The sequence below is a fragment of the Aegilops tauschii genome, chromosome 6 (assembly GCF_002575655.3).
Source record: "Aegilops tauschii subsp. strangulata cultivar AL8/78 chromosome 6, Aet v6.0, whole genome shotgun sequence".
NCBI classification, from domain to species: Eukaryota; Viridiplantae; Streptophyta; class Magnoliopsida; order Poales; family Poaceae; genus Aegilops; species Aegilops tauschii.
Genome location: NC_053040.3, coordinates 268771492 through 268843580, shown reverse-complemented (window position 1 = coordinate 268843580; position 72089 = coordinate 268771492).

Here is a 72089-nt window from a genome sequence, read left to right as displayed (position 1 = left end):
GCATAATTTCAATGTAATTCTCTTAATTGTGGTATGAATATTCAGATCCGAAAGATTAAAGACAAAAGTTTAATATTGACATAAAAATAATAATACTTCAAGCATACTAACTAAGCAATTATGTCTTCTCAAAATAACATGGCCAAAGAAAGTTATCCCTACAAAATCATATAGTCTGGCTATGCTCTATATTCACCACACAAAGTATTTAAATCATGCACAACCCCGATGACAAGCCACGCAATTGTTTCATACTTTTGATGTTCTCAAACTTTTTCAATCTTCACGCAATACATGAGCGTGAGCCATGGACATAGCACTATATGTGGAATAGAATGGTGGTTGTGGAGAAGACAAAAAGGAGAAGATCGTCTCACATCAACTAGGCGTATCAACGGGCTATGGAGATGCCCATTAATAGATATCAATGTGAGTGAGTAGGGATTGCCATGCAACGGATGCACTAGAGCTATAAGTATATGAAAGCTCAACAAAAGGAACTAAGTGGGTGTGCATCCAACTCGCTTGCTCAGGAAGACCTAGGGCATTTTGAGGAAGCCCATCATTGGAATATACAAGCCAAGTTCTATAATGAAAAATTTCCCACTAGTATAGGAGACTCTCTATCATGAAGATCATGGTGCTACTTCGAAGCACAAGTGTGGTAAATGGATAGTAACATTGTCCCTTCTCTCTTTTTCTCTCATTTTTTTATTAGGGCCTTTTCTCTTTTTTTATGCCTTCTCTCTTTTTTTAGTCCGGAGTCCCATCCCGACTTGTGGGGGAATCATAGTCTCCATCATCCTTTCCTCACTTGGGACAATGCTCTAAAAAATGATGATCATCACACTTTTATTTACTTACAACTCCACAATTACAACTCAATACTTAGAACAAAATATGACTCTATGTGAATGCCTCCGGCGGTATACCGGGATATGCAATGAATCAAGAGTGACATGTATGAAAGAATTATGAACGGTGGCTTTGCCACAAATGCAATGTCAACTACATGATCATGAAAAGCAATATGACAATGATGGAGCGTGTCATAATAAACGGAATGGTGGTAAGTTGCATGGCAATATATCTCGGAATGGCTATGGAAATGCCATGATAGGTAGGTATGGTGGCTGTTTTGAGGAAGTTATATGGTGGGTGTATGATACCGGCGAAAAGTGCGCGGTATTAGAGAGGCTAGCAATGGTGGAAGGAAGAAAGTGCGTATAATCCATGGACTCAACATTAGTCATAAAGAACTCATATACTTATTGCAAAAATCTACAAGTTATCAAAGCAAAGTATTACGCGCATGCTCCTAGGGGGATAGATTGGTAGGAAAAGACCATCGCTCGTCTCCGACCGCCACTCATAAGGAAGACAATCAATAAATAAATCATGCTCCGACTTCATCACATAACGGTTCACCATACGTGCATGCTACGGGAATCACAAACTTTAACACAAGTATTTCTCAAATTAAAAACTACTCAACTAGCATGACTCTAATATCACCATCTTCATATCTCAAAACAATTATCTAGTATCAAACTTCTCATAGTATTCAACAAGCTCATAAGATTTTTTTTACTAATCTTGAATGCCTATCATAATTAAAGCAAATTACCACGCTGTTTTGTAGGACTCAAAAAATAATCTAAGTGAAGCATGAGAGAACAATAGTTTCTATAAACCAAATCCACCACCGTGCTCTAAAAGATATAAGTGAAGCACTAGAGCAAAAACTATATAACTCAAAAGATATAAGTGAAGCACATAGAGTATTCTAACAAACTCCGAATCATTTGTGTCTCTCTTAAAAGGTGTGTACAGAAAGTATGATTGTGGCAAACTAACAAATAAAGACTCAAATAATACAAGACGCTCCAAGCAAAACACATATCATGTGGTGAATAAAAATATAGCTCCAAGTAAAGTTACCGATGGAAGTAGACGAAAGAGGGGATGCCTCCCGGGGCATCCCAAGCTTTGGATTTTAGGTGTCCTTAGATTATCTTGGGATGCCATGGGCATCCCCAAGCTTAGGCTCTTGCCACTCCTTGTTCCATAGTCCATCAAATCTTTTACCCAAAACTTGAAAACTTCACAACACAAAACTTAACAGAAAATCTCGTGAGCTCCGTTAGCGAAACAAAACAAAACACCACTTCAAGGTACTGTAATGAACTCATTCTTTATTTATATTGGTGTTAAACCTACTGTATTCCAACTTCTCTATGGTTTATAAACTATTTTACTAGCCATAGATTCATTAAAATAAGCAAACAACACACGAAAAACAGAATCTGTAAAAAACAGAACAGTCTGTAGTAATCTGTAACTAAAGAAAACTTCTGGAACTCCAAAAATTCATCCAAAATAGGATGACCTATAGAATTTGTTTATTGATCAGCAGCAATTGGAGTCAATATTTTATCGCGTTCTGGTGATTTTTAACAATTATTTTTGTGAACAGAAAGTTTCTGGCATTTTCAGCAAGATCAAATAACTATCATCCAAGAAGATCCTATAGGTTAAACTTGGCAAAAACACTAATTAAAACATAAAAACACATCTAACCAGAGGCTAGATCAAATATTTATTCCTAAACAGAAGCAAAAAGCAAAAAACTAAATATAAAATTGGGTTGCTTCCCAACAAGCGCTATCGTTTAACGCCCCTAGCTAGGCATGATAGCAAGGATAGATCTAGGTGTCGCCATAATAATAGGATAGATCATTAAAACTCATTTGATATTCTCTACGTTCAGCAGCAAGTTTTCTTTGAGGCAAGCAAAAGTAATCAAAAGGGCTAAATTTAATGGGTCAAAAGTCCCCAAGATCAACTTTAGGAGGTATAGGTTCCTCCTTCGGCCCTTCGTATTGCACAACCAATTCATCATTATAAGCATTCTTTTGACAGAACTTTGTGAGCCTATACTCGAGAGAATATCCTAGCTCATTATTTCGAATAGCCAAATCATTATTAAGTTTAGAAATTCTATCAACTAGAACATTGGTAGGAACCCTTTTTCTAAAATTTTCATTGAAAGCAACATAGTCTAGAGATTGAAAACACATTATTTCTTCATGATCAAAGAGGATAGCCTCTATGGGAGGACGGCCAGCGTCCACCCTATAATGCGCTAAGATTTCTTTGGCCTCTTTTATTATAAATCTAAACTCATGAGCCAAAAAGATAGTAGCGGCACGCTTAACAGAAGAATGCTCAATATTAGAAAATTCTAGGAAAATACTTTGTATGCAAGGATGCATGTGCATAAATTGTCTTTCAAGTTCAAATACAAGCATGGCGATAGCATCCTCAAGACTACTAGTTCTATGAAGAATAGAACTACCCATAGAAGGCAAAGCACCGACACAAGTAAAGAAATCTTGAATAACTCCTTTTCCAAAAATATTACCACTACCAATTCGGAATTTTTTGTATGTAAGATAGGGGGTTCTTCAGCAGGAGCATCAGAATTTTCCATGATATGATTATTGTCCATATCGACAATAATTTCCCCGATTTCAGACATAACGGCAGAAAGTGCAATGGGCAAAAAGAAAGAGGAAGGCGAGCGGAAAGAGAGGGCGAATAAAACGGCAAGGGTGAAGTGGGGGAGACGAAAACGAGAGGCAAATGGCAAATAATGTAATGCGGGAGATAAGGGTTTGTGATGGGTACTTGGTATGTTGACTTTTGCGTAGACTCCCTGGCAACGGCGCCAGAGATCCTTCTTGCTACCTCTTGAGCATTGCATTGGTTTTTCCTTGAAGAGGAAAGGGTGATGCACTAAAGCAGCGTAAGTATTTCCCTCAGTTTTTGAGAACCAAGGTATCAATCCAGTAGGAGGCCATACACGAGTCCCTCGCACCTACACAAACAAATAAAATCCTCGCAACCAACGCAATAAAGGGGTTGTCAATCCCTTCACGGTCACTTACGAAAGTGAGATCTGATAGATATGATAAGATAATATTTTTGCTATCTTTATGATAAAGATGCAAGGTAAAGAAAGCAAAATAAACGGCGCTAGAAATAGCTTGTTGTTGGGAGATTAATATGATCGAAAATAGACCCGGGGGCCATAGGTTTCACTAGTGGCTTCTCTCGAGAGCATAAGTATTACAGTGGGTAAACAAATTACTGTTGAGCAATTGACAGAATTGAGCATAGTTATGAGAATATCTAGGTATGATCATGTATACAGGCATCACGTCCGCGACAAGTAGACCGACTCCTGCCTGCATCTACTAGTATTACTCCACACATCGACCGCTATCCAGCATGCATCTAGAGTATTAAGTTCAAAAGAACAAAGTAACGCTTTAAGTAAGATGACATGATGTAGAGGGATAAAATCATGCAATATGATATAAACCCCATCTTGTTATCCTCGATGGCAACAATACAATACGTGCCTTGCTGCCCCTACTGTCACTGGGAAAGGACACCACAAGATTGAACCCAAAGCTAAGCACTTCTCCCATTGCAAGAAAGATCAATCTAGTAGGCCAAACCAAACTGATAATTCGAAGAGACTTGCAAAGATAACCAATCATACATAAAAGAATTCAGAGAAGATTCAAATATTGTTCATAGATAAACTTGATCATAAACCCACAATTCATCGGTCTCAACAAACACACCACAAAAGAAGATTACATCGAATAGATCTCCACGAGAATCGTGGAGAACTTTGTATTGAGATCCAAAGAGAGAGAAGAAGCCATCTAACTAATAACTATGGACCCGAAGGTCTGAGGTAAACTACTCACACATCATCGGAGAGGCTATGGTGTTGATGTAGAAGCCCTCCATGGTCGATGCCCCCTCTGGCGGAGCTCCGGAAAAGGCCCCAAGATGGGATCTCACGGGTACAGAAGGTTGCAGCGGTGGAATTAGGTTTTTGGCTCCGTATCTGGTAGTTTGGGGGTACGTAGGTATAGATAAGAGGAAGAAGTACGTCGGTGGAGCAACATGGGCCCCACGAGGGTGGAGGGCGCGCCGAGGGGGGTAGGTGCGCCCCCTACCTCGTGCCTTCCTGGTAGCTTTCTTGACGTTGGGTCCAAGTCCTCTGGATCACGTTCGTTCCAAAAATCACGTTCCCGAATGTTTCATTCTGTTTGGACTCCGTTTGATATTATTTTTCTGCGAAACTCTGAAATAGGCAAAAAACAGCAATTCTGGGCTGGGCCTCCGGTTAATAGGTTATACCCAAAAATAATATAAAAGTGTATAATAAAGCCCATTAATGTCCAAAACAGAATATAATATAGCATGGAACATTCAAAAATTATAGATACGTTGGAGACGTATCAATCGCTCGGCCCCCGACCACCCACCGTAACCGGGAACTCCCCGATATTTTCCTCGCCCTCGCTTCTACCATGATTTTTTCTGTCATGGACGGCCCAAAGAATGTCATGCAGCTGCGTCTTCGGCCCGCCCAGGATGAAAAGCCCATTTTCTGTCATGATTTTTTGTCATAGAAGTAGGAGCCCACCACGTCTATAATGATACCGGGTTTTGTCACAATTATTTTCACAGAAGTGTCATAAGCATGACAGAAAAAAAATTCGTTTGGCCCAATATGTCACGAATGTGTCCTTTTTATGTAGTGCTCTAGCACGCACAGAGAAGACAAGGAGCGCGCCCCTGGCGGCAACGTCGAGGAGATCGGAGAGCGCGCCCATGCGGCGGCGCATACGCCAAGGGGATGCAGTGACGACATCTTCACACAGAAGCAGAGCATGACGAGCAGATGAACATGCCCGCGGGAGGACTTCCGATAGTGCAATAATCTTGTTCTTTCTCTATGTGTTATTGTAGGATTGCCAAAGGACGTGTAGAGTTCATGTTGTACGTATGTATCACTATCATCTTGCGGCGAGGCAGAACACATCTTGCAGGAGAGAACCCACGCAGCTGCAAGACCGAAGAGGTAGCCGGCGGAGACGAGGCACACACGAGAGAAGAGAAACCACGCAGAAAAAGACGCACCACCTTCTGACTTTGGATTTCCCTCGGGTCCTGAGTGGGCTGATTTCCTTGATGACGCTGGTGGCAGTGGTGCTCATAATGATGATGATGATGCTATTTGATGATGTTATGACCCCTTCTGGGTATTTGATGCCAAGGGGGAGTAGGCACTTATCTATGTAATGCTATGATATTAGCTTGTATCGAACAATTGTTATGTCTTTTATCGACTTATGTTCTATGCTATGAGTGATGAACCTTTATGTAGCCTATTCTGGTTTTATGTTATCATGTTATCTTGTTTATGAGATTTGTTTGTGATGGTATCATATTGAGGGGGAGCTCTATTCATGCTTATTTTTAATTATGCACATGTGTAGTGGGACCTCCACAACAAATCCTTTCGATATTCAAAGTTTTTTTACATATTGAGAAGTGCATGTATGTTGTCATCAACTACCAAAAAGGGAGAGATTGAAAGTGCAATCATGCCCTTAATCGTATTTTGATGTTGATGACAACATGCATATTTGGACTAATCATGTTTATCAAGTATATCTCAGGATTATGTCTCAAGGGCCGTGTGTGGATCATGACTATGGACATAAACATGTATATATATATATATATATATATATATATATATATATATGTATATATATATATATCACTCAAGAGTGGAGATACAAGACAAAGACAAAAGCTTCGGCTCTTTTTCGGTTTGTTATTGAGTATAGGGATCCCGCACTATTAAGAGGGGATCGCCGGATTTCGTGAAAGAACTTGCTCAAAACCCACAAAGTATCCTCTCACATCATCTCTAATTCTTCATCTACCTTGTGCTAAAAAACTTGTGTGATTCTAAGCCAGTGGGTTCAGCTATCACCGGTCGTCTGAAATTCTACGGTCGTCCGACCTCAGCCGACCGGGCATCCGGCTCTTCCCAGATGGCTGGTGCATCTTCACATAATATAAATTAGCGGAAGTCTAGTCCCACCGGACTATCGTTCTTCTCCGGATGTCCGGTACAACCCCAACAGAATACTTATTAGCGGTTTTCCGACGCCACCGGACGACCGGCGTCTTCCGGACGTCCGCTGGCTGTGTGCCTCATGCATCTTCTGTGGCCTGGTAGGCCTTCCAGCGACCGGCCGACCGGCGGCCCGGCCGGACGTCCGGTCCAATCTGAGTCACTGGACGTCTGGTACCCACCGGACGTCCGACAGCTCCAGTACACTGTGTGGCTCAACGACCAGTTTTACACTATCACTATATATAGCCTCCTCCCTCCCACGGGATAAGGTTGACCATTCACTTTGAGCTTTCTAAGAACACATCTTACTCCCTCTCTTGATTACCTACACCAAATCCTAGATCCCCAAGGGATGTGGGAACATTTGAGACAAGTTCTCCAATCAAGTGATAGATCCACTCCTTCCCCTTCTTCTCACCAAAGGAATTCGTGATTTGAGCAAGTTCTTGAGCATTTCCCAACGTTCTTGTTACTCTTGGAGGTTGGAGACTCCTAGGCGGCAGGAGTCTTTCGGAGATGAATCAACCATTGTGATTAAACCCTAAAAAGTTCGTGAGGGTTTGGAGACCACCCCAAGGTCTACCACTAGTGGTTGAGAAACGCCTCCGTGGTGTTGTCTCAAAGGGAGAATAGGGTGAGCCTTCGTGGCATTGGTGTGCCTTCGTGGTAACATCCACCTCTCTAACGGTGACGTAGCTTCCCTCCAAGGAAGTGAACATCGGCATACATCCACGTCTCCCGGAGTTGCGGTTATTCCTAACCCTAACTCTCTACTTGTGGTTACTTGTCTCTTAGCACTTACGTATATCATTTTGTGCTTGCTTACTCACATACTTGTGTTACTTGTTTTTCTTGCTTAGCACTTAACATCTTACTTGCAATTGTTAGGCTCACATTCCTATTCCGCATTATTGCCTAAAATTGTTAAGTAATAATTAAATTTTGTAATTGTACCTATTCACCCCCCTCTAGGTCCATCTCGATCCTTTCAATTGGTATCAGAGCCTCGTGCTCTATTCTTGTGGCTTAACCGCCCTAGAGCGAGATGAACGCCGATGGGACTCCCCTTGTTGCAGATCTGAAGAATACGGGCGCGGCTTCCACGGAAGCCAAGTCTTTCACTTCAGAGGATCTGGAACGAGCTCTTGCTAAGCAAAAGGAGGAGCATGATGCTTCTCTTGAGGCCTTGGTCCCAATGAGGATAGCCACACTAACCACGATGCTTCCACCACTATCTGGTGGTGCGGCCTCGAGGCCAGCTGTGCCTACTCCTTCACTTGGCCAACAACCTCCTAGTAATGAACACTCCAGTGTTCCTTGGCTTTATGCAAGACCTCAAATAGAGAGACCTAAGTATAACCCTCAAGGCAAACCTCCTTTACTTGATGAAACTACCGATTTTGCTTTGTGGAGAGTTGCTATGCAGGATCATCTTAGATATGGAAATGATGAGATGTTGGAGATCTTGGGGTATGGCTACCAAGCCGTTGACCCGAAGAATCTTACTCCAAGAGAAGTATATGACAAGAATCTCAATGACACAGCAACCATGTGCATAAGAAGAGGTATGACTGACAAGCAAAGGCGACCATACATACATATCACAAGTGCCAAGGAATTATGGGATAGCATTGTGAGGACCAAGACCGGTACCTCCACTCTCTGTCTTGCTCAACATGAAATTGCCAAGGGTCTGCAAAACTTTTGTATGGAGAAAGGTGAATCTCCCAAGAAACTACTTGAGCGTCTCATGACTCTAACCGCCGACATTGAGTCATGTGAATGTGACAAGACTCAAGATGGATTCAACTTGACTAAGTGATTTCTCGTGGATAAGTTGCTTCATGCCCTTGCTCCATATCATCACCAAATGGTGTGGGACATAAGACAACACCATGGATTCAAGAAAATGACTCCAGATGACATCATATCCACTTTCCAACTATTTGAAGAGTCAAAGGCAAATGCCACAAACCATCTTGCCATGCATGGTACCTCAACATCAAAGATCAATCTTGCATTGAAGGCCAAGCATGTATGTGAAGAAGAGAAAAGTGGAGAAGAAGAAGAAGATGATGATGAGGATGGTGATGAGATTGACTCAGATGAGAGCCCATCATATGAAGACATTGCTCTCTTTGTCAATAAGTTTAGCGCGGGAAAACACAAGGGAAGATCCCAGAAGAAGAAAGTGAGAAAATGCAACAGCTGTGAAGAAACCAACCACTTCTCCACCGAGTGCCCTTATGAGAAGAGAGAAGATAAACCAAGGTTTCCCAAGACCTTTCCCAAGAAGAAGTTGCCAAATCCTTTGAACTCCAAGCTCAAGAAGACAGATGGGAAAGCAATGGTTGCTCATGAAGAATACGATCCGGATAATGTTAGTGGTGTTGCCGGAGTTGCTCAAGATTCTCAAAACACTTTGAGGCTAGTAAACAAGTGTGGTGATGTTGTCACCTACAACTACATGAAAGACTACAAGGGCAATGCTCACATGTGCCTAATGGCCAAGTCCATGGTAGAAGATGGAGAGAACCAAAACTCTGCTGACAAAGTTAAGGTAACCCCACGATGAAACCCTCCTCTTTTCACTCCTACTACTCCTAGTGATGAGTATCTTGATGCGGAGGATAGTTATGAGGATGATAATATAGATGATCCTATGCTTGCTAAACTTAATAAGTTCATGTGCTCCGTCAAAGGAAAGAAGCTCACTATGTTTCATATGCTTATGGATATGGTGAGTATGCACACCATAACCATTAAGGAACTCAAAACCCTCGTCACCGAGGAAAAGGAAAAATATGAAATCCTTGAGTGGAAAGTCCAATATGAGGACGCACGAAATGATGAACTATGCTTGAAAATTGGTGCAAACATTGATGTTCATGCTAAAGATCTTGCCTCCTTGAAAAAGGCTAAGGACTCTTGTGAAGAGTTGATGAATGATAAAAGTAAGCTTGTGAAGTGTCATGCTTCTCTCTCTAAGGATTGTGAGCTCCTGTCCGTGTCCCTCAAGACTAAGGAAGAAGAGCTCACCCTTCTTACAAAGAGTTTTGACATGCTCAAGCTTACTTATCTTGAAACTCTAGCCAAGGCCTACTCTTCTCCTATTATCAATGTTGATGCTTGTACTACTAACTCTAGTAGTGATCTAGCATCTATTTTTGAGGAGAATCGCCTTCTCAAAGCTCAAATCGAGAAAGGTCTCATGACATTTTCTCAAGGACAAAAGAACCTTAATGAGGTGTTGAGCCAACACAATGAGGTGTTTGCCAAAGAGGGGCTCGGGTTTGACCCAAGCGCAAGCAAGAAGGAGTCGTCTTCTCAAAAGTGCACCACTCCTCTAAAAGAAACATTTGTACGAGAAGGGCACAAGGACAAAGGTAAGGTTGTGATACGTCTCCAACATATCTATAATTTTTGATTGCTTCATGCTATATTATATTCTGTTTTGGATGATTAATGGGCTTTGTTATACACTTTTATATTATTTTTGGGACTAACCTATTAACCGGAGGCCCAGCCCAAATTGTTGTTTTTATGCCTATTTCAGAGTTTCGCAGAAAAAGAATATCAAACGGAATCCAAACAGAATAAAACCTTCGGGAACATGATTTTCGGAATAAACGTGATCCAGAGGACTTGGACCCTACGTCAAGAAAGCAACCAGGAGGGCATGAGGTAGGGGGCACGCCTACCCCCCTGGGCGCGCCCTCCACCCTCGTGGGGCCCATGTTGCTCCACCGACGTACTTCTTCCTCTTATATATACCTACGTACACCCAAACCAACAGAAGCATCCACGAAAACCTAATGCCACCACCTCAACCTTCTGTCCTGTGAGATCCCATCTTAGGGCCTTTTCCGGCGTCCTGCCGGAGGGGGCATTGATCACGGAGGGCTTCTACATCAACACCATAGCCTCTCCGATAATGTGTGAGTAGTTTACCTCAGACCTTCGGGTCCATAGTTATTAGCTAGATGGATTCTTCTCTCTCTTTGGATCTCAATACAAAGTTCTCCACGATTCTTGTGGAGATCTATTCGATGTAATCTTCTTTTACGGTGTGTTTGTTGAGACCGATGAATTGTGGGTTTATGATCAAGTTTATCTATGAACAATATTTGAATTTTCTCTGAATTCTTTAATGTATGATTGGTTATCTTTGCAAGTCTCTTCGAATTATCAGTTTGGTTTGGCCTACTAGATTGATCTTTCTTGCAATGGGAGAAGTGCTTAGCTTTGGGTTCAATCTTGCGGTGTCCTTTCCCAGTGACAGCAGGGGAGCAAGGCACGTATTGTATTGTTGCCATCGAGGATAACAAGATGGGGTTTATATCATATTGCATGAATTTATCCCTCTACATCATGTCATCTTGCTTAAAGCGTTACTCTGTTCTTTTGAACTTAATACTCTAGATGCATGCTGGATAGCGGTCGATGTGTGGAGTAATAGTAGTAGATGCAGGCAGGAGTTGGTCTACTTGTCATGGACGTGATGCCTATATACATGATCATACCTAGATATTCTCATAACTATGCTCAATTCTATCAATTGCTCAACAGTAATTTGTTCACCCACCGTAATACTTATGCTCTTGAGAGAAGCCACTAGTGAAACCTATGGCCCCTGGGTCTATTATCCATCATATTAATCTTCCAACACTTAGCTATTTTTATTGCCTTTTATTTTACTTTGCATCTTTATCTATTTGTTGCATCACCCTTTCCTCTTCAAGGGAAAACCAACGCAGTGCTCAAGAGGTAGCAAGAAGGATTTCTGGCGCCGTTGCCGGGGGGTCTACGCAAAAGTCAACATACCAAGTACCCATCACAAACTCTTATCTCCCGCATTACATTATTTGCCATTTGCCTCTCGTTTTCCTCTCCCCCACTTCACCCTTGCCGTTTTATTCGCCCTCTCTTTTCCGTTCGCCTTCCTCTTTCTTTTTGCCCCTTGCACTTTCTGCCGTTATGTCTAAAATTGGGGAAATTATTGTCGATATGGACAATAATAATAACATGGAAAATTCTGATGCCCCTGCTGAAGAACCCCCTATCTTACATACAAAAAAATTCCGAATTGGTAGTGGTAATATTTTTGGAAAAGGAGTTATCCAAGATTTCTTTACTTGTGCCGGTGCTTTGCCTTCTATGGGTAGTTCTATTCTTCATAGGACTAGTAGTCTTGCGGACGCTATCGCCATGCTTGTAGTTGAACTAGAAAGGCAATTTATGCACATGCATCCTTGCATACAAAGGATTTTCCTAGAATTTTCTAATATTGAGCATTCTTCTGTTAAGCGTGCCGCTACTATCTTTTTGGCTCATGAGTTTAGATTTATAATAAAAGGGGCCAAAGAAATCTTTGCGCATTATAGGATGGACGCTGGCCGTCCTCCCATAGAGGCTATCCTCTTTGATCAAGAAGAAATAATGCGTTTCAATCTCTAGACTATGTTGCTTTTAATGAAAACCTTAGAAAAAGGGTTCCTACCAATGTTCTAGTTGACAGAATTTCTGAACTTAATAATGATTTTGCTATTCAAAATAATGAGTTAGGATATTCTCTCAAGTATAGGCTCACAAAGTTCTGTCAGAAAAATGCTTATAATGATGAATTGGTTGTGCAATACGAGGGGCCGAAAGAGGAACCTATACCTCCCAAAATTGATTTTGGGGACTCTTGTCCCATTAAATTTAGCCCTTTTGATTAGTTTTGCTTGCCTCAAAGAAAACTTGCTGCTGAACGTAGAGAATATGAAATGTGATTTTGTGATCTATCCTATTATTATGGCAATACCTAGATCTATCCTTGCTTTTATGCCTAGCTAGGGACGTTAAGCGATAGCGCTTGTTGGGTGGCAACCCAATTTTATTTTTATTTTTTTTTGCTTTTTGCTTCTGTTTAGGAATAAATCTTTGATCTAGCCTCTGGTTAGATTTGTTTTTATGTTTTAATTAGTGTTTGTGCCAAGTTAAACCTATAGGATTTATTTGGATGATAGTTATTTGACCTTGCTGAAAATTCCAGAAACTTTCTGTTCACGAAAACAATTGTTAAAAATCACCAGAACGTGATAAAATATTGATTCCAATTGCAGCAGATCAACAAACAAATTGTCTAGGTCTTCCTATTTTGGTATATTGTTTGGAGTTCCAGAAGTTTGCGTTAGTTACAGATTACTACAGACTGTTCTGTTTTTGACAGATTCTGTTTTTCGTGTGTTGTTTCCTTATTTTGATGAATCTATGGCTAGTAAAATAGTTTATAAACCATAGAGAAGTTGGAATACAGAAGGTTTAACACCAATATAAATAAAGAATAAGTTCATTACAGTACCTTGAAGTGGTGTTTTGTTTTCTTTCGCTAACGGAGCTCACAAGATTTTCTGCTAAGTTTTGTGTTGTGAAGTTTTCAAGTTTTGGGTAAAAGATTTGATGGATTATGGAACAAGGAGTGGCAAGAGCCTAAGCTTGGGGATTCCCATGGCACCCCAAGATAATCTAAGGACACCAAAAAGCCAAAGCTTGGGGATCCCCCGGAAGGCATCCCCTCTTTCGTCTACTTCCATCGGAAACTTTACTTGGAGCTATATTTTTATTCACCACATGATATGTGTTTTTCTTGGAGCGTCTTGTATGATTTAAGTCTTTGCTTTTTAATTTACCACAATCATCTTTGCTGTACACACCTTTTGAGAGAGACACACATGATTCGGAATTTATTAGAATACTCTATGCGTTTCACTTATATCTTTTGAGCCATATAGTTTTTGCTCTAGTGCTTCACTTATATCTTTTAGAGCACGTCGGTGGTTTTGTTTTATAGAAACTATTATTCTCTCATGCTTCACTTATATTATTTTGAGAATCTTAAACAACATGGTAATTTGCTTAAGTAGGAAAATTAATCCTAATATGTTAGGTATTCAAGACTAGTAAAAACTTTCTTATGAGTGTGCTAAATGCTAAGAGAAGTTTGATGCTTGATGATTGTTTTGAGATATGGAGGTAGTGATATTAAAGTTGTGCTAGTTGAGTAGCTGTGAAATTGAGAAATACTTGTGTTGAAGTTTGCAAGTCCCGCAGCATGCACGTATGGTAAACGTTATGTAACAAATTTGAAACATGAGGTGTTCTTTGATTGTCCTCCTTATGAGTGGTGGTCGGGGACGAGCGATGGTCTTTTCCTACCAATCTATCCCCCTAGGAGCATGCGCGTAGTGCTTGGTTTTTGATGACTTGTAGATTTTTTCAATAAGTATGTGAGTTCTTTATGACTAATGTTGAGTCCATGGATTATACGCACTCTTACCCGTCCATCATTGCTAGCCTCTTCGGTACCGTGCATTGCCCTTTCTCACATTGAGAGTTAGTGCAAACTTCGCTGGTGCATCCAAACCCCGTGATATGATACGCTCTGTCACACATAAACCTCCTTATATCTTCCTCAAAACAGCCACCATACCTACCTATTATGGCATTTCCATAGCCATTCCGAGATATATTGTCATGCAACTTTCCACCGTTCCGTTTATCATGACACGTTCATCATTGTCATATTGCTTTGCATGATCATGTAGTTGACATCGTATTTGTGGCAAAGCCACCGTTCATAATTTTTCATACATGTCACTCTTGATTCATTGCTATCCCGGTATACCGCCGGAGGCATTCATATAGAGTCATACTTTGTTCTAGTATCGAGTTGTAATCATTGAGTTTTAAATTAATAGAAGTGTGATGAGCATCATTCATAGAGCATTGTCCCAATAAAAAAAAGAGAAAGGACAAAAAATAAGAAGGCCCAAAAAATATATATAAATAAAAAGGGACAATGCTACTGTTCTTTTTTCCACAGTTGTGCTTCAAAGTGGCACCATGGTCTTTATGATAGAGAGTCTCTTGTTTTGTCACTTTCATATACTAGTGGGAATTTTTCATTATAGAGCTTGGCTTGTATATTCAACAATGGGCTTCCTCAAATGCCCTAGGTCTTCGTGAGCAAGCAAGTTGGATGCACACCCACTTAGTTTCTTTTGCTGAGCTTTCATGCATTTATAGCTCTAGTGCATCCGTTGGATGGCAATCCCTACTCCTTGCATTAACATCAATCGATGGGCATCTCCATAGCTCATTGATTAGCCGCGTTGATGTGAGACTTTCTCCTTTTTTGTCTTGTCCACATAACCCCATTCATTATATTCTATTCCACCCATAGTGCTATATCCATGGCTCACGCTCATGTATTGCGTGAAGGTTGAAAAAGTTTGAGATTACTAAAGTATGAAACAATTGCTTGGCTTGTCATCGGGGTTGTGCATGATGAGAGCATTCTTGTGTGACGAAAATGGAGCATGACTAAACTATATGATTTTGTAGGGATGAACTTTCTTTGGCCATGTTATTTTGAGAAGACATAATTGCTTAGTTAGTATGCTTGAAGTATTATTACTTTTATGTCAATATTAAACTTTTATCTTGAATCTTTCGGATCTGAATATTCATACCACAATTAAGAGGGTTACATTAAAAATTATGCCAAGTAGCATTCCCCATCAAAAATTCTGTTTTTATCATTTACCTACTCGAGGACGAGCAGGAATTAAGCTTGGGGATGCTTGATACGTCACCAACGTATCTATAATTTTTTATTGCTTCATGCTATATTATATTCTGTTTTGGATGATTAATGGGCTTTGTTATACACTTTTATATTATTTTTGGGACTAACCTATTAACCGGAGGCCCAGCCCAAAATGCTGTTTTTTTGCCTATTTCAGAGTTTCGCAGAAAAGGAATATCAAACGGAGTCCAAACGGAATGAAACCTTCGGGAACGTGATTTTCGGAACAAACGTGATCCAGAGGACTTGGACCCTACGTCAAGAAAGCAACCAGGAGGGCATGAGGTATGGGGGCGCGCCTACCCCCTTCGGCGCGCCCTCCACCCTCGTGGGGCCCATGTGGCTCCACCGACGCCCTTCTTCCTCCTATATATACCTACGTACCCCCAAACCAACAGAAGCATCCACGAAAACCTAATTCCACCGCCTCAACCTTCTGTACCTGTGAGATCCCATCTTAGGGCCTTTTCCGGCGTCCTGCTGGAGGGGGCATTGATCAGGGAGGGCTTCTACATCAACACCATAGCCTCTCCGATGATGTGTGAGTAGTTTACCTCAGACCTTCGGGTCCATAGTTATTAGCTAGATGGCTTCTTCTCTCTCTTTGGATCTCAATACAAAGTTCTCCACGATTCTCGTGGAGATCTATTCGATGTAATCTTCTTTTGCGGTGTGTTTTTTGAGACCGATGAATTGTGGGTTTATGATCAAGTTTATCTATGAACAATATTTGAATCTTCTCTGAATTCTTTTATGTATGATTGGTTATCTTTGCAAGTCTCTTCGAATTATCAGTTTGGTTTGGCCTACTAGATTGATCTTTCTTGCAATGGGAGAAGTGCTTAGCTTTGGGTTCAATCTTGCGGTGTCCTTTCCCAGTGACAGCAGGGGCAGCAAGGCGCGTATTGTATTGTTGCCATCGAGGATAACAAGATGGGGTTTATATCATATTGCATGAATTTATCCCTCTACATCATGTCATCTTGCTTAAAGCGTTACTCTGTTCTTTTGAACTTAATACTCTAGATGCATGCTGGATAGCGGTCGATGTGTGGAGTAATCGTAGTAGATGCAGGCAGGAGTCGGTCTATTTGTCACTGACGTGATGCCTATATACATGATCATACCTAGATATTCTCATAACTATGCTCAATTCTATCAATTTCTCAACAGTAATTTTTTCACCCACCATAATACTTATGCTCTTGAGAGAAGCCACTAGTGAAACCTATGGCCCCCGGGTCTACTTTCCATCATATTAATCTTCCAACACTTTGCTATTTTTATTGCCTTTTATTTTACTTTGCATCTTTATTATAAAAATACCAAAAATATTATCTTATCATATCTATCAGATCTCACTTTCGTAAGTGACCGTGAAGGGATTGACAACCCCTTTATTGCATTGGTTGCGAGGATCTTATTTGTTTGTGTAGGTGCGAGGGACTCGTGTGTGGCCTCCTACTGGATTTATACATTGCTTCTCAAAAACTGAGGGAAATACTTACGCTACTTTGCTGCATCACCCTTTCCTCTTCAAGGGAAAACCAACGCAGTGCTCAAGAGGTAGCAGGTTGTTAGTGGGAAGGCCACAAGGGGCATGCCCACTCTCGACAAGCCAAAAAGAGTTCATGCCTCCATCCTATGTACTTTGTAAGACTAAGGATGGAGAATTTATGCAAAATTTGTTGGTCCTCGAAATGCATTCCGATTCTATGCTATTTGGGTCCCTAAGACCCTTATAACTAACTTGAGAGGTCCCATGGTAAAATGGGTGCCTCTGACCAAGTCATAATTGTGTGTAGGTCGCCTTCTCCGGTGGAGTAAAATGGGTGATTGATAGTGGATGTACCAATCATATGACCGAAGAAAGTAGATCGCTCTATGATTTCATGGAAGCTATTCCACCATTTATGAGCATTATGTTTGGTGGAGGATCAAAAGGAAAGGTACTCGGGTTGGACAAGGTGGCTATCACAAATGACATGTCTCTAGCAAATCTCATGCTTCTTCAATCCCTTAAATATCATTTGCTTTCTGTTTGCCAATTGGCTTCTGTTGGTTATGATATACTCTTTGGACTAACGGATGTGAAAGTCTTTAAGAGAGATACTCTTGAAGTGGCCTTTGTTGGAGAGTTGGATGGCAACCTTTACACGGTTGATTTCTCGAAAGAGAGCACATTACATGCAACTTGTCAAATGGCCAAGGCCGACAAGGGGTGGCTATAGCATCGCCGGCTAGCCCATGTCGGCATGAGAAATATTCAAGATCTCTTAAAGGGTAATCACATCCTTGTACTAACCAATGTCTCTTTTGAGAAAGATCGTGTGTGTAGTGCATGCATAGCCGGGAAGCAACACCAATCAATGGGCCCACCCAAGAATATCGTGTCTACTTCAAGGCCTTTGGAGCTCCTTCATGTGGATCTTTTTGGGCCACCTTCATGGGATAGTCTTGGTGGGAAAAAGTATGGACTTGTCATTGTTGATGATTACTCAAGATATACATGGGTGTTTTTCCTCAAGTCCAAGGACGAGACGAAGATCACCTTCATTTATTTTGCCAAGCAAGCACAACGCAAGTTTGACAAAGAAATCTTGGCAATAAGAAGTGATAATGGCTATGAGTTCAAGAACTACACCTTGGAAGAATTTCTTAGTGATGAGGGGATTGAGCATCAATATTCAGCTCCATACACTCCTCAACAAAATGGTGTAGCCGAAAGGAAGAACCGCACACTTGTGGAGATGACAAGGTCTATTTTGGATGAATATAAGTCGCCACATAGTTTTTGGGCCGAGGCTGTCAACACCGCATGCCATGCATCAAACCGGCTCTTTCTCTGCACCATATTGGAGAAGACTCCATATGAGCTCCTAACTAGGAAAAGCCAAATGTCAAGTACTTTCGTGTATTTGGGTGCAAATGTTTCATCCTCAACAAAAGAGAACGGTTAGGAAAATTTTAATACAAAACCATTGAGGGCATATTTGTTGGCTATGGATCAAACTCTCACGCCTATAGAGTCTACAACAAATCCAATGGATGTGTTGTAGAAACTTGTGACGTGGTGTTTGATGAATTTAATGGCTCCCATGGGGAGCAAGTTGATCTAAGTGATGTAGGTGAAGAAGACTCTTCTCAAGATATTTTGACCATGGGTGTTGGTGCACTTCTTCCAATGGAACAAGAACCTCATGATGATGAAGAAGAAGATGGAAGCTTAACCCATCATCAAACCACTTCAACACCCATACCACCACAAGCCCCTAGTGCTCAACCAATGCCCTTAGTCCAAGTACAAGAAGGTGATCAAGTTCCTCTTCATGATAATCTTCAAGAACAAGATCATCATCAAGGGAAAGAACAAGAAAGTGCTATCATAGATAATGAACCTCAACAAATGCAATATGAAGAAGAAGATCTTCCACCACACATCAATGATCCATATGTTGAGGATGTGGATGATGGACATGAAGTTGAACCTCGCAAAACTTTAACCTCCATCATGCCTCAAGTGGCTAGCCGTGTTGATGTTGACAAAATTCTCACCGGCATATTCGAAGGTAGAGTCACTCGTAAACAATTGACAAAATTTTGTGCTCACTTCTCGTTTGTGTCTAGTGTTGAGCCTCTCAAGGTACAAGAGGCATTGATGGACAACGATTGGCTCATTGCTACGCAAGAAGAGTTGAACAGTTTTGAACGCAACCAAGTGTGGTCATTAGTCGAGAGGCCAACCATGGAGCACAATGTCATTGGAACAAAATGGATTTTCAAGAACAAGCAAGATGAGAATGGTGTAATCATCCATAACAAGGAAAGGTTAGTGGCACAAGGGTACTCACAAGTTGAAGGTTTGGACTTTGGTGAGACCTTTGCCCCCGTTGCCCGTCTTGAATCCATTCGCATCTTACTTGCTTATGCTGCTTTCAATGGCTTTACATTACGTCAAATGGATGTGAAGAGTGATTTCCTTAACGGTCCTCTACAAGAAGAAGTGTATGTATCACAACCACATGGGTTCGTTGATCCCGATCACAAAGACTACGTGTATAAACTTCATAAGGCTTTGTATGGCCTCAAACAAGCACCTCGTTCTTGGTATGATCATCTTAAGAAGTTTCTACTCGATGATGGTTTTGTGAGATGGGTGATCGATCCCACTCTTTTTTACTAAGAGGGACTAGGGTGATTTGATCTTATGCCAAATCTATGTAGATGATATCATTTTTGGTTCTCCTAACATTCATTTATGCAAGAAGTTTCTGGCCTCCATGACCAAGAATTTTGAAATGTCACTCAATGCGGACTTGAAATTCTTTCTCGGATTCCAAATTCAACAATTTCAAGAAGGAATTTTCTTGTCTCAAGCAAATTACCTCAAGGATATTCTAGAGAAGTTTGGTATGTCTGATGCTAGTCCATGTAAGACATCCATGCCAACCAAAATTGTACTCACTGAAGAAACAAATGGTATCCCTTTTTCGACCCTTCTATTTACCGCTCTATGATTGGTTCATTGCTCTATCTTTGTGCATCTAGACCAGACATGATGTTTAGTGTATGCATGTGTGCTAGATTTCAAGCTTCCCCTAGGGGAAGTCATCATAAGGCGGTTAAGCATATTCTTAGATACCATGTTCACACCCCAAAGTTGGGACTATGGTACCCCAAGGATGCTATGTTTGATCATATTGGGTACACGGATGCGGATTAGGCTAGAGACAAAGTGGATCGTAAGTCCACCTCTGGTGCATGTCAATTTCTTGGACGCTCCCTGATAAGTTGGTCCTCGAAGAAACAAAATTGTGGTGCTCTTTCCACTGCCGAAGCTGAATAAATTGCAACAGCCAGTTGTGCAACTCAATTACTATGGATGAGGCAAACTTTGAAGGATTACGGTATCACCTATAGACATGTGCCTCTTCTATGTGATAATGAAAGTGCCATCAATATTGCTAAGAATCCCAAAGATCATACTCGCACCAAGCATATTGATATTAGGTATTATTTCTTGCGAGATCATGTGGAGAAGGGTGCATTGATATTGCTCATGTGGGTACGGATATGCAACTTGCATACATTTTCACCAAACCATTGGATGAAGCAAGGTTCTGTCAGCTTAGGCGTGAACTTGGTATCTTGGAGCTTGACAACATTATGTGAAATCTAGTACCCATGCACGCATTTTCATCATTTTGTCTTGATGTAGGCATATATTTAGGGGGAGACCCTCAACTCATGAGTACTCTCACCCTATGTAATGCATAAAAAGAACAAAAACTCTCAAAGCTATCATGTTATTCTAACTATGGTGCTTTCAATGATGGAGTGGTGATTATGCACCCAAAGTTCAAATCTTTGCGTTGCCATGTCACATATACTCACACGTGGTGGCATCAGCCACCGCTGTTGCCGTTAGAACATTGTCTGAGCGATGTGTGTTATTTTTTGTTGCCATAGGATACTTACTGCTTCATATTGTGTCTTTGCATCTTACTACGTACTGAAATAATCATCTCCCTATCATTGTACTACGTACTGCAAATCATCATCTTATTAGCACCAATAATTGCACCTTATTCCTCTAAAAAATTTCCTATGTGCTTCCGGTCGTCCGGTATGTACCTGACGTCCATAAAATCCTTTTTGTTTTCCTCATACCGGACGTCTGGTGAGACCGGACTTCCGTTAATTTCAGCCCTGTCCCATCGCCTCGGACGTCCAGTTTTGCCGGTCGTCCGCTACTTGGCATATCTGGTGGTCTTCTCAGGCCCCAAACGTCCGTTCCGCACCGGCCGTCTGGTCAATTCCTGGCCCGCATATATATAGCGGAGTGCATGTAGAGCAGTTCCTAAACTGAAAATCGCCCGTTCCTCATCTCTTCTCCGCTGCCGCCGCTCACTCCTTGCTGCAGTCGCGCGCCGGCCATGCTCCATGCTGTCTCAGCGCGGGCTGGGTCGTCCCGGTCGCCGTAGGGCCTCCGGTGCCGCCCCATGGTTCCCATCCCCATCTCGTTCGCCCCCCGAGGTAGCACCTCCTCTTATTCTCCTCTCATCAATCGAACCTCTCTTCGATCTATGAAGGTGGATAGGTGATTTGGGTCTTCTTCCTCCTCTAGGTCGAAATGCCAAGGACCAAGCGCTCCGCATGCAAGCAGGTCACTGGTGGGCCATCTCGTCAGTCTCGTCGTGGTGGCTTCGATGATTCACAAGAGCGGGACCGTCCTCGGAAGCATGCCGCCCACCCTCACAGCTCGCCCAGCGACTCCTCTTCGGAGGAACCCGACTATGAGGATGAGCTGGAAGATTTGGAGCAGCACGAGTATGTTGCTGTTCGCACCACTGCTCCCAAGCCAGGAACACGTCGGCCCACCTTCAAGCCTCCTCCTCCTATCTTGCAACCTCAAGGTGATGCCCGTCGCATCTCTCTTGAACCTCCACTTCCTGTCGGCCGCAACATTAAAAGGTTCAATGAGGTTCCCATAGCTTCCTATCTTAAGCTTCGTCGTGATATTGACCAATTCTCTGTTGTTAGCAACTCCCAAGACGCTCGTTTTCGCACTAATGTCTAGGCAGACATTTTTACCACCATCATCATTCCCAAGGGTCTATCTCTGCATGTATGCATTGACTTAGAGCATATTCGTGCTCATCCGGTGAAATATCCAGGGGCTATTGAGCTCATCGAGTCATCTAATCTTGCTGCTCCATTTGCATTTCAGCATGATTTTAACCAAGCTGCCATTCATCAATTCTATGCCACATGTTACTGTGGTCCAATTAACACTGTCACTTGGATGACCTCCGACACCGTGCTCACGACATCTTATTCTCAATTTGTTGCTGCCCTTGGTTTTCCTGACACCGGTTTCAAAGTCCATAAGGATGACCCCCACCATAGGCCCAAGGGCATTGATGTCTCTGCGGATCTTCTCAAACCCTTGGGTGAAATGACTAATCAGGAGAAACAAAAGGGTCTGAACCAAGTCTCCATTTGGCACTCACCTTTCTACATCATCTATCAGTGTGTCATTCGCACCATTTATCCCAAGATGGGTGACAAGGGGTCTTGCAATAGCTACTGCATTGATCTCATGCATGGCCTCTATGTGTATCCAAAGGGGAAGATCAATGTCCCTCATTTTCTGTGGCATGAGATCCGTCTCGCTTGCTTTCAGCACAAGCGGGCCTTTCCTCATGCTCCCTTTCTTTAGGCATTTATCAAGAGTGTAGCTCCATTTCCCATTGCCCGCACTCACTTGCATGAGCGGTGGGTCATTCCACCTCACATGGCGGATGATTGGGTCCCCAAGGACTCTTCTGCTCCTGCTCGTCGTACTGCTGCTAGTGTTCTTCCTCCTGCTGCTCGTTCTACTCCTTTTGGATCTGCATCCTTTGGGCGCATTGCTCACTTTCTTGGGAAGGATCACTCTGCCATGATGAAGGTGTTTACCTTTCATTGCTCCCAAAATCACGATGTTGTCACTCGCATGGTCACTTCCAAGAATTCTCTGAAGGCTCGTCTGAGGGACTCCGGAGTTTACGATGTGAGTGACGATGAACGTCTTCCTGAGGAACCACCTTCTGACTTTGGTTTTCCCTCGGGTCCTGAGTGGGCTGATTTCCTTGACGAGGCTGGTGGCAGTGGTGCTCATAATGATGATGATGATGCTGCTGCTATTTGATGATGTTATGACCCCTTTTGGGTATTTGATGCCAAGGGGGAGTAGGCACTTATCTATGTAATGCTATGATATTAGCTTGTATCGAACAAATGTTATGTCTTCTATCAACTTATGTTCTATGCTATGAGTGATGAACCTTTATGTAGCCTATTCTGGTTTTATGTTATCGTGTTATCTTGTTTATGAGATTTGTTTGTGATGGTATCATGTTGAGGGGGTGCTCTCTTCATGCTTATTTTTATTTATGCACATGTGTAGTGGGAGCTCCACAACAAATCCTTTCGACATTCAAAGTTTTTTTACATATTGAGAAGTGCATGTATGTTGTCATCAACTACCAAAAAGGGGGAGATTGAAAGTGCAATCATGCCCTTAATCATATTTTGATGTTGATGACAACATGCACATTGGGACTAATCATGTTTATCAAGTATATCTCAGGATTATGTCTCAAGGGCCGTGTGTCGATCATGACTACGGACATAAACACACACACACAAACACACACACACACACACATATATATATATATATATATATATATATATATATATATATATATATATATATATATATATATATATATATATATATATATATATATATATATATATATATATATCACTCAAGAGCGGAGATACAAGACAAAGACAAAAGCTTCGGCTCTTTTTGGGTTTGTTCTTGAGTATAGGGATCCCGCACTATTAAGAGGGGATCGTCGGATTTCGTGAAAGAACTTGCTCAAAACCCACAAAGTATCCTCTCACATCATCTCTAATTCTTCCTCTACCTTGTGCTAAAAAACTGCTGTGATTCTAAGCCAGTGGGTTCAGCTATCACCGGTCGTTCGAAATTCTACGGATGTCCGACCTCTCACAGCCGACCGGGCATCCGGCTCTTCCCGGATGGCTGGTGCATCTTCACAGAATATAAATTAGCGGAAGTCCGGTCCCACCGGGCGACCGGTCACCGAACGACCGTTCTTCTCCGGAAGTCCGGTAACCCCAACAGAATACTTATTTGCGGTTTTCTGAACCCACCGGACGTTCGGTCACCGGACGACCGGCGTCTTCCGGACATCCGCTGGCTGTGTGCCTCATGCATCTTCTGTGGCCTGGTAGGCCTTCCAGCGACCAGACAACCGGCGGCCCGGCCGGACGTCTGGTCCAATCTGATTCACCGGATGTCTGGTACCCACGGGACGGCCGACAGCTCCAGTACACTGTGTGGCTCAACGTTCAGTTTTACACTATCACTATATCTAGCCTCCTCCCTCCCACAGGATAAGGCTGACCATTCACTTTGAGCTTTCTAAGAACACATATCACTCCCTCTCTTGATTCCCTACACCAAATCCTAGATCCCTAAGGGATTTGGGAACATTTGAGAGAAGTTCTCCAATCAACTGATAGATCCACTCCTTCCCCTTCTTCTCACCAAAGGAATTCGTGATTTGAGCAAGTTCTTGAGCATTTCCCAACGTTCTTATTGCTCTTGGAGGTTGGTGACTCCTAGGTGGTAGGGGTCTTTCGGAGAGGAATCGACCATTGTGATTACCCACGGAAAAGTCTGTGAGGGTTTGGAGACCACCCCAAGGTCCACCACTAGTGGTTGAGAAACGTCTCCGTGGTGTTGTCTCAAAGGGAGAATAGGGTGAGCCTTCGTGGCGTTGGTGTGCCTTCATGGTAAAATCCACCTCTCTAACGGTGACGTAGCTTCCCTCCAAGGAAGTGAACATCGGCAAACATCATCGTCTCCCGGAGTTGCGGTTATTCCTAACCCTAACTCTCTACTTGTGGATACTTGTCTCTTAGCACTTACGTATATCATTTTGTGCTTGCTTACTCACATACTTGTGTTACTTGTTTTTCTTGCTTAGTACTTAACATCTTACTTGCAATTGTTAGGCTCACATTCCTATTCCGCATTATTGCCTAAAATTGTTAAGTAATAATTAAAATTTGTAATTGTACCTATTCACCCCCCTCTAGGTCCATCTCGATCCTTTCAATTGGTATCAGAGCCTCGTGCTCTATTCTTGTGGCTTAACCGCCCTAGAGCGAGATGAACGCCGATGGGACTCCCCTTGTTGCAGATCTGAAGAATACCGGCGCGGCTTCCACGGAAGCCAAGTCCTTCACTTCAGAGGATCTGGAACGAGCTCTTGCTAAGCAAAAGGAGGAGCATGATGCTTCTCTTGAGGCCTTGGTCCCAATGAGGATAGCCACACTAACCACGATGCTTGCACCACTATCTGGTGGTGCGGCCTCGAGGCCAGCTGTGCCTACTCCTTCACTTGGCCAACAACCTCCTAGTAATGAACACTCCAGTTTTCCTTGGCTTTATGCAAGACCTCAAATAGAGAAACCTAAGTATAACCCTCAAGGCAAACCTCCTTTACTTGATGAAACTACCGATTTTGCTTTGTGGAGAGTTGCTATGCAGGATCATCTTAGATATGGAAATGATGAGATGTTGGAGATCTTGGGGTATGGCTACCAAGCCGTTGACCCGAAGAATCTTACTCCAAGAGAAGTATATGACAAGAATCTCAATGACACAGCAACCATGTGCATAAGAAGAGGTATGACTGACAAGCAAAGGAGACCATACATACATATCACAAGTGCCAAGGAATTATGGGATAGCATTGTGAGGACCAAGACCGGTACCTCCACTCTCTGTCTTGCTCAATATGAAATTGCGAAGGGTCAATTGCATAACATTTGTATGGAGAAAGGTGAATCTCCCAAGCAACTACTTGAGCGTCTCATGACTCTCACCGCCAACATTGAGTCATGTGAATGTGACAAGACTCAAGATGGATTCAACTTGACTAAGCGATTTCTCGTGGATAAGTCTCTTCATGCTCTTGCTCCATATCATCACCAAATGATGTGGGACATAAGAAAACACCATGGATTCAAGGAAATGACTCCATATTACATCATATCCACTTTCCAACTATTTGAAGAGTCAAAGGCAAATGCCACAAACCATCTTGCCATGCATGGTACCTCAACATCAAAGATCAATCTTGCATTGAAGGCCAAGCATGAATGTGAAGAAGAGCAAAGTGAAGAAGAAGAAGATGATGATGATGATGATGAGTATGGTGATGAGAATGACTCAGATGAGAGCCCGTCATATGAAGACATTGCTCTCTTTGTCAAGAAGTTTAGCGTGGGAAAATTCAAGGGAAGATTCCAGAAGAAGAAAGTGAGAAAATGCTACAACTATGAAGAAACCAACCACTTCTCCAACGAGTGCCCTTATGAGAAGAGAGAAGATAAACCAAGGTTTCCCAAGACCTTTCCCAAGAAGAAGTTGCCAAATCCTTTGAACTCCAAGCTCAAGAAGAGAGATGGGAAAGCAATGGTTGCTCATGAAGAATCCGATCCGGATGATCTTAGTGGTGTTGCCGGAGTTGCTCAAGATTCTCAAAACACTTTGAGGCTAGTAAACAAGAGTGGTGATGTTGTCACCTACAACTACATGAAAGACTACAAGGGCAACACTCACAAGTGCCTAATGGCCAAGGCCGTGGTAGAAGATGGAGAGGACCAAAACTCTCCTGACAAGGTCAAGGTAACCCCATGATCAAACCCTCCTCTTTTCACTCCTACTACTCCTAGTGATGAATATCTTGATGCGAAGGATAGTTATGAGGATGATGATATAGATGATCCTATGCTTGCTAAACTTAATAAGTTCATGTGCTCCCTCAAAGGAAAGAAGCTCACTATGTTTCGTATGCTTATGGATATGGTGAGTAAGCACAACATCACCATTAAGGAACTCGAAACCCTCGTCACCGAGGAAAAGGAAAAATATGAAATCCTTGAGCGGAAATTCCAATATGAGGAAGCACGAAATGATGAACTATGCTTGAAAATTGGTGCAAACATTGATGTTCATGCTAAAGATCTCGCCTCCTTGAAAAAGGCTAAGGACTCTTGTGAAGAGTTCATGAATGATAAAAGTAAGCTTGTGAAGTCTCGGGCTTCTCTCTCTAAGGATTGTGAGCTCCTATCCGTGTCCCTCAAGACTAAGGAAGAAGAGCTCACCCTTCTTACAAAGAGTTTTGAGACGCTCAAGCTTACTTATCTTGAAACTCTAGCCAAGGCCTACTCCTCTCGTATTATCAATGTTGATGGTTGTACTACTAACTCTAGTAGTGATCTAGCATCTATTCTTGAGGAGAATTTCCTTCTCAAAGCTCAAATCGAGAAAGGTCTCATGACATGTGCTCAAGGACAAAAGAACCTTAATGAGGTGTTGAGCCAACACAATGAGGTGTTTGCCAAAGAGGGGCTCGGGTTTGACCCAAGCACAAGCAAGAAGAAGTCGTCTTCTCAAAAGTGCACCACCCCTCTAAAAGAAACATTTGTATGAGAAGGGCACAATGAGAAAGGTAAGGTTGTTAGTGGGAAGGCCACAAGGGGCATGCCCACTCTCAACAAGCCAAAAGAGTTCATGCCTCCATCCTATGTACTTCGTAAGACTAAGGATGGAGAAGTTTATGCAAAATTTGTTGGTCCTCAAAATGCATTCCGATTCTATGCTATTTGGGTCCCTAAGACCCTTGTGACTAACTTGAGAGGTCCCATTGCAAAATGGGTGCCTCTAACCAAGTCATAATTATGTGTAGGTTGCCTTCTCCGGTGGAGTAAAATGGGTGATTGATAGTGGATGTACCAATCATATGACCGGAGATAGCAAATTGCTCTATGATGTCATGGAAGCTATTCAATCATTTATGAGCATTATGTTTGGTTTGACCCAAGCACAAGCAAGAAGAAGTCGTCTTCTCAAAAGGATAGGTACTCGGGTTGGGCAAGGTGGCTATCACAAATGACATGTCTCTAGCAAATGTCACGCTTGTTCAATCCCTTAAATATCATTTGGTTTCTGTTTGCCAATTGGCTTCTGTTGGTTATGATACACTCTTTGGACTAACGGATGTGAAAGTCTTTAAGAGAGACACTCTCGAAGTGGCCTTTGTTGGAGAGTTGGATGGCAACATTTACACGGTTGATTTCTCGAAAGAGAGCACATTCGATGCAACTTGTCTAATGGCCAAGGCCGACAAGGGGTGGCTATGGCATCGCCGGCTAGCCCATGTCGACATGAGAAATCTTCAAGATCTCTTAAAGGGTAATCACATCCTTGGACTAACCAATGTCTCTTTTGAGAAAGATCATGTGTGTAGTGCATGTATAGCCGGGAAGCAACATCAATCACAGTACCCACCCAAGAATATCGTTTCTACTTCAAGGCCTTTGGAGCTCCTGCATGTGGATCTTTTTGGGCCACCTTCATGGGATAGTCTTGCTGGGAAAAAGTTTGGACTTTTCATTGTTGATGATTACTCAAGATATACATGGGTGTTTTTCCTCAAGTCCAAGGACGAGACAAAGATCACCTTCATTGCTTTTTCCAAGCAAGCACAACGCAAGTTTGACAAAGAAATCTTGGCAATAAGAAGTGATAATGGCTCTGAGTTCAAGAACTACACCTTGGAAGAATTTCTTAGTGATGAAGGGATTGAGCATCAATATTCAGCTCCATACACTCCTCAACAAAATGGTGTAGCCGAAAGGAAGAACCACACACTTGTGGAGATGGCAAAATCCATTTTGGATGAATATAAGTCGCCACATAGTTTTTGGGCCGAGGCTGTCAACACCGCATGCCATGCATCAAACCGGCTCTTTCTCCGCACCATATTGGAGAAGACTCCATATGAGCTCCTAACTAGGAACTAGCCAAATGTCAAGTACTTTCGTGTATTTGGGTGCAAATGTTTCATCCTCAACAAAAGAGAACGGTTAGGAAAATTTCAATCCAAAACCATTGAGGGCATATTTGTTGGCTATGGATCAAACTCTCTCGCCTATAGAGTGTACAACAAATACAATGGATGTGTTGTAGAAACTTGTGACGTGGTTTTTGATGAATTTAATGGCTCCCATGGGGAGCAAGTTGATCGAAGTGATGTAGGTGAAGAAGACTCTTCACAAGATATTTTGACCATGGGTGTTGTTGCACTTTTTCCAATGGAACAAGAACCTCATGATGACGAAGAAGAAGATGGAAGCTTCACCCATCATAAAACCACTTCAACACCCATACCACCACAAGCCCCTAGTGCTCAACCAATGCCCTTAGTCCAAGTACAAGAAGATGATCAAGTTCCTCTTCATGATAATCTTCAAGAACAAGATCATCATCAAGAGCAAGAACAAGAACGTGCAATCATTGATAATGAACCTCAACAAATGCAATATGAAGAAGAAGATCTTCCACCACACATCAATGATTCATATGTTGAGGATGTGGATGATGGACATGAAGGTGAACCTTGCGAAACCTTAACCTCCATCATGCCTTGAGTGGCCGGTCGTGTTGATGTTGACAAAATTCTCGCCGGCATATCGGAATGTAGAGTCACTCATAAACAATTGACTAACTTTTGTGCTCACTTCTCGTTTGTGTCTAGTGTTGAGCCTCTCAAGGTACAAGAGGCATTGATGGACAACGATTGGCTCGTTGCTATGCAAGAGGAGTTGAATAGTTTTGAACGCAATCAAGTGTGGTCATTAGTCGAGAGGCCAACCACGGAGCACAATGTCATTGGAACAAAATGGATTTTCAAGAACAAGCAAGATGAGAATGGTCTAATCATCCGTAACAAGGAAAGGTTAGTGGCACAAGGGTACTCACAAGTTGAAGTTTGGACTTTGGTGAGACCTTTGCCCCCGTTGCCCGTCTTGAATCCATTCGCATGGTACTTGCTTATGCTGCTTTCAATGGCTTTACATTACATCAAATGGATGTGAAGCGTGCTTTCCTTAACGGTCCTCTACAAGATGAAGTATATGTATCTCAACCACCTGGGTTTGTTGATCCCGATCACAAAGACTATGTGTATAAACTTCATAAGGCTTTGTATGGCCTCAAACAGGCACCTCGTGCTTGGTATGATCATCTTAAGAAGGTTTTACTCGATGATGGTTTTGTGAGAGGGGTGATCGATCCCACTCTTTTTACTAAGAGAGACAAGGGTGATTTGATCTTATGCCAAATCTATGTAGATGATATCATTTTTGGTTCTCCTAACAATCATTTATGCAAGATGTTTGCGGCCTCCATGACCAAGAATTTTGAAATGTCACTCAATGCAGACTTGAAGTTCTTTCTCGGATTCCAAATTCAACAATTTCAAGAAGGAATTTTCTTGTCTCAAGCAAAATACGTCAAGGATGTTCTAGAGAAGTTTGGCATGTCTGATGCTAGTCCATGTAAGACACCCATGCCAACCAAAATTGTACTCACTGAAGACACAAATGGTATCCCTTTCGACCCATCTATTTACTGCTCTATGATTGGTTCATTGCTCTATCTTTGTGCATCTAGACCAGACATCATGTTTAGTGTATGCATGTGTGCTAGATTTCAAGCTTCCCCTAGGGAAAGTCATCATAAGGCGGTTAAGCATATTCTTAGATACCTTGTTCACACCCCCAAAGTTGGGACTATGGTACCCCAAGGATGCTAAGTTTGATCTTATTGGGTACACAGATGCAGATTGGGCCGGAGACAAAGTGGATCGTAAGTCCACCTCTGGTGCATGTCAATTTCTTGGACGCTCCGTGGTAAGTTGGTCCTCGAAGAAACAAAATTGTGTTGCTCTTTCCATCGTTGAGGCTGAATACATTGCAACACCAGTTGTGCAACTCAGTTACTATGGATGAGGCTGTGACAGCCTGGTTTTTGCCCTCTCTTCTTTTTTCTGATTTTTATTTGGTTTTTATTTGAATTTGGAGTTTTGGATCATTTCAGTTGGACTTAAACACTTTGGCATCACCTTGATTTTCACCCAAGTGAGTCATCCCTCTCCCTAGCCATCATTTCTTCTCTGGTTAACCTCAAAATAATATTATGAATATTTTTCTTAAATGAAAAATATTTATTTCCTCCTCCAAAACCCTAACCAGCCACATGTGTTCCAAAGCAACCCCTATTTTTCTTGCCCACAAAAATCTGAGAAAATTCCCAAATATTCTTTGAACCCTAGGGCACCTGTCTAAGCAAAAATATTGCATCACTTTTTGCAATATTTTAGCTACAGAAAATATTTTGTGTTCTGACCATAAATGGTAGTTTCTATGTCAACTACCATTTTACTTGCACCAACACTGCTGAATTTTCTTGTGCATCACTACCTTCCTAGATGATTGCTAACCTCCAAATCTCAGCTCCCAACTCGTACTAATTTGACCACAGTTAACTCTCAAAGTTACTGCCCAGAAACTTACCATTATGTGAAACTCCAACTTACATCACCTGGGCTCGACTCAAAGCATTGGCACAACCCAAAACACTAAGGACTACACGCCAGACATGAAATTGGGGCCAGCCGTGGCTCTATGCCGAAGTGCACGCGGTGACCACGTGCGTGCATGGTGCCAGCATGCTAGCCGACGCGCTCTGTTCGTCGCGTGCTCGCTTCCCCGGCTGCCGCACCTCGCCAAACTTCGCCACCATCGCCGTCTCGACGCCCTTAACCCCCTCCTCGCGTTCGCCGACGCCGGAGCTCACCGCAACGAGCACAGGCTCGACCCGACCAACAAAACAGTGCGTCGCCCACAGTGTTCATCGCCACCCCCTCGTTCCTGTGCTCATCGCCGCCCTCTCAAAGTGCCCGCGTGAGCTGCGGCGCCTTTCCCCTCGCTCACTGACGCCGTTCGTCGCCGGGCGCCATGTCCAGGTGTCCTCCGGCGGAGCCCGATCCCCTCACCTCGCTCGCCTATAAATGCAGCCCTCCCCAGCCCTCTCGAGCATCACAAACTCACCTCACACACTCCAGAAGACAGTAGGAAGCCATAGCCCAGCCGGGCAGGCCTCGGGCCGCCGTCCCCAAGCTCGAGCTCACTGGCGATCCCCGCGGTTCGCCCCCACCGCTCCAGCCCCTCCCAGGCTCGGGCTACTCTTCCAGAGCCTCCGCCGTGTTGTAGTGGTGCCGTCCGACCCATTTGGAGCCACTAGTGCCGCCTCCCGTCGCCGTCATCCCCAACTCCGGTGACCTCTGCTCTCTGTCGCCGCTGGAGAGGCTTGTTCCGATGCCGTCCGACCACCCCTAGCTATTCTACGGGTACGGGAAGGTGCACCTCGGTCTTCTCTGTCGATCTGTCCCTCTGGATCTGGCCAAAGTGCCCTCCTCGCCGGTGTGTTCTCCGGTGGAGCCCCGCCGTGCTCTGTTTCCTTCTCCCCCTCGCTCTCACCTGACCAGCGGGGCCCGCTGTCAGCCACTCTGGCTGCACCCGAAGCGGTACGAGTGGTGGCGCCCCGCGGGTTTACGTCTTCAACGTCACCCCCAGAGTTCTGTTTTTATTTAAATTAAATTCAAATTTAACGAGAGAGCTTCAAACAACCACAACTTTTTAACTATACGTCCAAATGAATTGATTCATTTTGCATTGTGTTCTTAATGAAAATATCTAGCAGCTCACCTAAAATGAGATATTTCTCCGCTGTCTAGAATTTCTAGTGATGTTCAGAATGTTTCTTGATGTTTTCTTTTTATGTTTTTAATTGCTTTCAGAAGGTGAAGCTTGTGTTGAGGATCACCAGGAGGAGTGTGAACCTCACCTACACTAAGGCAAGCCACAACAACATTTTCATGGTGCCATTGCAATATTTGTGATTTTCCAACTTGAATAAATGCTTTAGTTCATGCATTTAAATCACTTAAATAACTATATATATATTCTGTTGGATGCTTGTTCAGCTTGATATGGTTAGTATACATTAGTTTGAAGCTAACTAAGTTAGTTTAAGTGAGTAGAAGTGCTTGGTGGTGAAGTAATCAAATGACTACGAAAAAGATTTAGTTTGGTGAATATTTTCTTAAATGAGGAAATGATTTATATTAAGTTACTAGCATGGTGAAGCTTGCGGGATAAATATAACAAGAGAAAGGTTATGAGTTGTTGATATGTATGGTTACTACTTGATGAAGTTGACCCATTTATTTTCAATGATAAGTGATGCATGTTATATGATTGCATTTATATGGCATATCATGACACCGGTTATTTCCATTTTAAATTTAACCTGATAATAACTCAACTTGAACATATCGTTGATCGGGTCATGGTGCCACTGAATCGAGTTTTTCCCAGTGCAATCACATCTGCCTTTATGGGAAGGCCTTTATTCAGTCCGTTGTCATGCCTCTGGTCGGTGCCTCCAACGAGGGAAGGTTATGGGCGTGCTTTACCCTGTCCCGGTAAGCAAACATAACCTTGTGTGCCCGTTGTTGTTATGGTACCTTGTCCCCGTTTGGGACCGTTTATGTTTTTGCCATGATGGTGGCCGTTGGTGTCTTCGGTAGACACGGGGCCACCCAGGACTTAGCCCAGTGGGGAGTGAGTCGGAGTGGCCGGGAGAGTGTCATGGCAATGGAGGGGTTTCGTCGGAATGCCGTTGGTCCACCCGAATAGGAGTACGAGGCCATGTATTCCGTGGTGTGGGTACAGTGCGCTACCTCTGCAGAGTGTATTTAATCCATCGATAGCCGAGTCCACGGTTATGGACACAACTCGAAAGTAGGTCACACCATGGGTCAACGTTTAAATAATCTTGCACACTAAAGCTAATAACTTTGCACTGTTGGAAAGAGGATGGTTGAGAAACCATTTTGATGATGGAGACCAAGTTGTTGGTCAGTTTGTGATCTGAGAAAGATCACCGTTTGGTTACGAGGTAACCCGTTTAAAGTCCAAGATGTTGGTCCGTTTGTGATCCGAGAAAGATCACCGTTTGGTTACGAGGTAACCCGTATGGTAAGCAAGTCCGTGGGGCTTGAGGCACGAGATCTTATTCACTGCATCCCTAGTATGTTCTTGCATTGATGATAATATGCTTAAGATCATGATATTGCTTGTCATTATGTTTATGCGTGTTGTGAGCTTGCAAGTACATTCAATGTACTGACCTGGCGTGTCATGCCAGATTTCAGGAAAGTCTCGTTGGAACGGAGTGTTGTCCGAGTCTAGATCGTGTCCACATCGGTGACCCTGTGCTATGGAGTTCCGCTACGTCGTCGTTCCACTGCCGCGTAGTTGTCGTGATCGAGGCCTCCTTTATGTTCACTAAATAATGTACATATTGTTCAGCTGCACCGTGTGTGCCGCTTGGCCTTGCAACTTGTTGTAATATGAGCTATGTTCTGCTAGCATCAATAAAGCAGTTGTTTTCTGTACCAAGATGTTGTGTATTGCCAGAAGACAAGATCTCTGGGCTGACAATGCAAGGTAAACCGGTTGCTCTGAGCCAGGGTGCCACAACGCTTGGTATCAGAGCCGCACTGATTGTAGGGCACGCTAGACTACCGACGTGTTAACTGGACGCTAGCTAGACTAAAAATTGAGTGCCGGTAGTGTTTGTAGTTGATTGTTGCCTTGCATGCACTCGTTTTATTTTTATTCTAACCTACTAATGGCTGTGAGTGTAGATGGCTCCGGTGCCGTATCTGTGCCAGTTGCAGCTGATGCCATACACTTCGCTGCATCTCCTTCGTAACGTGTGGCATCGGCTGTACCCTCTCGGTGACGACCCAGCCTACCGTGTGTACCGGTAGCGTCTAGCAGACTCAGTGTATGAGTATCACACAGTGGTTACTCTGCGCACCAGTTCATCTTCCAGCACTTACATTCGTACCTCCAGGAGCAGTTTCGCTTCTACCACTTCTCAGGCTGTCTAGTTTGCTGCATTTGAGGTCCTCGTGAGCTGCGCTATAACGAGGTCCGGATGCAGAACCACCCAGGTTTCCACTACTATCCCTCCTTGGACGACAATGGTCGTGTCCGTTTTCGTATCATTAATTCAGAGTCTGATAGTACTGCTAGCCACCTTTCTCGCTACATCACTGCTAGCTACCTTTTGATTCACGAGATGGCTCGAGAGCTTACTCATGCTCGCAATGCTTTAGCCTCCATTAGAGCATTCTCTACTCCATCGTCTATGGGATTTACCCCTTTTATTCCACCCGGTTCTAGCTCGCCTATTTCACCGGTTACTCCTCTGAGTAGCTCGGGCACCTTGACCGTGACTCCTCCCAGTTCTCCTGCTGAGTGGGTTTCCCTTCTTGCTACCCTTGTAGCCCCGATGCTCCAGCCTCATCCTGCACCTGCTCTGGAGGGAGAGCCCTCGAGGCAGCGTCGTCGTGTTACCTTTAACCCAGAGGTCTCGGTTAACGTCGTCAGTTCAGGATCCGAGTCCGCTTCAGGGGAGGACCCTGCAGCACCAACAGAGCATTAGAGCGATCGAGTATCCGCAGTTCACATGTTGATGTACGGGTGTAGTCATACGAGTCATGATGTTCCGTTCTATGTATGAGAGTAGTCGAACTTATCATGTCATTTATCTTTCATGTATGAGTCTATGTATAATTATGTTGGAACCCTTTCTTATTTGCCATGTTTTCTTCGATATTCTGTTTTCTTTCAGGTTTTGTTGCTGGATTTTCCCCACTATTTTTGGATGTTGCTCATCTCGGATGCGTTGTCTTGGGAAAACCAAATAATAGGATGACGCGGGAAGGCAGTAGTAGTGCCGCTTGTGAGGATGTCCTTGTTCGCCGTTCTGCGCGACAGGCAGGGCACTCTCCTGAGCCGTACGTACCACCACCGCCTCCACCGCCAAATCCACCCTCCACCGAGCAAATTTTACGCATGTTTGAGGAAAGAAGGAATAATGATCTATTAAGGAGTGTGCAAGCTATGGTTGGGCAGAATGGAAATCAGAATGGTGCTCACTCCAAACTGTCAGATTTTCAGAGAACCAAGCCTCCCAGTTTCAATCAGGTTATTGATCCCTTGGACGTAGACGATTGGTTACAAACTATTGAGAAGAAGCTTGAGATTGCTTGTACTGAAGAGGATGACAAGGTTCCATTTGCAACACATTATCTGGAAGGAGTTGCCGCTATATGGTGGGAAAATGAGAAAGACATGTGGCCTGCTGATGAAGAAATCACTTGGGAAAAATTCAAAGATCAATTTTGTAAATACCATATTCCTGCTGGTATTATGAAGGTCAAGCAGCGTGAATTCCTCGCGCTCATCCAAGGAAGTCAGTCTATGAGTGAATATTTGCATAAGTTCAATCATTTGGCCCGTTACTCCCTCTATGATGTGGCCACAGAAGAAAGAAAGATTGACCGATTGCTTGGAGGATTAAACCAGCACCTCCGGTGCACACTCAGTATGTTTGATTTTCCATATTTCCAAACTCTGGTAAACAAGGCCCTCATTGTTGAAAGGGAGCACAAGCTCATACATGACAACAAACTTTCCACTAACGATCACAAGCGCAAGTTCGAGCCTAGGAAAGATGTTCAGCCAGTGCAAAAGGCTCGTACTTGGCAGCATACTCAAGTAGAGTACAAGCCCAATTGGAAGCAGAATGTTAACAAAACCACTACACAAGTCAAGAATGTCGTGACCAACCCGGTGCGAGAAGAGTGCCAACGCAACAATTCTTGTTTCAGTTGTGGCAAACCGGACATTATGCCAGGCAGTGTCCCAAGAACGACAAGACTATGCTCCATTCAGGCCACAAGTCAACTTTATGGGGCCATACCTTATCCAGCAAAACATCACCGGGCAAGTCCATCACCTCTCCGCAGACGAAGCCCAAGAGAACTCCGAAGTCGTCATTGGTATGTTTTCTGTTAATAGCATACCTGCCATAATTTTATTTGACTCTGGGGCTTCCCATTCTTTTATTTCACGGAGTTTTGCTGCCCAAAACAAATTTCCTTGTTCGATTTTGAGCAAGAATATGCTGGTACAATCCCCGGGATCGTTGCTCAGAAGCAATCTGGTCTGCCGTAATCTGGAAATTATTATCAACGGAGTCCGTTTTCCAACTTCCTTGATAGTCATTGAATCTGCCAAATTGGACATTATTTTGGGAATGAATTGGTTAACCCAATACCAAGTATGCATTAACTGTGTGACCCTAGAAGTCACCTTGACAAGTCAAGAAGGGCAGACTACAAAATTCTATGCCCGCAAAACATACCCAAGAAAGAAATGGTCTTCACCGCTGTGGCTGATGAATTGGAATTAATTCCTGTGGTCAGTGAGTTTCCCGATGTATTCCCAGAAGAATTGCCAGGCATGCCGCCAGACCGAGAGCTTGTGTTTGCAATAGATCTTGTGCCCGGAACCGCACCGTTACACAAGAAATATTATTGGATGCCTTTGTCAGAATTAATGGAGTTAGAGAAATAGCTTGATGAGATGCTCCAGAAAGGTTATATCCGACCCAACCCTTCACCATGGGGATCACCCACAATATTCGTGGATAAAAAAGATGGTAGTCTCCGGGTGTGTGTGGATTACCGTCAGCTGAATGATGTCACCTTTAAAAAAAAATATCCTTTTCCCAGGATTGACGACTTATTTGGTCAACTCAGTGGGGCAAAGGTATTCTGCAAAATTGATTTAAGGACAGGATACCACCAACTCAAGATTAAAAAGGAAGATATTCCTAAGACCGCGTTCACTACCCGGTACGGTCTTTACGAATATACCGTTATATCCTTCGGCCTCACCAATGCCCCTGCTTTCTTCATGCATATGATGAATAAAGTATTCATGGACTTCCTGGATAAATTTGTGGTGGTTTTCATCGATGATATCCTCATATACTAAAAAAGTGAAGAAGAGCACAAGGGACACCTCAGAGCTGTCTTATAAAGACTCTGTGACCATCAGCTATACGCCAAATTCAGTAAATGTGAGTTTTGGCTCAAGCAAGTTGGATTTCTTGGGCATATACTGTCAGCGGAAGGTATAGCCATGGATTCAAGCAAGGTGAAGGACGTGCTTGATTGGCTGGCACCCACGACAGTATCCCAAATCCGGAGTTTCCTGGGATTAGCCGGGTACTATCGTCGTTTCATTGAAGGTTTCTCTAAGATTGCCAAGCCAATGACAGAGCTTCTCAAGAAAGATAAGAAATTTGAATGGACTGAGGATTGTGAGAAAAGTTTCAATGAGCTGAAAACTAGACTGACAATAGCACCTGTGTTGACTCTTCCAGACATCTACCACAACTTTGATGTGTACTGTGACGCTTCCAGACAAGGTCTTGGATGCGTACTTATGCAAGATGGCAAGGTTGTAGCATATGCATCTCGACAGCTATGCCCCCACGAAGGGAACTATCCTACTCATGATCTGGAATTAGCCGCGGTGGTTCATGCTCTACAAATCTGGAGGCACTATCTCATTGGAAAGAGGTGTCAAATATTTACTGACCACAAAAGCCTGAAGTACTTCTTTACTCAGCCAGATTTAAACCTCCGCCAACGAAGATGGCTTGAGTTGGTCAAGGATTATGACCTTGGAATTAATTATCACCTGGGTAAGGCCAACGTGGTTGCCGATGCACTCAGCCGAAAGCCTTTCAGTCTGAATGCCATGATGGAATCCTTGCCTCCCAAACTTCAGGAAGAGATTACCCAGCTCAATCTGGTCATAGTTGATGAAGGTCTAGCTAATATTATGGAAATTACTCCTACCCTCAAGGATGAGATCCGCAAGGCTCAGCCATATGACCCAGTGCTACAAAAACATGCCAAGCGTATGCTAGAGGAACAGGCACCAGATTTTACGAAGGACCAACACGGTACCCTGCGATTCTGCGGAAGAATTTGTGTACCAAGTCAAGAAGATTTAAGGAAGAGGATACTGTCAAAAGGACACGAATCTTCCTATTCTATTCATCCTGGAGGCACTAAAATGTACGAAGACCTTCGACAAATATTCTGGTGGGATGGGATGAAGAAAGACATCACCTATTTTGTGGCCTATTGCGACATATGCAACAAAGTGAAGGCGCAACACCAGAAACCAGCCGGACTCCTCCAACCGTTGCCCAATGGAAGTGGGATGATGTGTGCATGGATTTTATCACGGGTCTACCAAGGACTCAGCAAGGCAATGACGCAGTATGGGTCATAGTGGACACCTTAACCAAGGTAGCTCAGTTTATTCCCATCAGAACAACATACCGAGCCGACCAGCTCGCACAATTGTATGTGTCCAGAATAGTCAGTCTGCATGGAGTACCTCAAACAATCACTTCCAACAGAGGGTCACTTTTTACCTCCGCTTTATGGTCACGTCTCCATCAAGCTTTGGGGGCAACACTAAAGTACAGTACATCTTATCATCCTCAGACCGATGGACAGACTGAGCGTGTAAACCAAATACTCGAAGATATGCTTCGAGCATGTGGCTTGGCCCAAGGACCCAAATGGGAAGACTGTCTGCCGTATGCCGAGTTCTCCTACAACAATAGCTTCTAGGCCAGTCTAAAGATGTCACCTTATGAGGCTCTGTATGGCCGTAAGTGCCGCACTACGCTAAATTGGTCTCAAACCGGAGATAGCCGCATTTTCAGAACAGATCTCATGTTGGAAGTAGAAGAGCAAGTCAAGGAAATCCGAGACCGATTGCAATTAGCCAAATCCCGACAGAAGAGTTACTATGATCCAAAGCACCGACAAATCAGTTTTGAACCCGGAGAGCATGTATTCATCCGAGTCACTCCTATGAAAGGAGTCAAGAGATTTCAGACTCGCGGAAAATTGGCACCCAGGTATATTGGCCCATTCCCGTTCATGTACAGAGTGGGTACTGTTGCAAATCAGTTGGAATTGCCCCCAGAATTGTCAGAGGTACACAACGTGTTCCATGTCTCACAGCTAAGATGATGTATATCACCTCCCGAGAAAAGGACTGATATGTCAGAATTAGAGCTGGCTAAGGTTTAACGTATGAGGAGAGACCGTTCAGAATCTTGGATACAATGGAAAGGGTCACCCGTAGTAAAGCAAGAAAATTTTATAAGGTTCAGTGGGAGCATCACACAGAGGCAGAGGCAACTTGGGAACGTGAGGAATTTCTTAAGGCAACCTATCCAGAATTGTTTTCCCGAGCAACCGAATCTCGAGGACGAGATTCATCCTAACTGGGGGAGGTCTGTGAGAGCCTGGTTTTTTCCCTCTCTTCTTTTTCTGATTTTTATTAGGTTTTTATTTGAGTTTGGAGTTTTGGATCATTTCAGTTGGACTTAAACACTTGGGAATCACCTTGATTTTCACCCAAGTGACTCATCCCTCTCCCTAGCCATCATTTTTTCTCTGGTTAACCTCAAAATAATATTATGAATATTTTTCTTAAATGAAAAATATTCATTTCCTCCTCCAAAACCCTAACCAACCACATGTGTTCCAAAGCAACCCCTATTTTTCATGCCCACAAAAATCTGAGAAAATTCCCAAATATTCTTTGAACCGTAGGGCACCTTTCTGAGCAAAAATATTGCATCACTTTTTGGAATATTTTTGTTATAGAAAATATTTTCTGTTCTGACTAGAAATGGTAGTTTCTACAGCAACCACCATTTTACTTGCTCCAATACCGCTGAATTTTCTTGTGCATCACTACCTTCCTAGATGATTGCTAACCTCTAAACCTCAACTTCCAACTCCTACTAATTTGACCACAGTTAACTCTCAAAGTTACTGCCCAGAAACTTACCATCAAGTGAAACTCCAACTTATAGCACCTGGGCTCGACTCAAAGCATTGGCACAACCCAAAACACTAAGGACTACACGCCAGACATGAAATTGGGGCCAGCAGTGGCTCTGCCGAAGTGCACGCGGTGACCACGCGTGTGCATGGTGCCAGCATGCTAGCCTACGTGCTCTGGGTGCCGCCGAGCGCTCTGTTCGTCGCGTGCTTGCTTCCCCGGCTGCCGTCTCGACGCCCTTAACCCCCTCCTGGCGCTCGCCGACGACAGAGCTCGCTGCAGCGAGCACGGGCTCGACCCGGCCAACAGAACAGTGCGCCGCGCACTGTGTTCGTCGCCACCCCCTCGTTCTTGTGCTCGTCGCCGCCCTCTCACAGTGCCTTGCGTCACCTTTCCCCTCGCTCATTGACGCTGTTCATCGCAGGGCGCCATGTCCATGTGTCCTCTGGCAGAGCCCGATCCCCTCACCTCGCTCGCCTATAAATGCAGCCCTTCCCAGCCCTCTCGAGCATTACAAACTCACCTCACACACTCCACAAGACAGTAGGAAGCCGTAGCCCGGCCGGGCAGGCCTCGGGCCGCCGTCCCCGAGCTCGAGCTCGTCGGCGATCCCTGCGGTTTGCCCCCACCGCTCCAGCCCCTCGTAGGCTCGGGCTACTCTTCCAGAGCCTCCGCTGTGCTGTAGTGGTGCCGTTCAACCCGTTTGGAGCCACTGGTGCCGCCTCCCATCGCTGTCATCCCCAACTTTGGCGACCTCTATTCTTTGTCGCCGTTGGAGAGGCTCGTTCCGACGCCGTTCGACCACCCCTAGCAATTCTATGGGTACGGGCAGGTGTGCCTCGGTCTTCTCTGTCGATCTATCCCTTTGGATCTGGCCAAAGTGCCCTCCTCGCTGGCGTCTGCTCTGACAGAGCCCCGCCGTGCTGTGTTTCCTTCTCCCCCTCCCTCTCACCTGACCAGCGGGGCCTGCTGTCAGCCACTCTAGCCGCGCCCGAAGCGGTACGAGTGGTGGCGCCCCGCAGGTTTACGTCTTCGACGTCACCCCCCAGTTCTGTTTTTATTTAAATTAAATTCAAATTTAACCAGAGGGCTTCAAACAGCCACAACTTTTTAACCATAAGTCCAAATGAATTCATTCTTTTGTGTTCTTAATAAAAATATCTAGCAGCTCACCTAAAATGAGATTTTTTCTGCTGTCTAGAATTTCTGGTGATTTTCAGAATGTTTCTTGATTTTTTGTTTTTATGTTTTTAATTGCTTTCAGAAGGTGAAGCTTGTCTTGAGGATCACCAGGACGAGTGTGAACCTCACCTGCACTAAGGCAAGCCACAACAACATTTTCATGGTGCCATTGCAATATTTGTGATTTTTCAACTTGAATAAATGCTTTAGTTCATGCATTTAAATCACTTAAATAACTATATATATTCTATTGGATGCTTGTTTAGCTTGATATGGTTAGTATACATTAGTTTGAAGCTAACTAAGTTAGTGTAAGTCAGTAGAAGTAATGCTTGGTGGTGAAGTAATAAAATGATATGAAAAAGATTTAGTTTGGTGCATATTTTCTTAAATGAGGAAATGATTTATATTAAGTTACTAGCATGGTGAAGCTTGCGGAATAAATATAACCAGAGAAAGGTTATGAGTTGTTGATATGTATGGTTACTACTTGATGAAGTTGACCCATTTATTTTCAATGATAAGTGATGCATGTTATATGATTGCATTTGCATGGCATATCATGACACCGGTTATTTCCATTTTAAGTTGAACCTGATAATAACTCAACTTGAACATATCGTTGATCGGGTCATGGTGCCACTGAATCGAGTTTTTCCCAGTGCAACCACATTTGCCTTTATGGGAAGGCCTTTATTCGGTCCGTTGTCATGCATCTAGTCGGTGCCTCCAACGGGGGAAGGTTATGGGCGTGCGTTACCTTGGCCTGGTAAGTAGACATAACCTTGTGTGCCCATTGTTGTTATGGTACCTTGTCCCCGTTTGGGACCGTTTATGTATTTGCCACGACGGTGGTCGTTGGTGTCTTTGGTAGACACGGGGCCACCCAGGACTTAGCCTAGTGGGGAGTGAGCCGGAGTGGCCGGGAGAGTGTCATGGCAATGGAGAGGTTTCCTCGGAATGTCGTTGGTCCACCCGAATGGGAGTACGAGGCCATGGATTCCATGGTGTGGGTACAGTGCGCTACCTCTGCAGAGTGTATTTAATCTATAGATAGCCGAGTCCACGGTTACGGACACAACTCGAAAGTAGGTCACACCATGGGTCAATGTTTAAATAATCTTGCACACTAAAGCTAATAACTTTGCACTGTTGGAAAGAGGATGGTTGAGAAACCATTTTGATGATGGAGAGCAAGTTGTTGGTCAGTTTGTGATCCGAGAAAGATCACCGTTTGGTTACGAGGTAACCCGTTTAAAGACCAAGATGTTGGTCCGTTTGTGATCCGAGAAAGATCACCGTTTGGTTACGAGGTAACCCGTCTGGTAAGAAAGTCCATGGGGCTTGAGGCATGAGATCTTATTCACTGCAACCCTAGAATGTTCTTGCATTGATGATAATATGCTTAAGATCATGATATTGCTTGTCATTATGTTTATGTTTGTTGTGAGCTTGCAAGTACATTCAATGTACTGACTTGGCATGTCATGCCAGATTTCAAGAAAGTCTCATTCGAAAGGAGTGTTGTCCGAGTCTAGATCGTGTCCACATCGGTGTCCCTGTGCTATGGAGTTCCGCTACGTCGTCGTTCCGCTGCCGCGTAGTTGTCGTGATCGAGGCCCCCTTTATGTTCACTAAATAATGTACATATTGTTCAGCCGCACCGTGTGTGCCACTTTGCCTCGCAACTTTTTGTGATATGAGCTACGTTCCGCTAGCATCAATAAAGCGGTTGTTTTCTGTACCAAGATGTTGTGTATTGCCAGAAGACAAGATCTCTGGGCTGGCAATGCAAGGTAAATGTAAGTGCATCTAGTGCCCCTTAGTGAATTTGGTGTATTGAAGACTTATAGCTTAAGGTACTGATGCATTTGTGCCCCAGGCAGTTGAAGTCTATGAGGAGTTTGATATTTACAGAGAATGTCGACCCCTAAAAATGAATGTCTTTGACTAAAGACTATGGATTTCTCAAGACTTTCTAAAGACTTTGAAAGTGAAAAAATTGGTGTGACCATGAAGACTTGGTATTCATACGAGGAACATGAAGCGTGAAGACTTTTGTTTTCGTAGTTTCATTTTCTCTTTCTTGAGTCATAGGAAACACCGTGTTGTTAAAGGGGGTCGAGGAAATACTAAGGAAAAATTTCCAAGTGATGCTCATCTCAAAATCATACACCTACCAATCCCTTCGAGTGAAGCCATTGGAAATCTCATACAGCTCAGTCAATTTCTTCAGTGACAGAGACGAAGTTCTTCTGGTCTCTGAGGAATTTGTTCTGACTGAGGAGTTAGGAATTCGTCAGTGCGGATTGCCTACAAGTGAGGAACATGATAGCCCTGAGGAATTTGAGCCTCAAATTTCCCACCGTTGCTGTGCTATGAGCCAGCTGTCCCAAAATATCTACCCACCTAACGGTCATATCATTGAAGGGCATTTATGTCTTATCATGTCGGGCTGCTCCCTAGGCTATAAATAGCAGCCCCCTGCAACCACTAGCTGGTTGGCTGCTCCGAGAGAAACTGACACTTGTCATTGAGAGCATCCCATCCTCCGAGGACATTGAGCAAAAATCATCAAGTGAGGAAAACCCAATCCCAAACACCTACAAACCCAAAGTGATTGAGCATCACTGAAGAGATTGATCCTGCGTGGATCCGACGCTTGTTACCTTTGAAGACTGTGCATCTTCCAGACGGTTAGGCGTCATGGTCTGAGCATCAAGAGGAAATTGTGGATTGCCGAGTGACCGAGTTTGTGAAGGTTTGGAAGTCAGCTGAAGAATTACCACAAGTGATTGGGCGAGGTCTGTGTGACCTTAGCTCAAGGAGAATACAGTGAGGACTGTGTGTCTGGGACTGCGTGTCCTCAGGTTTAAATACCTAGCCGCTGCAACCAAACATACAACTGTCACAGCAGTTGGAACTGGTATACCAAATCATTGTCTTCACCAAGCCAACTGGTTCTATTTACTCAACTCTTTCATTTCATCATCACTGTGTTGTGTGCTTGTTCATATCTGTCTGAAGACTTTGACTGAAGACTTTCTCAATTTCCTTAGTTCAATTTCTTCAGCCTGTTTGTCTTCATCTGTTATCCTGTGTTTACGCTTTCTGTACTCTGTGCTTGTTTTCATTTCATCATGATGACCATGCTTATGTTATATTATGTTTGCATCTGAGTACTTATTCCGCGGCAAGTAGTTCTTCGCTTAGGAATTACCTCACCCTGAAATTCCTCAGTGAAGAATTCATAAAAATCGCCTATTCACCCCCCTCTAGTCGATATAACACACTTTCAATTGGTATCAGAGCAAGGTACTCCCTTGTTCTGTGTGATTTTGGTTTAACCGCCTGGAGTTCTAGTTATGTCGACCGCAGGTATGATCAAGGTCTCTGCTGTGTGTCCTACCTTCGATGGGACGGACTACCCCTACTGGAAGAATAAGATGCGAATGCATCTTGAGACAATTGATAACGATCTCTGGTATGTTGTGGAAAATGGTGTTCCCTCTGTCACACCATCTATGAGTGCTGCTGATGTGAAGAGATTCAAGCAACTCGATTCTCAAGCGAAGAACATCATATGTGGCCATCTGAGTAAAGGGCAGTATGGCAGAGTGAGTGCTTTGGAAACTGCTAAGCTTATCTTGGATAGGCTGTCCAAAGTAAATGAAGGAGTCTCGACACAGCGTGACTCTCGAGTTGACGTTCTTCGCAATCTCTTCAACCGCTTCAAAAGACTCGACAATGAAAATGTTTAGCAAACCTTCGATCGCCTCACTGACATCTCAAATGAGCTTCAAGCACTTGGTGCCACTGACATCACCGACCATGAGGTGGTGAAGAAACTGTTGAGATCGCTTGATTCCTCATTTGACACTCTGGCACTGATGATACAAGAACGTGGAGACTACAAGTCACTTGATCCCGCTGATATCCTCGAAAGGCTAAACACTCATGAGTTCCGGCTTGCTGAGAAGAGAGATCTCTATGGTCCGAGCTATGGCAGATCACGCGTCCTGAAGGCCAAGGCAGTGTCCGAATCTGAAGGTGAAGATTCTGGTAGCAGCCTTGGTGATCCTGAAGAACTGCGCCAGGAGCTAGCAATGCTTGTGAAGAAATTCCAGAAGTTCTCAAGGCGTGGTCGTTTTGGAAAATCCTGAAGAAGTGATGATTCCTCATCCCGTGACTACAAGAAGAGGCTATGCCACAAATGCAAGAAACCTGGTCACTACATTCAAGATTGTCCTCAGTGGGAAAAGGAATCAAAGAAGAAGAAATACAAGGATTACAGTTCTAATGAATCAAAGAAGAAGAAGAAGAAGAAGAAGAAGAAATCTTTAAAGTCTTCATCATCAAAATCCTCAAAGCCTTCATCTCACAAGAAGAGCATCTCCAAGAAGGCTCGGGCATTCATTGGCAAGGAAATGGACTCTGAAGCTGAATCTGAGGAACATGAGGAAGAGGAGGCATCTGAGGAGTCAGAATCTGGTGTGGCGAGCCTAGCCCTTGCTACTGCGTTCGTCAGCAAGTCCATCTTCAAGTCTGAAGAAAATGGCTTCACCAATAAGGCTGACGAAGGCGATGATGACTACGCTCCCACCTATTGCTTCATGGCAAAGGGTGCCAAGGTACTCAAATATCCCTCCTCTGAATCAAGTGAGGATGAATCTGATGAAAACCTCAAGCCTAGCTACTCTAAAATTGCTAAGATTGCTGTGAAACAACAAAAGGCTTTTGAAAAGGTTCAAAACATGCTAGACAAAAGTGATGATATGTTGGGTGAAGAAATGGATTGCACTAAAACTTTGACTGGAAATCTTCGGAGACTTCAGTCCAAGTTTGACAATCTTGAAAGTCATCATAACACTCTCTTATCTGATCATGAGAAGCTTTCTTATGAATTTCTTCAAAGAAAGCAAGATCTTGAAAAGCTAAGGGAGAGTTATGAAGATCTTCAGGAGGAGCGTGATTCATTACTTGCTCAAAAAATCAACGCTGCTCAGGAAGAATTCATTCCTCCATGTTTGAAGTGCATTGAACGTGAATCTGCTAATTCTTCACCTGAATGTTCAAATGCTTCTACTGCTACAATTCTTCACCTGTCTCTGCTATCACTAATTCCTCATTTGAGGATATTGCTAGTATCACTGACGATGCAGGGTGGAAGGAATTGTACATGACAGGCATGTACAAAAGCCTCAAAGGGCATCAGGCTCTTTGTGATGTGCTTAAAAAGCAGATCCTCAACAGGAACCCTAGGAAAGAGGGTATTTCCTTTGAGAGGAAACTCAACGCTGATGGAACATACTAGAAGCCTGAGCAGTACCCCAAAACCTCATGGGTTGCTGCACAGGGACCTCCAGTACATCCATCTACTTTATCTGGCTTTACATGTGAATCTCCTCATTCTACTGAAGAGTCATTTGACTCCAACTGTAAGCTGTTAAAAAATCAGAATGGTGAAGTATTTGCTACATATGTTGGCACTAACTGCAGGAACGGTTCTCCTATGTAGAAAATCTGGGTTCCCAAAAGGTGCCTTGAAAATCTTCAGGTGAATGTCATCATGATACCACCTGTGAAGAATAGGAACCCCAGACCAAATTCTTCATATGGATCCAAGTCCGCATATGGTCCGAATTCCTCACTTGGATCAAATTCCTCAAAAGGATCAAAGTCCTCATATGACCTCTATTTCGCAGGGACGATCTAAGGGCTATGAATATGAGCATTATTCTTCTAACCATTATGTTCATAAGTCCTCGAAGAATTTCTCTGCTTATTCATATGCTTACCCTAGCTCCTCTTATGTGAAACGAAGTGGACTGTCTTCTATGCCACTGTTCTCTTATGGAGCTCGCAGAGTGATGAACTCTTTGCCACCCCTTCAGATGTGGGTGGTGAAGAAAAAGAACTAATCTCTTATGCAGGGTCAGGTCTCCAGACGAACTTAAACATCTGAAGAATTTGCTGGAGACCTAAATATGCTTGAAAGGATGCAAGCTAATCATGAAGAAATGAATTTTCATTTCTCGCGTCCTCATTCTGTTTTATCTGTTCCTTTGCTTGATGAAATTGATCTGATGAAATTGATGTCATATTCTTCACTGATGAAGTGTATGAGTTCGTAAGCTGCACTAATTCATCTGCAAGATGATCAACCCAAAGCCACAGAGTGGGTCCTCGATAGTGGATGTACAAATCACATGACTGGTGACAAGAATCTATTGGTGGAAGCTCCCTTATCTCTATCACATCTGAAGCATATCACCTACGCTGACAAAGGAAAAAGCAAGGTATTGGGTCTTGGTAAGGTTGTGATCTCAAAGGATCAACAGATGGACAAAGTCATGCTTGTCGAGTCCTTAGGATTCAACCTCATGTCAGTCTCAATGCTTTGTGATCTTGATATGGTTGTTATCTTTGGCAAGTATCGTTGTGTTGTGATCATGGAAGCTGACCATTCCAAAGTCTTCGAAGGCTTTAGGAGAGGAGATCTGTATATTGTTGATTTCTCTACAGGACCACAACCAGCTATATGTCTACTTGCAAAAGCTTCAGAAGGCTGGCTATGGCATCGAGGACTTGGTCATGCTAGCATGAGGAACTTGCACACGTTCGCGAAGAAGAAGCATGTCATTGGCATTGAGAATGTCAAATTCCTCAAGGATCACCTGTGCGGAGCCTGTGAAGCTGGAAAGATGACCAAGGCCAGGCATCCAGCGAAGACTATCATGACTACCACTCGACCATTTGAATTGCTTCACATGGATCTCTTTGGTCCTAACCATTATTCTGCATTCACCAATGAAGCATCTCTATATGGCTTTGTTATTGTTGATGATTACTCCCGTTACACATGGGTGCATATTGTCGCTTACAAACGTGAAGTGCAGGAAGTCTTCAAACGATTTTCCTCGAGGGCTTCAACCAACTTTGGTGTGAAGATAAAGCACATCAGAAGTGACAATGGAACCGAGTTCAAGAATACCGGTCTTGATGACTATCTTGATGAACTTAGTATTACTCATGATTTATCTGCTCCTTATACTCCTCAGCAGAATGGCGTCGTGGAGCACAAGAACATGACTCTTGTTGAGATGGCTCGCACTATGCTTGATGAATACAAGACGCCTCGTCATTTCTGGATTAAGGCAATTGATACTACATGCCACATCATCAACAGGGTATATCTTCACAACTTCTTCAAGAAGACTGCATATGAATTCCTCACTGACAAGAAACCCAATGTGAGTTATTTCAAAGTCTTCGGTGCTAAATGTTGGACTAGAGATCCTCATCACAATTCTAAATTTGCACCGAAAGCACGTGAAGGTTTTATGCTTGGTTACGGAAAGGACTCGCACACCTACAGAGTCTTCAACAACGTCCGCCACAAAGTTGTTGAAACTGTAGATGTGCGGTTCGATGAAACTAATGGCTCGCAAAGAGAGCACCTACCTCCTGTGCTAGATGAACAGTCACCTGAGGAAACCATCAAGTTCAAGGCTACTGAGGATGTCATTCCTGCGAAAGAATCTGTTGAAGAAGTCATTCCAGAACATGAAGAACATCATGCTGATGCACCTGAAGAAAATGGTGCTGAAGAAAATGCTGATCCAATTCCTCAACGACAACCCGCTCATCCTCGCGTTGCAAATGAAGTGCAGATTGAGAAAATCATCAGCGACATCAACGCACCAGGTCCTCTCACACGCTCAAAAGCTTCACATTTGTCTAACTTTTGTGGGCAGTTTGCTTTTGTCTCTATCACAGAGCCCACTAAGGTAGATGAAGCATTTCTGGAGCCTGAGTGGATTCAAGCTATGCAAGAGGAATTACATCAATTCGAGCTCAACAATGTCTGGGAACTGGTCAAACGTCCAGATCCTCGCAAGCACAATATCGTTGGCACAAAGTGGATCTACCGCAACAAGCAAGATGAAAATGGCCTTATGGTGAGGAATAAGGCACGGCTTGTAGCTCAAGGCTACACACAGGTTGAAGGAATTGATTTCAATGAAACTTTTGCACCTGTTGCTAGACTTGAGGCTATTCGCATATTACTTGCTTATGCTAACCATCATAATATCATCTTATATCAAATGTATGTGAAAAGTGCATTCCTCAATGGTAAGCTTGAGTAAGAAGTATATGTTGCTCAACCCCTAGGTTTTGAAGATCCAAAGCATCCAGACAATGTCTTCAGACTCAATAAGGCCCTCTATGGCCTCAAGCAGGCCCCTCGGGCGTGGTATGATACATTGAAGGAATTCCTCATGAAGAAAGGCTTCAAACCCGGTTCACTTGATCTAACTCTTTTCACCAAAACCTATGATGAAGAATTATTCATGTGCCAAATATATGTTGATGATATTATCTTTGGCTGTACTGACCAACGTTACAGTGATGAATTTGCCTATATGATGAGTGAAGAATATCAAATATCTATGATGGGAGAATTTAAGTTCTTCTTAGGTCTTCAAACTCGTCAACAGCGCAATGGCATATTCATATCTCAGGAGAAATACCTCAAGGATGTATTGAGGAAATTTTGCATGCAAGATTACAAAGGCGTCAAAATCCCTATGCCCACAAATGGCCATCTATCCACTGATGAAAATGGTATTGACTTTGATCAAAAGGTGTACCACTCCATGATTGTCTCTTTATTGTATTTATGTGCATCTAGGCCAGATATTATGCTTAGTGTTTGCATGTGTGCCCGATTACAAGCTACACCAAAAGAATCACACCATAAGGCTGTGAAGCATATTCTTCGATATCTAGCTCACACACCAACACTTGGATTATGGTATCCCAAGGGCTCGGCTTTTGATCTCATTGGATATTCAGACTCTGACTATGCTGGTGATCATGTGGACCGCAAGTCAACATTAGGCACATGCCATTTCCTCGGACGATCCTTGGTCTGTTGGTCCTCGAAGAAACAGAACTACGTATCACTGTCTACTGCTGAAGCTGGGTACATTGCTGTTGGTTCTTGCTGTGCTCAATTGCTATGGATAAAGCAAACTCTCAAGGACTATAGCGTCAACATGAAGAATGTGCCTCTCTACTGTGACAATGAGAGTGCCATCAAGATTGCTAATAACCCAGTTTAACACTCGAAGACAAAGCACATTCAGATTTGTCATCATTTTCTTCGTGATCATGTGTTGAAGGGCGACATCTCTATTGAGCATGTGAAGACTGAAGAACAGCTAGCCGATATCTTCACAAAGCCCTTGGATGAGAAGAGATTTAGCAAGTTGTGGTGTGAGCTAAATATCCTAGAATCTTCGAATGTCCTTTGAAAAGGACACACATCCTAACACTTATGCAAAATTGATGACTTAGATGTGCAACACACGAAGAAACGTTTTCTTCAATCAATGAATACTAACACTATAAGTGTGAAGAAATTAATGAAGAATTTGATTCTCAGAGCCCTACGACAATTGCACGCGGTGTCTGAAATCATCATTCTTATACGGTGGGTCACGCCACCACCAAAAGTTGAAAATCTTCAATTTGAGTTTTTCTTCATTTTTGAAATTCCTCAGTTACTCAATTTCTTCAACTTTTAGATGTCTTCACTCTTTCCGTTGTTGTTCTTCATTGGCTATATATATATATATGAGTTTATGTCCTCTACAACATTCACTTATTGCTAATTCTTCATGTTGCCTTTTCTGCTAAGTGAATGTGATCGGACCCTTCCACCTCTATGCTAAACCCAACCCAATCTATTCACAAATTCTTCATATGCGTTCTATTTGAATCTCGTTCAAAATCTTCATTGTGTCCTTATTAGCTGAAGAATTTGCGAACGAAACATTAAAATTGTCTTATAAAATTTTTCGGCTTTTGCCGCTCAAAACTGTTCCACTTCCATGATGGATTTATCTATTCACCCACGATCTCACGCGATCGCCACCTCTCAGTACGTGGGTGACACATGTCATGCGAATGAGAAGGGTCAGGGGCATGTTCGTCCAATTTCCTCGGGCGAACGGTTTTTCACCTCGGCTATAAATAACCCTCCCCTCCTCACTTCGTCTTTACTCCGCTCGACCTCACTCCCTCACTCGAGCTCTCAAACCCTAGTGCCGCCGCTACTTCCATCGTCTCCGGTGAGGAAGAGCTTAGCTACCTCGACCTCGGCTCCCTCGTACTCGCGCCGGCCGCGGATTTCTTCACTCCACCGCCGCCGTAGCTGTCTTCCTCTGCCAAGTTAGGGCGTGGAAGATCTGAACTGAAGAACTTCTAAATCTACACCTCACAGTCTGTCGTGTTCTTCGTCAAGGGTAATTAAAAGTTACTTTTACTGCCCTTGTTGATTCTGATGATTTCTACAAAATCTTCAAAAGGTGTTTATTCTTCAAATCTTCACACACTAAACACCTCACACATCATCTGTTCTTGATCTGTTTCCCTAAGCAACATTTTTGTTCAAGATTCCTCAATTGTGTGGATTTTCAATCTGTACAACTCTGGAACCTAAGTCAAAGAACGCTTAGTGAAATTCCTCAAGACTCATCTGGTTAAATTCCTCAAACTTGTTCTTTTTGCAAAAACTTCTAAGAACGCATATGACCTCTGCAAATTCTTCGCAACTATATTTTGTTCACAGGTACACATGTCCGCTGATGAATCACTAGGTTCTCATCAACTTAACTCATTTGTAGTGTTCCTCGAAGAAAAGTTGCACACCTCATCTCAGAACTCAATAGTTTAAAATCCTCATCTGAAGAAAATGGCTGACGACAAGAAACCTTAGAAGGGAGGAAAGAAACCTGAAGTCAACACTATGTTTGAGATCCCTGATGACATCTATGCAGGGTACTACACACCCCCTGAGGAAACAAAGAATGAACGCAAAGTGCGCATTCAAAAGATTGAGAGGAGATGGGCCAGAGAATGGAGGGATTACAGATATGTAACTCCTAAGTACATGAAGAAATTTGCTGTACACCCTCCATGCCCAAGACCTCCACTGGCACCAGGCCAAGTTGATGATCCCTCAAGCATCAGAAGAGGTGAGGAATTTCCAAAGGAATGGGCCAAGCGTCAAGCCAAGCTGGCCAAAGTGGCAAAAGAAGCAGTGAAGAAATTCAATGAAGATTCTGCTGCTGCTGCTGTTGAGGCCTCTTCTAGCAAGCCTAAGAAGGCCATGCCCAAGAAGCCTGCACACAAGCCCAAGGCTTCTACACCAATGTCCTCACAGCCAAGCTCATCTGCAATGCCCTCACAGCCTAGCTCAGCAAAGCCCTCACGGCCAATTCCTCAAGCTGCTCCAGCTCCTCAAGTTGCAAAGTCCTCAGCTCCTCCTTCCAAATCCTCAGCACCTATGCATCTCGCCTCGTGCCAAAGGACATCAGGCCTCTCTATTGCCTCAGGAGCCTCTACAAGTTCTTCGGCTCCTCTGATTCCTCAACTGGCCCCACTCTGCTGAAGACCAAGGCCACTGCTGGATGAGGTTCTCGACCAAGTCCTCACAAGAAGCAGGTCGCCTTCCAAGTGCCATCTGTGATGACGAAGCTGATGATGAGGAACTTGCTGAAATCATCAGAGATAGATAGCAAAGGGCCGCTAGAGCCAAAGGCACAAATGTACCTCTGCTTTTGGATCCAAAGTTGATCCTCGACTTCATTGATCTCTGGCACAAGGACCCCGAACACTCCTATGCCTGAATTCAATCTTACACCTGGTCAAAGTCACGTGCTTACCGCCTTCATAGGCAAAGAAAAATGGAAATTCAAGAAGGCCAGGCAGTTGAGGAAAGCGCAGTACAAGAAGGAGCGCTTTCTGAAGAAGAACATTGTCAAGATGACCACTAATGAACTTGTGGCTGTTCAATCTGAAATCAAGAATCTGAGTGATGATTTTGATCGCTACTATGCTGACTGGCTTGGAGCAAAAGTCAGATTCGTCAACTTGACTAAGGGATTCACCTCAAATGTTGCAGCCCCAATGCAACATGAATCCCCTCAGGCTGAGGCTTCTGCTCAGCCGACTGAAGAACATGCCAGCACCGCTGATGAAAATCAGGTTGCTGATGAAACTACGAGTACCAGGGCTGATGACTGCATTCCAGCCGCTGATGAAACTGCCAGGGCGACCACTAGTGTTGCGCCTAAAGAAATAGTCAGGCCAGCTGAAGCTTCAATCGCTGTGCCTGAAGAAACTGACCATGCCAGGGCAACTGCATTAGTTGTGCCTGAAGAAAAAGAACCAATTTCCTCTGCTCCTCCTGCGCCTACACCAAGTCCAATTCTTCCTTCTACATTAGAAGCTAAGAAGACCAAGGTTGCGGAGCGTGCAGAAGTGAAGAAAAGGAAAGCATGAACTTCATCAGAATCTTCAGCTCCGAAGAAGATGAAGAAATTGACAAGATCATTTGAGAATCCTATTGATGTTGTTCGTCTCATGCATGCCATCAAAGGAACTCATTCCTTTTCGTGAAGACTATGAGATCCCAAGCGGATCTAATGAAGATGTTCCTTCCGCTGCTTGTTCAGAGCAGTTGGACGAAGAAATCGAAGTGGATACAATCCCGTCAACCCCAGTTGTCGCATCGCCCGTGCCTCAGTTCCCAGCTGAAGAGGCAGACGCTGAAAAATTAAGTGAAGAAGATGAGGATGTGGACATTGGGAGCACAACACCAGTGATGAATGATGACTTTTGGGAAAGTCAGCATGCCAATACTCCCTTTTTCACTCCTCTGCAACAAATTCCTCAGGCCCAAGTGCATACTAAAGTTCAAACGGGATCGGAAGAACCTCGCACGACTCCGTCCATCCATGAAGATATTCCAGCCACTAGTGCTAATGAACAAGCTGCTAAAGAATTGAAGAACCAGGCTGCAACTGAAGAAGAAACTGAAATTCCTCAGCCTGTGGTTCCTGAGATTACGATTCCTGAGGCTGTGATGCAATTGACTGATACTCCTCAGCCCAAGCCAAAGGATCCCTTCTCCAAGAAGCAAAACTTCAAGGCTAATGACTTCTTCCACGAGCATGTGTTCTTCACGGAGTACAACCCATATGACTCTGCTCGTCTTAGAAGGAAGCGTTTATGGACTGCCATCCAAGCCAACTTCTATTCTTCGCTGCTTTTCAACAAGGACAAAGTCTTCGACCATGAGCATATTCCTCATGTGGACATGGAATCGCTGCCATGCTTCGCCCCAGTCCTCGGCGTTCTTCACAATGCTGGACTGCTGAACTTCTGCACAAACATTTGTGATTGGAATGAAGAGCTAATTCTTTAATTCTACGCAACACTGCACATCACAGGAGATGCTACAGATGTGAACTCTTGGGTGCTGGATTGGATGACAGAGAATACTCATTTCAAAGCACCGGCCTCTGAATTGCTTCATGCCCTGCCTGTCAGTCCTCCCCTTGAAGGTGCTCGTTGTATATACCATGAACCTGAGCTTACAGATCACTACATGCAAGTGTTGATGCAGCCACTGAAGCCCGGTCAAGCCCCAAGGACCTCATTCCTCGTGAAGGAATTGTTGTATGTGCCTTGGAGTGTCTATCGCATTCTGACGAAGACATTGAGTCCAATCAAAGGCCATGACTCTAATGAAGAGGAGGTCGTTGGCATCATGAATAATCTGCTTTTCAACATCATTCATGGCATTCCTGTCAACTACCATGATTTCTTCATGAGGACTCTGGCCAATGTTGCATTATCTCCATTTGAGTTGAAGCCTTATGCTCCCTGGATTATGAGATTCCTTAGAACAAGGTCTTCACTCAACTACAAGGCTGACACACTCAATCATGGCAGCTACTTGCCCCCCATTGAAGTCCTCAAATGGACATTTTCCTCAGCTGATGAAAAGGGCAAGGCCACTGCTGTTATTGATGAAGGCATTCGTCCATTGGATGGTCAGTTCAGCAAAGCTGCATCTTACTCCACCAATGATGACTCTGCCACCCATGACTCTGCCGCCAATGCCTCAAAGCAAAATCCTCAAGGCACAGCTCCAAGGGTGATGACTGATCGTGAGCTTCTCCTCAGTCTTCACCAGAAGGTCGATCGCAACCACAAATGGGTTAAGCGTCAGTTTGGTTCAATTCTTCACAACATGACTGCTACACATAATGAAGTGAAGAAGAACCACTACTACCTCCATGAAGTCTTCGGTCGCACCTCGGCTGTTCTGTATCATCTGTATGGTGAAGAAGATCTGAAGCAAATGGGTCTCAAGTAGGACTTTGACTGGTCTCAACGTCTAGCGAAGAAATTCAAGAAGGTCAAAGTTCCCTCCTTGGTGGCCAGCTCATATTCTTCATCACGCGACACGGATAAGCATGAAGATTTGGACGACACTGCGGCAAGCCCTACTTCAACAACCGACCCCAACAACGCTGGCGCTCCTCCATCAACATGATATTCTTCAGGGGCGTTAGTCCTCATTTTCGATCCTTTTGGTCATTCGATGACAAAGGGGGAGAAATTTGAGTTAGTCTTCAAGCGGGTCTATATATGGGCGTTTTTTTGCTAAGTTACAACTCTCGTTCTTTTGAAGACTTTGCTGGATCGAGTTGTAAACTTAAACCCGATGGTGGTCTGATACCTTTGATGTGTTCTTCTGCATGCTTATTCCTCATATATGTTAATGCACACATGCTGAATTACATCATTCACCATATTTCATCATGCATTTCAAATTCTTCATATCATATATGTTAAATGCGTGTATGAATTACAAGATATAGGGGGAGATCTCCATGATTTTACTCTTCAAGTGTGCATTGCTTCAAAAGCAAATTCCTCACTACGCACATCTTCAGGGGGGGTTCTTCTATATCTTGCAATCAAATTCCTCAATATCAATATTTACACTTCATATGTTTTATTCCCGTTGAAAACTTAACCTATATTGTCATCAATCACCAAAAAGGGGGAGATTGTAAGTGCATCTAGTGCCCCTTAGTGATTTTGGTGTATTGAAGACTTATAGGTTAAGGGACTGATGCATTTGTGCCCCAGGCAGTTGAAGTCTATGAGGAGTTTGATATTTACAGAGAAAGTCGACCCCTAAAAATGAATGTCTTTGACTGAACACTGTGGATTTCTGAAGACTTTCTGAAGACTTTAAAAGTGAAGAAATTTGTGTGACCATGAAGACTTGGTATTCATACGAGGAACATGAAGCGTGAAGACTTTTGTTTCCATAGTTTCATTTTCTCTTTCTTGAGTCATAGGAAACACCGTACTGTTAAAGGGGGTCGAGGAAATACTAAGGAAAAATTTCCAAGTGATGCTCATCTCAAAATCCTACACCTACCAATCCCTTCGAGGGAAGCCATTGGAAATCTCATACAGCTCAGTCAATTTCTTCAATGACAGAGATGAAGTTCTTCTAGTCTCTGAGGAATTTGTTCTGACTGAGGCATTAGGAATTCGCTAGTGCGGATTGCCTACAAGTGAGGAATATGATAGCCCTGAGGAATTTGAGCCTCAACTTTCCGACCGTTGCTGTGCTATGAGCCAGCTGTCCCAAAATATCTACCCACCTAACGGTCATATCATTGAAGGGCATTTACGTCTTATCATGTGGGGCTGCTCCCTAGGCTATAAATAGCCGCCCCTACAACCACTAGCTGGTTGGCTGCTCCGAGACAAACTGACACTTGTCATTGAGAGCATCCCACCCTCTGAGGACTTTGAGCGGAAATCATCAAGTGAGGAAAACCCAAACCCAAACACCTACAAACCCAAACTGATTGAGCATCACTGAAGAGATTGATCCTGCGTGGATCCGATGCTTGTTACCTTTGAAGACTGTGCATCTTCCAGACGGTTAGACGTCATGGTCTGAGCATCCAAGAGGAAATTGTGGATCGCCGAGTGACCGAGTTTGTGAAGGTTTCGAAGTCACCTGAAGACTTACCATGAGTGATTGGGCGAGGTCTGTGTGACCTTAGCTCAAGGAAAATACGGTGAGGACTGTGTGTCTGGGACTGTGTATCCTCAGGTTTAAATACCTAGCTGCTCCAACCAGACGTACAACTATCACAGCAGTTGGAACTAGTCTACCAAATCATTGTCTTCACAAAGCCAACTGGTTCTACTTCCTCAACTCTTTCATTTCCTCATCATTGTGTTGTGTGCTTGTTCATATCTGTCTGAAGACTTTGACTGAAGACTTTCTCAATTTCCTTAGTTCAATTTCTTCAGTCTGTTTGTCTTCATCCTGTTATCCCGTGTTTACGCTTTCTGTACTCTGTGCTTGTTTTCATTTCATCATGATGACCATGCTTATGTTCTGTTATGTTTGCATCTTAGTATTTATCCCACTGCAAGTAGTTCTTCACTTAGGAATTTCCTCACTCTGAAATTCCTCAGCGAAGAATTCATAAAAATCGGCTATTCACCCCCCTCTAGTCGATATAACGCACTTTCAGTAAACCGGTTGCTGTGAGCCGGGGTGCCACAGAGGCAAACTTTGAAGGATTACGGTAGCACCTATAGACATGTGCCTCTTTTATGTGATAATGAAAGTGCCATCAATATTGCTGAGAATCCAAAAGACCATACTCGCACCAAGCACATTGATGTTAGGTATCATTTCTTGTGAGATCATGTGGAGAAGGGTGACATTGATATTGCTCATGTGGGTACGGATATGCAACTTGTAGACATTTTCACCAAACCATTGGATGAAGCAAGGTTCTGTCAACTTAGACGTGAACTTGGTATCTTGGAGCTTGACAACATTATGTGAAATCTAGTACCCATGCACGCATTTTCATCATTTTGTCTTGATGTAGGCATATATTTAGGGGGAGACCCTCAACTCATGAGTACTCTCATGCTATGTAATGCATAAAAAGAACAAAAACTCTCAAAGCTATCATGTTATTCTAACTACGGTGCTTTCAATGATGGAGTAGTGATTATGCACCCAAAGTTCAAATCTTTGCGGTGCCATGTCACATATACTCACACATGGTGGCATCAGCCACCGCTCTTGCCGTTAGAACATTGTCTGAGCGATGTGTGTTATTTTTTGTTGGCATAGGATACTTACTACTTCATATTGTGTCTTTGCATCTTACTACGTACTGAAATCATCATCTCTCTATCATTGTACTACGTACTGAAATCATCATCTCTCTATCATTGTACTACGTACTGAACTCATCATCTTATTAGCACCAATAATTGCACCTTATTCCTCTAAAAAATTTACTATGTGCTTTCGGTCGTCCGGTATGTACCGTACGTCCGTAAAATCCTTTCTGTTTTCCTCATGTCGGACGTCCCGTGAGACTGGAATTCCGTTAGTTTCAGCCCTGTCCCATCGCCTCGGACGTCCAGTTTTGCCGGTCATCCGCTACCTGGCGTCTCTGGTTGTCTTCTCAGGCCCCGGACGTCCGTTCCGCACCGGCCGTCCGGTCAATTCCTGGCCCGCATATATATAGTGGAGTGCGTGTAGAGCATTTCCTAAACCTAAAATCGCCCGTTCCTCATCTCTTCTCCGCCGCCGCCGCTCACTCTCCTCACTGCGGTCGCGCACCAGCTGTGCTCCTCGCCGTCTCAGCGCGGGCTTGGTCGTCCCGGTTGCCGTAGGGCCTCCGGCGCCGCCCCGTGGTTCCCATCCCCATCTCGTTCGTCCCCCCGAGGTGGCACCTCCTCTTATTCTCCTCTCATCAATCGAACCTCTCTTTGATCTATGAAGGTGGATAGGTGATTTGGGTCTTCTTCCTCCTCTAGGTCAAAATGCCAAGGACCAAGCGCTCCGCACGCAAGCAGGTCACTGGTGGGCCATCTCGTCAGTCTCGTCGTGGTGGCTCTGATGATTCACAAGAGCGGGACCATCCTCGGAAGCATGCCGCCCACCCTCACAGCTCGCCAAGTGACTCCTCTTCGGAGGAATCCGACTATGAGGATGAGCTGGAAGATTTGGAGCAGCACGAGTATGTTGCTGTTCGCACCACTGCTCCCAAGCCAGGAACACGTCGGCCCACCTTCAAGCCTCCTCCTCCTCCGGTGCAACCTCAAGGTGATGCCCGTTGCATCTCTCTTGAACCTCCACTTCCTCTCGGCCGCAACATTAAATGGTTCAATGAGGTTCCCATAGCTTCCTATCTTGAGCTTCGTCGTGATATTGACCAATTCTCTGTTGTTAGCGACTCCCAAGACGCTCGTTTTCGCACTAATGTCCAAGCAGCCATTTTTAGCACCATCATCATTCCCAAGGGTCTATCTCTGCATGTATGCATTGACTTAGAGCATATTCGTTCTCAATCGTTGAGATATCTGGGGGCTATTGAGCTCATCGAGTCATATAATCTTGCTGCTCCATTTGCATTTTAGCATGATTTTAACCAAGCTGCCATTCATCAATTCTATGCCACATGTTACTTTGGTCCAAATAACACTGTCACTTGGATGACCTCCGATACCGTGCTCACGGCATCTTATTCTCAATTTGTTGCCGCCCTTGGTTTTCCTGACACCGGTTTCAAAATCCATAAGGATGACCCCCACCATAGGCCCAAGGGCATTGAGGTATGTGCGGATCTTCTCAAACCCTTGGGTGAAATGACTAATCAGGAGAAACAAAAGGGTCTGAACCAAGTCTCGATTTGGCGTTCACCTTTCTACATCATCTATCAATGTGTCATTCACACCATTTATCCCAAGATGGGTGACAAGGGGTCTTGCAATAGCTACTACATTGATCTCATGCATCGCCTCTATGCTTCTCCAAAGGGGAAGATCAATGTCCCTCATTTTCTGTGGCATGAGATCCGACTCGCTTGCTTTCAGCACAAGCGGGCCTTTCCTCATGCTCCCCTTCTTCAGGAATTTATCGAGAGTGTAGCTCCATTTCCCATTGCTCGCACTCACTTGCATGAGCGGTGGGTCATTCCACCTCACATGGCGGATGATTGGGTCCCCAAGGACTCGTCTGCTCCTGCTGGTTGTACTGCTGCTAGTGTTCCTCCTCCTCCTACTTGTTCTACTCCTTACGGATCTGCATCCTTTGGGCGCATTGCTCGCTTTCTTGGGAAGGCTCACTCTGCCATGATGAAGGTGTTTACCTTTCATTGCTCCCAAAATCACAACGTTGTCACTCGCATGGTCACTTTCAAGAATGCTCTGAAGGCTCGTTTGAGAGACTCCGGAGTTTATGATGTGAGTGATGATGAACATCTTCCTGACGAACCACCTTCTGACATTGGTTTTCCCTCGGGTCCTGAGTGTGCTGATTTCCTTGACGAGGCTGGTGGCAGTGGTGCTCATAAGGATGATGATGATGATGATGCCATTTGATGATGTTATGACCCCTTTTGGGTATTTGATGCCAAGGGGGAGTAGGCACTTATCTATGTAATGCTATGATATTAGCTTGTATCGAACAAATGTTATGTCTTTTATTGACTTATGTTCTATGCTATGAGTGATGAACCTTTATGTAGCCTATTCTGGTTTTATTTTATCGTGTTATCTTGTTTATGAGATTTTTTTGTGATGGTATCATATTGAGGGGGAGCTCTCTTCATGCTTATTTTATTTATGCACATGTGTAGTGGGAACTCCACAACAAATCCTTTCGATATTCAAAGTTTGTTTTACATATTGAGAAGTGCATGTATGTTGTCATCAACTACCAAAAAGGGGGAGACTGAAAGTGCAATCATGCCCTTAATCATATTTTGATGTTGATGACAACATGCATATTGGGACTAATCATGTTTATCAAGTATATCTAAGGATTATGTCTCAAGGGCCGTGTGTGGATCATGACTATGGACATAAACATATATATATATATATATATATATATATATATATCACTCAAGAGCGGAGATACAAGACAAAGACAAAAGCTTCGGCTCTTTTTTGGTTTGTTCTTGAGTATAGGGATCCCGCACTATTAAGAGGGGATCGTCGAATTTCGTGAAAGAACTTGCTCAAAACCCACAAAGTATCCTCTCACATCATCTCTAATTCTTCCCCTACCTTGTGCTAAAAAACTGTTGTGATTCTAAGCCAGTGGGTTCAGCTTTCACCGGTCGTGTGCAATTCTATGGACGTCCGACCTCTCATAGCCGACCGGGCATCCGGCTCTTCCCGGATGGCCGGTGCATCTTCACAGAATATAAATTAGCGGAAGTCCGATCCCATCGGACGACCGGTCATCGGACGACCATTCTTCTCCGGATGTCCGGACGTCTGCTGGTTGTGTGCCTCATGCATCTTTTGTGGCCAGGTAGGCCATCCAGCGACCGGATGACCGGAGGCCCGGCCGGACGTCCGGTGTAATCTGAGTCACCGGACGTCCTATACCCACCAGACGTTCGACAACTCCAGTATACTGTGTGGCTCAACGGTCAGTTTTACACTATCACTATATATAGCCTCCTCCCTCCCACGGGATAAGGTTGACCAGTCACTTTGAGCTTTCTAAGAACACATCTCACTCCCTCTCTTGATTCCGTACACCAAATCCTAGATCCCCAGGGATTTGGGAACATTTGAGAGAAGTTATCCAATCAAGTGATAGATCTAGTCCTTCCCCTTCTTCTCACCAAACGAATTCGTGATTTGAGAAAGTTCTTGAGCATTTCCCAACATTCGTGATTTGTTACTCTTGGAGGTTGGAGACTCCTAGGCGGTAGGAGTCTTTCGGAGTGGAATCGACCATTGTGATTACCCCCGGAAAAGTTCGTGAGGGTTTGTAGACCACCCCAAGGTCTACCACTAGTGTTTGAGAAACGCCTCCATGGTGTTGTCTCAAAGGGCGAATAGGGTGAGCCTTCGTGGCGTTGGTCTGCCTTCGTGGTAACATCCACCTCTCTAACGGGGACGCAGCTTCCCTCCAGGGAAGTGAACATCGGCATACATCCTCGTCTCCCGGAGTTGCGGTTATTCCTAACCCTAACTCTCTACTTGTGGTTACTTGTCTATTAGCACTTACGTATATCAATTTGTGCTTGCTTACTCACATACTTGTGTTACTTGTTTTTCTTGCTTAGCACTTAACATCTTACTTGCAATTGTTAGGCTCACATTCCTATTCCACATTATTGCCTAAAATTGTTAAGTAATAATTAAAATTCGTAATTGTACCTATTCACCCCCCCTCTAGGTCCATCTCGATCCTTTCAACAGGTCTATGGCGCTCCGATCACGGTGTACCGGTCTGGCGTTTTGCTTCGCGGAGGAGACGGCGTGGCGGAGCCGGAGCTTGCGGCGACGTAGCCCGCGACAAGTCCATGGTGAACAGGTCTCTCTGGTGCACAGGTCCATGGCGAACAGGTCACAACGAGACAAACCGATGGTGCATAGGTTACTCGTGCACAGGTTCATGGCGTTCCAATCCCGTTGAACAGGTCTGGTGTCCCGGAGGAGATGGCGTGGCAGAACCGGAGCTCACGATGACGTAGCCCGGGACTAGTCCATGGTGAACATGTCTCTCCAGTGTACAGGTTCATGGTGTTTTGATCGCGTTGGACAGGGCCAGTGTCCCGGAAGAAGCGACATGTTAGAACCGGAGCCCACAACGATGTAGCCCGAGACAAGTCCATGGAGAAAAGGTCACTTACGTACATGTCTTGGCGCGATCCTTGTCTTGACAGACAACCGACTACGATGTGCAGCCGAGACGAAGCGTCCATCTACGTGGACAGGTCATTGGTGTACAGGTCCCGGTGTACAGGTCCATCGGTCGTCGGCGTACAGGTCACCCCTTTTGGTGTTGCACCCACCCGAGGCGACGCGACCACCTTTCGTCGACCCCGTGGGGAGGCGCCCTTGTCTTGGCAGACCAACCAATATGGCGTCCAGCTAATACAAGGCGATGCAACCACTACGATCATCCATCCACAAGTTTGATAGGCGGTACCCTCTGATGAAGCGAACTGCCATAGACTTGGCGTCCAATCAAGTGAGGCGCAATGGCAGGAAGGCGACACAACTTCAGCAACATCTTATTGTGGCCCCGTGAGGTGGTGCCCTTGTCTTGGCGGACCGCCGTTAACTCGGCGTCTAGTCGAGATGAGGCACCAACCACACCGGCCATCCCGATGCGAGCGTGCATTAGTTTTTACGCCGACGCCAGTCTCCACCAAAGAATACTCCAGCGAGGCAAACCCCTTGCACACCCCGACGAAGCCGTTACATCGTCAAGAAGTCTGAGCCAAGAAGGACCCATGCTACTCCAACACAAAAACCAACGCTGTCAAGACCAACGAGGCGCTACAGTGAGGGAAAGCGTGGCTAGCACCAAGCCACGTTTTAAGCGGCACGTGCACCGACGAGGAGATGGGTTTTGCCGCCGCCCACACTACTGTAGCGATCCGACCCGAATGGATCAAGCCTCTGTGCTTAAGTGTCATCCCTGGATCGGTATGCTGACACACACAGTACTCGAGGATTTATAACAGAGGTAAATCACATGTATAAAGTAACGTAAATACTATTACCTCAATACAAATAGCGGAAGTAACAAGGTTGTGGATTCCCATCAACACCAACGGCAAAGTTGAGTGTAGAAATCATAACCCTAACGAATCACTTACTCGTCGTAAGATATCCTGCAACATGAAACGTTGCAGCCCGAAAACGGGTCAGCACATGGAATATGCTGGCAATGTAACACATAGAGAGTAATGAACAGAATAATGCTATACTACATGCATATATGGCTGGTGGAAAAAGCTCTATGGTTATAATGTTTTTGCGAAAAGCCAATTTTTCCCTACTTCAAAGGAATAAATTTTATTTAACTATCATGGTGGTTGTGAAACATTGAGATGGTTGACAGCATCTCAATCCCAATTAAGAACGTGATTAAACCCAAATCAAATTTAAATTAAGTAACATGATGAGATCAACGGGATAATCCAAGAACTAGATACTCAAGATGTCCATAACCGGGGACACGGCTAATCATGATTAGTTTATACACTCTGCAGAGGTTTGCGCACTTTTCCCCACAAGACTCGATCGCCTCCGCTTGATTCTCGCACTGCCTGATGTTTGAGAGACGGATGACCGAGACACAGTCTTTCAGAAGTGTTTGCACCTTACGTATGGGTAGACAGTTACACCTACTTTCCCCTACATCTGCTAGTCTACCACTTTAAGAGTTCACACAACTTAGTCAACTATGCTAGAGCCCATAATAGCTTGCGGCTGCACACGGAAGTTTCTAGCATGAATAATCTCATGATCCCTTTGAACCTGGGTGGCGGTCCAAAAGAAAAACAGGCAATCCTGGAATACCCAGGTACCTCAATCCACCCAGATGTGAGTTTTAGTTGCCACCTTAAGTAAACCATTAATTAACAACCTCACATCTGTCATGGAAATCTCTCAAACCCAATCCATGTCTACGAGCATAGCATGGCAATATAATAGCAGCGTAGAAGTAACTCCCAAGGGTTTGATAAATAAAACAGGTAATAGGTACTACCTCAACTACTTCCCAATACCCACAATTTAAATTTGATCCTAACCATGCAATGTTTGAGGAATAGAACTAATGCAATAAAAACTGGGTATGAAGGTATATGATCAAAGTGTTACTTGCCTGCAATGTTGAATGAAGATGATTCGCACTCAATACTCTGGATAGATCTACTCGTCACACTCAGGTCAATCTATCGAGAGCAAGCAATGGCAACCACACATAAGCAATCACTCAAAAGATCAGAAAGAACGAGGAAAACAATTCGGAAAACTTCAAAACCAAGCAAATAACTCTTGCAACATAAAACAATTTCTAACAGTACCAAAATTATGTGAATTTGGCCTTATCAGAAAGTTTAGGTCAAGAGCTTCGCTTTGCAAAAAGAATCAACTCAAACGGAGTTACGGAACTTAAGTTATGAGCAAAAGAAGTTTGAATACAAATCTGTTTGAATTCAAATTTTAAAACTTTCAAAAACATGTTTAAGTTGGATTACTGGATAGAGGAGATCATAACGAAGACGTGGGCGTTGGTTTCGTTGGATTTGGACAAACGAGTAAAAAGTTGTAGACGTTTGAAGAACAGGGACTAAACTGTAAAAGAAAAAGACTAAATAGCGAACGTTCGCTACACAGATCTACAGAACGAAAACGTTCACTAAAACTAACTAAACAAAAATGTTCGTTAAATAACTAAAATAAAAAAAACGGGTTTCTAAACAAAAACCGAACCTTAAAATAACTCGTTCGGATCGGTTGGTTTATCTCCGGTTCAAGAGAAAAGACCGGGGCGGCGGCTACTCCGGCGGCGAGGCGGATGGCGGCGACGTCGGGCGCGGCTGCGGACGGTGGCTCCGGCGAGAGGAAGCGCGGGCGGTGGTGCGGGGCAGCGGCGCGGGCTGCGGCAGCAAGGCGGCGGCGTGCGGCGGCGAAGCAGAGGCGAAGCGCGACACCGGCGGCGAGCAACTGCGGCGGCAGCGGCGCGGCGATCTGCGGCTGCGGCGCGACAGGGGGGGAGGAGAGAGAGGGGCCCGGCGCTCCGGCTTTTAAGAGGGGGGGCGAGGAGGTGGCGTGGAGGAGGGGTAGGAGGAGGCCGGGGCGGCCACGGCGAGCGGCGGCGGCGGCTCGGACTCGGGAGGAGTCCCGCACGGGGACGACGGCGGTGCGCGGAGCTGGGCCTTGGCCTGGCAAGAGCTGGGCCGGCCCAGTTCGGGAGGGTGGAAGTTTTTTTTAACAGAGAGAAAAAAGAAAAGAAATAGAATATAAAATAAAATATTATATAGGCATATAATATATCAAAATTTTCAGAAAAAGATTTCCAACAACATGGACATTTTTGTGAAGTCAAATAAAATCCTCACAAATTTACATAAAGCCAAGAGTGCTACTGCCTTAATAAAATCCAATAAAAATCAATTTTAAAAATACCAAAATGAATTCCAATTTATTTCTCTCCAATTTTCTGTTGTAGGGAATCATGTTACCCTATTTTCTGTATATTTTATTTTTGGAGAAAAATAATTTGAATTGAAAAATAATTGCAATGGGACTTTGAATAAATCCTTTGAAACTCCCAACTCATATTTCATTTGTTTTGAAGAAGTCATTTTATCTTCTCTCGTGAAAATCATTGAGTTGCATAAAGTTTCAGAAATGGGAAATATTTTCAAATAAATTCAAATATTTTCAACACCCCTTGTCATTTAAATAAATGGAAGAAGTCATGTCATCTTCTCTCCAGGGTTTTGTGGTGAAAAGAATTTGAATTCATGGAGATCATAAAAGCAAAATGAAAGTTTGGGAAAGTCCTTTTAGTCCCTCTCATTTAACTTTCAAAAGATTTCGAATTCCACTCACTTTCAGTCAATCAATCAAACAATCAATCCAATCTATCTGTTATTATAACATTCCAAAATTTAGAATTTTGGGATGTTACAAACCTACCACCCTTAAAATGAATTTCGTCCTCGAGATTCGGAGAGGCTAGCAAGAAATAGGTTAGGGTTTGGGGGTCTTCTCAAAATCCATCGATCATCACCGGGGTCTGGGGTGCTACCACCCTTAGAATCATTGTTACGGTTCCATCAAAACTCGTATACTCCATCCTTATTGTTGACAGTGTCGGTCTTCTCAAATTCTCAGAAAAATTCCTTCTCTGGCTCTTTGGGTAGCGGCATAACCTTTTCCTCGATTCTTCTGTCTTACATCTCGGTAAGGTTATTCCGAGACTGGGTCTTCTTAGCTGACGGGTCAGGCGCCAATACTAAACAACTATCGACATCTCCTGGTGGTCAACAATTTATGGTTTTCCTGCAGAAAATGGGTCTGGGTTGATCCTCACCGTATAACCTACGATTGGCAACAACTGCCGTGTACAAGGGAAACATTCTTATACCATTCTAAGGTTCAAGCAAGGTTTAATACCGTCGTCTCTCTACTATAGGTAGGTCACTCATATTTGCCATACCATATAGCAAAGCGAACAATAAGAGTAAGTCGGTATGGTGATCAATCCATCCCGCACCCAAATCATTTCCTTGTACATGGTTTAGCGAATCTCGCATTCTAACACTCGGTTATCCTCGCAAGCATTGCAGAATTTCTCTTGTCGACGAACCAAGTTCGGATAAATCCATGGATTCTGCAAGCCAAACAAACATCTATCGTTCCTTCCCAACCCTCAGGTTTTGCGTAACTCCTATAAGATCGTCTGCTGATAAAATCGTAACTTCTTCCAGGGTCTTTCCTTTAGTAAGAGTGTGCTTGCTTCTTGGCAGGTCCTGGGGCCTGTGGGTTATGGCCCATCTCATCACTGGTAAACCTTGAACTCATCATCGGGCAACTGATCATTAATCCAACATCCAACTTCCTGGTATTCTTAAATCCAGCTAATCGTACTGTCTTCCTTCCTTCTATTGGCACCAAATTAAGACATGATTACTCAGACTCATCATGGAATTTCCATTGATCCATATTTCCAACATCATACCTCCTTTATATCCAATAGTAGTTCATCCTCGTGGGATATCCACATACCGAGATAAAAAAACACTTATACTATGAAGTCCATACTCCACTTCGTGGAACATCATTATCCTTTCCAGGGTCAATCATCCTTACAGGGGAATATTGGCCATCTCTGCATGGCATTTCTTTAACTGGGAAACATGAAACACATCATGAACTCCTGACAGTCCTTCGGGTGACTCCAACTTGTTGGCCACTTCTCCCATACGCTCCAAACTCGGTATGGTCCTACAAATCTCGGGGCTAACTTTTCCTTAACTCCAAATCGTTTAACTCCTCGCAGAGGGAACACACGAAGACATGCTCCGTCTCCAATTTCATAGACTACCTCCTTTACATCCAATAATACTCCATACCCTCATATTCTTGGGGTATCCAACATATCGAGATAAAACTCATACTTATTTTGTTCGAAATCCACTTCGTGGAATATCATTACCTTTCTCCAAGGGTCAAGTTTCCTCACGGGGTACTACCACCTTTAAAATGCACAAACTTCCATAGACCATATTTCTCATATCCTCGAAAATGGTCAAAATCTTTCTTCATAGAGTAACAACTCATATGTTATAATAACAGATAGATTGGATTGATTGTTTGATTGATTGACTGAAAGTGAGTGAAATTCAAAATCTTTTGAAAGTTAAATGAGAGGGAATAAAAGGACTTTCCCAAACTTTCATTTTGCTTTTATGATCTCCATGAATTCAAATTCTTTTCACCACAAAACCCTGGAGAGAAGATGACATGACTTCTTCCATTTATTTAAATGACAAGGGGTGTTGAAAATATTTGAATTTCATTTGAAAATATTTCCCATTTCTGAAACTTTATGCAACTCAATGATTTTCACGAGAGAAGATAAAATGACTTCTTCAAAACAAATGAAATATGAGTTGGGAGTTTCAAAGGATTTATTCAAAGTCCCATTGCAATTATTTTTCAATACAAATTATTTTTCTCCAAAAATAAAATATACAGAAAATAGGGTAACATGATTCCATACAACAGAAAATTGGAGAGAAATAAATTGGAATTCATTTTGGTATTTTTAAAAATGATTTTTATTGGATTTTATTAAGGCAGTAGCACTCTTGGCTTTATGTAAATTTGTGAGGATTTTATTTGACTTCACAAAAATGTCCATGTTGCTGGAAATCTTTTTTTGAAAATTTTGATATATTATATGCCTATATAATATTTTATTTTATATTCTATTTCTTTTCTTTTTTCTCTCTGTTAAAAAAAAACTTCCACCCTCCCGAACTGGGCCGGCCCAGCTCTTGCCAGGCCAAGGCCCAGCTCCGCGCACCGCCGTCGTCCCCGTGCGGGACTCCTCCCCGAGTCCGAGCCGCCGCCGCCGCTCGCCGTGGCCGCCCCGGCCTCCTCCTACCCCTCCTCCACGCCACCTCCTCGCCCCCCCTCTTAAAAGCCGGAGCCCCGGGCCCCTCTCTCTCCTCCCCCCTGTCGCGCCGCAGCCGCAGATCGCCGCGCCGCTGCCGCCGCAGTTGCTCGCCGCCGGTGCTGCGCTTCGCCTCTGCTTCGTCGCCGGTGCCGCGCTTCGCCTCTGCTTCGCCGCTGCACGCCGCCGCCTTGCTACCGCAGCTCGTGCCGCTGCCCCGCACCACCGCCCGCGCTTCCTCTCGCTGGAGCCGCCGTCCGCAGCCGCGCCCGACGTCGCCGCCGTCCGCCTCGCCGCCGGAGTAGCCGCCGCCCCGGTCTTTTCTCTTGAACCGGAGATAAACCAACCGATCCGAACGGTTTATTTTAAGGTTCGGTTTTTGTTTAGAAACCAGTTTTTTTATTTTAGTTATTTAACGAACGTTTTTGTTTAGTTAGTTTTAGTGAACGTTTTCGTTCTCTAGATCTGTGTAGCGAACGTTCGCTATTTAGTCTTTTTCTTTTATTATAGTTTTGCGCCAGGGACTTATCTGTGCTGATTTTATTTACAGTTTAGTCCCTGTTCTTCAAACGTCTACAACTTTTTACTCGTTTGTCCAAATCCAACGAAACCAACGCCCACGTCTTCGTTATGATCTCCTCTATCCACTAATCCAACTTAAACATGTTTTTGAAAGTTTTAAAATTTGAATTCAAACAGATTTGTATTCAAACTTCTTTTGCTCATAACTTAAGTTCCGTAACTCCGTTTGAGTTGATTCTTTTTGCAAAGCGAAGCTCTTGACCTAAACTTTCTGATAAGGCCAAATTCACATAATTTTGGTACTGTTAGAAATTGTTTTATGTTGCAAGAGTTATTTGCTTGGTTTTGAAGTTTTCCGAATTGTTTTCCTCGTTCTTTCTGATCTTTTGAGTGATTGCTTATGTGTGGTTGCCATTGCTTGCTCTTGATAGATTGACCTGAGTGTGACGAGTAGATCTATCCAGAGTATTGAGTGTGAATCATCTTCATTCAACATTGCAGGCAAGTAACACTTTGATCATATACCTTCCATACCCAGTTTTTATTGCATTAGTTCTATTCCTCAAACATTGCATGGTTAGGATCAAATTTAAATTGTGGGTATTGGGAAGTAGTTGAGGTAGTACCTATTACCTGTTTTATTTATCAAACCCTTGGGAGTTACTTCTACGCTGCCATTATATTGCCATGCTATGCTCGTAGACGTGGATTGGGTTTGAGAGATTTCCATGACAGATGTGAGGTTGTTAATTAATGGTTTACTTAAGGTGGAAATGAAAACTCACATCTGGGTGGATTGAGGTACCTGGGTATTCTAGGATTGCCTGTTTTTCTTTTGGACCGCCACCCAGGTTCAAAGGGATCATGAGATTATTCATGCTAGAAACTTCCGTGTGCAGCCGCAAGCTATTATGGGCTCTAGCATAGTTGACTAAGTTGTGTGAACTCTTACAGTGGTAGACTAGCAGATGTAGGGGAAAGTAGGTGTAACTGTCTACCCATACGTAAGGTGCAAACACTTCTGAAAGACTGTGTCTCGGTCATCCGTTTCTCAAACATCAGGCAGTGCGAGAATCAAGCGGAGGCGATCGAGTCTTGTGGGGAAAAGTGCGCAAACCTCTGCAGAGTGTATAAACCAATCATGATTAGCCGTGTCCCCGGTTATGGACATCTTGAGTATCTAGTTCTTGGATTATCCCGTTGATCTCATCATGTTACTTAATTTAAATTTGATTTGGGTTTAATCACGTTCTTAATTTGGATTGAGATGCTGTCAACCATCTCAATGTTTCACAACCACCATGATAGTTAAATAAAATTTATTCCTTTGAAGTAGGGAAAAATTGGCTTTTCGCAAAAACATTATAACCATAGAGCTTTTTCCACCAGCCATATATGCATGTAGTATAGCATTATTCTGTTCATTACTCTCTATGTGTTACATTGCCAGCATATTCCATGTGCTGACCCGTTTTCGGGCTGCAACGTTTCATGTTGCAGGATATCTTACGATGAGTAAGTGATTCGTTAGG